General features: G+C 47.7%; 1 long non-coding RNA gene across 1 annotated transcript; it reads left to right on the plus strand.

Annotated features, from left to right (window-relative positions):
• The first annotated feature begins 36,416 nt into the window (after positions 1–36,416).
• On the plus strand, positions 36,417–45,091 carry LOC134929521 (uncharacterized). The gene is made up of 3 exons (XR_010178610.1): positions 36,417–36,614; positions 40,499–40,699; positions 44,584–45,091. It is a non-coding gene; the product is annotated as an uncharacterized LOC134929521 (long non-coding RNA).
• The last annotated feature ends 26,998 nt before the right edge of the window (positions 45,092–72,089 follow it).

The raw sequence follows: 72,089 nt of genomic DNA on the forward strand, positions 1-72,089 counted from the left end.
TTACAGTTTGGCACCAGTCATTGCTTCATTTGGACAATTCTTCACAAGCCTGTTTAAACTCAGTTGTATGAACATTTCTTCAATGCATCTTTAAGACTGTTCCTGCTTATCATTATACCATTCATTGCAATACATCTATATATATATATATATATATATATACTGACTAATAATTGTCATTTAACTCCTTACTGGAATTGTTGCCTTTAATAAATATATGAAACGGAACTTTCTTCGTCCTCCCTGCTTTCATCATACACCATCACCTACTGTACACCTTTGATTGGTCCAGGGTTAACGGATTCACAAAAACACTCGGTCCTGACAAGAGGCCAGGGATCCTCCAGAGCCATGGTTAGGAGGTCCGAGTACCACGCCTGTCGAGACCAATCTGGGGCAATCAGAATTGCTTGAACGCTTTCCCTTCTTAGTCTTTTTAGAACCCTTGGGATTAGCGGTAGAAGAGGGAACAGGTAAACAAACTGGAATGTCCATGGTGTTGTCAGTGCGTTCACTGCTACAGCCTGCGGATCCCTCGTTCTGGAACAGCAACGGCATAGCTTCTTGTTGAGATGAGAAGCCATCAGATCTATTTGCGGACAGCCCCACCGGTGAATTAACTGTTGAAACACCTGGGGATGTAGGCTCCATTCCCCTGGATGGAGGTCGTGGCTGCTGAGGAAGTCTGCTTTCCAGTTGTCCACTCCCGGAATGAATATGGCCGAAATGGCCTTTGCGTTGACCTCTGAATAGAAGAGTATGTTTGACACTTCTCGCATCGCCGCTCTGCTTCTTGTTCCCCCTTGTCGGTTTATGTATGCCACTGCCGTGGCATTGTCCGATTGAACCTGGATTGCCTGATCCTTCAGGAGATGGGAAGCTTGCAGAAGAGCATTGTAAATTGCCCCAAGTTCCGGGATGTTTATCGGCAGAGCAGAGAAGATTCCTGAATTGAGGCTGGTATCCGTTGTCAGTAGAATCCACAAGTGGATATTGAAATTCCTTCCACCAGGTGAGGAACTTGTAGCCACAATAATAGAGAAATCCTGGCTTTCGGAGATAAGGTCACTTCCTGATGCATGTGAAGGTGAGACCCCTACCATTTGTCCAGCAGATCCAGCTGAAATGGCCAGGTATGAAATCTGCCGTATTGGATTGCCTCGTAAGCAGCTACCATCCTACCCAGCAAGCGTATGCAAAGATGTATGGATACCTTGCGAGGACGGAGCACTGAGCGGACCATAGCCTGGATAGCCAAGGCCTTGTCCATCGGAAGAAACACCTTTTGAGATACTGTATCCAGTATCATTTCCAGGAATTGAAGACGGGTCGGTTCCAGGTGAGATTTCTGAAAATTTAGGTTCCACCAATGATCCGTAAGTAGGCGAGACATCAGTAGACGTTCCCTGGACATAGCCTGTATCAGGAGATCATCCAAGTAGGGGACTATGTTGACTCCCATCATGCACAGTTGCAGCACCATCTCCGCCATGACTTTTTTGACGACCCTCTGAGCTGTGGATAGTCCAAAGTGTAAGGCCTGAAACTGGAAATGGTCATCCAATATGGCGAACCTGAGGTAAGCCTGATGAGGGGGCCACATGTGAATGTGTAGGTAAGCATCCTTGACATCTAGAGATACCAGGAATTCCCCCTTCTCCAGACCGGACACCACTGCCCGCAGGGATTCCATCTTGAACACCCACAGATACGGGTTTAGAGACTTCAGGTTCAAGATGGGTCGCACCGAACAACAAAAAGACTGGAGTAAAATCAGGATTTTGGTACTTACCGATAAATCCCTTTCTCCGATTCCACAGGGGCCACTGGAGCGTAGTTACAATGGGGAAATAGTAGGCAGTAATTGGGAGCTGGCACTTTAAAACTCTCACACTGTGGCTAGCTCCTCCCCTACTATCTCCCCTCCAAGCCAGTCTACGTAAAACCGTGCCCGAGGAGAGCTGGAATAAACCAAACCTTAAGGTAGAGGAGGTTAATGACGCCCTGTAAACCAGGATAACACAACCCAAACCTGGAACAGAACCTAACAAACAACAGGCTAGCCCAAACTCAACAAGCAGTCATATGGTGATCTGCAAACCGTTAAGCAAAAATCAAGGAGGAACAGTGCTGGGCGGGCGTCCAGTGGCCCCTGTGGAATCGGAGAAAGGGATTTATCTGTAAGTACCAAAATCCTGATTTCTCCTTCATCCACTAGGGGCCACTGGAGCGTAGTTACAATGGGGACGTCCCAGAGCTCCCAAAACGGGTGGGAGAGCGCTGAGAGTCCTGTAAAACCGCTCGGCCAAACTGTGATGCCGAGGCCGCAAAAGTGTCAAACTTATAGAATTTGACAAAACGAATGCCGGTCCGACCAAGTAGCCACCCGACAAAGTATTCATGGAGACCCCACGGGCAGCCGCCCACGAAGGTTCAACAACGCGCGTAGAGTGCGCTGGAATGGAAAACGGAGGCTCCCGAGCAACCGCCAAGAAAACTGTCTGATGGTTAGATGTAACCAATGGCCCAGGGTATGCTGGGACCCCGGCTATTTAGTACGGGAGCCTCGTACAGAAGAGGGAAGAAAAACTTCGTCGAATAGCCTAAGATCTCTGTAGAGAGAGTCGGCGAGCCCTGACAACCTTCAAAGAGGGCCGAAAACACTAGGGTCAGATTTATAGGAAAAACGGACATCCCCTCTGGAAGAAACGACCGCTGAGTCTGAAGCTCAGCCGGGGGAGTTGCCAATAGAGTACTCCCTGAAAGAGAGCCCGAACTTACGGCCGGCAGGCTGATCTCTTTTCGAAGAAAACCGAAAGGGCAGAGACCTAGATTTCAGGTCAATGTATTTTGAAGCGTAGCCGAGCAAAACTTCCCAGAGAAACCAAAGATGACGGCTGAATGGTAACTGAAAGAAGGGGAAAACCCCTGTTATCCTCACTATGCCCTATAAAGTTTTCCAAAAGTGGCAAAAGCGAGAAGAGGTAACAGACTTCTGAAATCGAGGCCCAGTAGGCATAACCGAACTAGGGAACTTCTCCCTTCTGAGGTCTCGTGAACAGTCACACGGTTAAACGAAACCAGTTAAAGATGAACAAAGAAAAGGAACCTGTTAAAGTAGACAGTCCAGTCGAGGTAGGAGCCAAGGCTCCTGTACTGACAACAGGTGTAGCTGTATCTTCAAGTCATGCGCGGTCCAACCGGAGCCACCGAGAGGACTAGCGCGCATATTCCCGTCCTGTGTTACCGAAAGTGAGGTAGGAATAAAAAAGGAGGCAGGATAGAAAAACCTTTGAAACTCCCAGGAGCCCTTAGGGCCTCCTCGGCTACTGCCGCCAGAGCTCACGTCCGAGAGTAGTAAAGGGTTAAAGAGTCAGACAGAACGCCCTGAGGTCGATCCGAAATCTCCGCCAACAGCGGACCAGCTGACAAAACTCCGGGAAATGTCCCCTCACCCGGGAGTCTGACCTGGCGGCTTGACCTGGAAAGAAGATGGTTGTCCTCCGCTCAGAGGGGAGTGTAGGCGACCACTCATTGCGTCGCAACCTGACTTAAGAAATAGAGTACCTGGTGCCGAGGAAAGAAAAATCCTCTGACGGACCGTGTTGAGAAAAGTCTACGAGGAGCATAAATTGGATCCGTGTCGAACCAGAAGCTCCTGGATCCTCCGGAAATTCAGAAGCCACCTAATGTACAGAGTGGGATTTTAGCAGTAGATTGTCCCATTAGGGAACCAACGTCACTTCCTGCCCTTGAAAGAGAGAGTTATTCTGTGATCTTCCTGAACCCTGTGGGAGCGGAAGAGAGACTGAATGGAAAGGACTGACAGTGAAAATGAGTATCCTGTAACGGGAATCTGAGAAAAGCCCGATGAGGAAAAACCCAACGGAAATGAGTAAACAGGCATCCCTGAAGACAAGGGACGCGTAAAACCCCCTTTTTTTTGTTTTTTTTTGTTTAAAACTAGCAGTCACAGACTGAAAGGATTCTAAGGACAAAATAGGCCTGGCCGAGCCAACTGGCTTCGGAACGAAAAGAAAACAAAGGCCTGAGAACTGTCCCGATTCAAATGATATGTGAAAAACAGGGATCAACACCCTTTGCGGTTAGAAGCATATGGAGCACCGCCTGCATTATGACTCTCTTGTCCTTGTAAATCGGGCGACCCATGCCGAAGGACTCCTGAGACGGCTGTACTCCAAAATCTAGTCTGTAACCGCCCAAGCCTTCTCAGTTCTCCCCGTAGGACCACCGACCTGCGCCTACCCTGGGCCCCTCCAGGTGGTAGGAAGGTCTAACCTGTAGTGGGTGTATAGGATGACCTAAAATCAGAATAGACCGAGGATGCTGAGCCTCTGCTTCAGCCTGTTACCCTGAGATTCCCTGGCGACGGAGATATCGCCCGTGTGGAATCGGATGCCTGAAAGGGCACGGAAAGATCTAAAGGAAAGACCGGTAAAGGTCCGTCTTGGAGCTGAGGCAGTAGTAGGAGAAAGAAAAGTGGACTTACCTCCAATGGTTCAAGAAATCCTGCAGAAAGTTCCTTCCCCTGAACCATCTGCCCCGTAGGTTCAGACTGCACCAAAACCAGACATCCTCCGTATCCTGGACATCTCTCGCCTCCTCCCAGAGAGGCCTTTCCACCTCTGAGTTGTGTAACATGGAAGGCTATCAAGGTTCATTTAGAAACCTGGAGAGGGGAAATGACGGACAAGGTCTCTGGTTAACAGTGACATTACCTGTATAATCTGAGCTGTTCAAACAGGAGTGTCCTGCAGGTGCGTGGAGGGCTGAGCAGATGGCTCCACCGCATGCTTCACACCTAAGAGGGAATTATTTTTGACTATCCCAGGTGAGACAAACGAAAGGAGAAAAGGTGGGTTAAATAAACAGAGCCCTATGTAAGGTCTGCACTATAACGTGTAGTGACCGACACGATTCAAATAAACTTTCTGGAGCAGCGGAGACCTGAACCAGTAGCGCTGCGCTGTGGGACAGGAGTCTTAGCCACTAGGCTATAGGAGCTCCCTTTAAAGTTGTTGTTTTTTTTTGATTGTTTTTTGGGATTCAAACCCTGGTCCCCCTGTTCAGATACCCGCTACTAGCGTACCGAGCCGCAGCGCTATTTGTCTGATGCCTTAAAGTATCTGTGGAGGTACTTGGACCCAGGCCTCTGTGGTTGGGTGTTTAGGGGATTAGTGTGCTGAGCCACACTGTCTGATATATACACATTCCCCAAATTACCAATATCATTAGTACCCAGTGACACCAAGGAATAATAAAGGGAAGGCAACACCCCGCCCTGTATGTAGTGCACCGCTAATTTAGGTGCACCAGATGTTTTCGTTATTTTGTTATTATAAAACATTGCGGAAGTGGTTCTACCTCCTATATATGGTATTGCATGCATATATATATACACATATATATATGGATATATATATATATATACACACACACACACACACACACACACACACACACACACACACACACACACACACACACTCACACAGTGAATGTGAAATACTGTAAATAAATATTGCATACCAGATTTCAATCATTAATGAGCTGAGCCCCAGCTCCTGTTATAGAGCAGGTTCCCTGATCTACAGCCTTTATGAAATGCCTGGCAGAGGACTCCTCTTCAGGGAGGAATGTAGCCCACAGAGAAAACTAAAATCCCCCTAAGACAGGCTATGTTGCCTGACCCTAACCGCTGGGAACCGCCGCCGGGAGCCCGCTGAGCAAAGCGGGAATGAGCTTCACCCCCACCGTTACCTGTAAAATAACTTCCTTGCAGCGGCCCAGGGAGCGGAGGACCTGTAAGCGCTGCTGTAACGGCCCGGAGAGCGGAGGTGCTGAAGCGGCCGGGGATCGGAGGTGCTGTAGCGGCCGGGGAAGGACCTGTACGCGCTGCTGCAGCGGCCGGGGAGCGGAGGTGCTGTAGCGGCCGGGGGGCAGAGAGCGCTGAGCCCGCGTACAGAGCTGGAGTTAGCTCCGCCCCCTGCTTCGGCGCCAAATTTAACATGAAACCCGCTGCAGTGTAGAGTAAGCGGGAAGCGCCCTGTACCTCCCCGGCCGCCTGTATGCTGCGGCCGGGCTGCGCCTAGCCCGCCGTACGGAGCGAGAGTTAGCTCCGCCCCCTCCCCTTTCGGAATTCAAATTTTAAACCCGCTGCTGCTGTAAAAAATAAGCGGGATGTATCACTCGGCTGCCTGTATGCTGCAGCCGGGGAGCGGAGAGCGCTGAGCCCGCTTACAGAGCGGGCTGAAGCTTCCCTAATGTGTAAACCATACAAAATGCGCCTTTGATACCCTCCAGCCTGTCTATGACTGGGGAGTATAGGGGTCCAACCACCACCTAATGCACCCACTAAAACTGACAGTATAAATATAAATCAGTCTGGAGGAGGGGGGAGATTGTACTCACCGCTGTCCCGTAGTTCCGTCAGGCGTCGCACTTTACACTGCTCGACAGAACGGCCCCAACACGCGCCGCACGCAGCGGTGTCCTGCCCCTTTTTAGACTTACCGCTGCCTTGCTGCCGGAATCTTCTGCTGGTGGAGCGGCCCCGACACGCGCCGCACGCAGCGGTGTCCGGCCAACTCAGGAGAGCTCAGTGTCTCCCTCAGCCGGGGCCCATCCCGAGCCGCACGCAGCTGCGATGGGACCCCGCCGGCAGCTCCCGCGGTGCAGACTGGCAGTGGCAGAGCTGCCAGTCTGTGTGTGTAAGAAAGAAAAATAAAATAATAAAGAAAAAAGAAAAAATTCTTCAGCTAAACCCAAGTGAACCAGCTCACCTCGGGCACTAACTAAGACTGGCTTGGAGGGGAGATAGTAGGGGAGGAGCTAGCCACAGTGTGAGAGTTTTAAAGTGCCAGCTCCCAATTACTGCCTACTATTTCCCCATTGTAACTACGCTCCAGTGGCCCCTAGTGGATGAAGGAGAAAACCCCTGTTGCATAACGGAGGAGGTACTGGAACCACCACCCCCGTCCGCAAAATCTTTTGAATAGGCTCTTGCAAGGTAACTTTTGCTGCGGGCAAAACTGGTAAGGCCGACTTGAAAAATCTGTGAGGAGGTGCTTGAAATTCCAGACGGTATCCCTGAGAAATTAGGTCCCTCACCCAAGGATCCCAGCAGGACTTTGTCCACACATGGGCAAAGTGTTGAAGGCGAGCACCTACCTGAATATCGCCTTGCTGCTGGGGCCAACCATCTCGCTGAAGGCTTAGTGGCAGGGGATCCGGTGGTCTGGTCCAGGGAGACAGCAGTTGCAGGTTTACGGGACTTACCACAAGATCCTCTGGGAGTAGTGGAGACCCCTTGGCCCCTGCCTCTGAACCTTGCCACACGAAAGTACTGCAAGTAGGGTCCTGTGTAAGAACGTCGAGCAGGTGGTGCAGCCGACGGCAGATAGGTAGACTTACCCGCCGTTGCCTTGGAGATCCATTTATTTAACTCGTCCCCAAACAAGGCATCACCTGTAAAGGGAAGATTTTCCACACCATTTTTGGAATCTGCGTCCGCTGACCATTGACGTATCACAGACCTCTGCGTGCCGAAACTGCCATAGCAGTGGTGCGGCCATTTATCTTACACAAGTCCTTTATAGCTTTGCTCATAAAATTTGCAGCATCCTATATGCGTTGCAGTAGCGTAATGACCTCATCCTGAGGCAGAGTGTCTAATCCAGTGATGGCTAACCTTAACACTCCAGCTGTTGTTGAACGACACATCCCAGCATGCCCTGCATCAGTTTTAGCATGGCCAAATAACAAAACTGTAGCAGGGCATGCTGGGATATGTAGTTAAACAACAGCTGGTGTGTCAAGGTTAGCCATCACTGGTCTAATCCATTAATAATATCAGACCACTTGACTACTGCCCTAGAAATCCAACCACAAACTATTGTGTGACACTGTGCTACGCCCGCTGCCGTATATATTGCCTTAAGTGTTGATAAAGGTGAACCCAGGAAAGGGCACCCTTTGCTTAACCAAGTTCAAGCACGCATTCAGTCAGTCAGCATCAGGTTCATACATGGCTGCAGCCAGTGACCAGTCAACAAATTAACATTTGTAATAACTAGCTACGTGTGTTCAGTGAGGAATAATAGTGCGGAGCTGCTTTATTTCCTGAAAACATTACATTATAAAGAGGTACATATTTGCATACAGTGGCGTAGCTTCCTTATACAAAACATAATCCTATTGGTTAATGATCTCTTTAATTCTATTGGTTAACATACTTTTCTTATCCTATTGGTTAATAAACTACTATCTTCTTAGCAACGCTATAATTCCAGTTTGCGGTTTTATGTGGGGCAGCAGTGGACTTTTGTTAAATTCATAATCTACATATGTCTGGTTCTGCTTCCGTTCCTGTTATACCGCAAACTGACAAATGCCTTTGCAGCCTTCACATTTAGCTGCTGACAATATATTTGTGCAAGGAAAGTATATCTTAGATAAAGATCATAGCTTCACAATATGGGTTCAAACAAAGTACAGGTCTATACTCTTTCCTGTGTCAGTTCTAAGCTGAAAAACAATTTGAAACAGCTTGTAAGATGTCAATTATAAAATGGAGTCCTATGAACAAATATGGCTTCCATCTTTATCAGTGTGGTCTCAATTTTATGGTCAGCAGGGTCTTTTAGGGACACAACCTGTGCCGGGTGCAGCGGTAGCGGAATGAGATACCTTGCCTGAACGCGAGCCATGCGAGGGGACACGGTGCATTAATTGGGGTTCCCGGTCACTGTACGGAGAGGATAAAAAAAAAACCCATAAAAAACTCATGTTGACCTTTTGACCTGGCATCCCTGTCGACCTCGTTACTGTCGACCTAGACACTGTCAACCTAGTTACTGTCGACCCTCCATACAACACCCATTCAATATAGTGATATTATAAGTATATTGATCATCATGGTCCCTTATTTACATAAAAAGTATACCTTTTAGTGGTAATATTATCCACGCATTAACCATCATTCATAACAACATGGTCCCACATAAGGAAAATCCCCTCGTATTGGTATAACAACCTATATTGTTCCTCAGTTGTCGTAAGACAGAATAATGAGGGATCTAAATTAGATGAACTACAGGAATGAGACAATATCAATATCTTCATTATGACCATTGAGAGACAAAGTATCTGAGGTATAGATCCAAAAAGTTTCCCATTTGGATATTATAAGGTCTCTACTCCTCCCTCTTGGGTCTATAGGTATATGATCCAGGATGGTAAATGAAAAGTTGTCCCTATTCACAGTGGAATTATGCTTCTCTCCATAATGTCTGGATAAACTATGGGAAGGTAATTTATTTTTTTATATTCCTCATATGCTCCTGGACTCTGATTTTTGTTTGCCTTTTAGTCTTCCCTATGTAGGATAGACCACTTCCACAAGTAATTTTGTATATTACAAATTCTGTGTTACAGTTTACCAAGTGACGTAATTTATAGGATCTACCTGTGTCTAATTTAATACTAAAGGGTTTTCTCTCCATGAACTTGCAGCAAATGCACCTGGAACAAGGGAAGCAGCCTTTAGTGGGTATAAGAGAGTTATTCCGAGGTTTCATGGTGTTTGGATTCACCATTGTACTAGGAGCCACCAAACTTTTCAGGTTAGTGGCCCGTTTGAAAAACAAATTAGGCTTTTGCGGTAAGTTGGGGCCCAAAACCTGGTCTTTCAATAGAATGCCCCAATGGTGCTCTAAGATTTTCTTGATATTATGGTTTTCTTGATTATATTGTGTGACAAAAGGTCTGAAATTTTGTCGATTTTCTGGGACTCTTGTTGTAGGGTGTAACATCTAATTTCTTTCTCGTAGAGAGGCTTTAGTTTTGGCTTCCAGGATTTGGTCAGTGTTGTATCCTCTTTCAACAAACCTATTTTGCAGTATGTTCGCCTGTTCCCAATAATCACTGATATTACTGCGATTTTGTCTTAGACGAAGAAACTGGGCAAACAGCACTCCTCTCTTCCAAGTTGGATGGTGGCAGCTCGATTGAGGGATTTAACATCGACCTCTTTAAAGAATGTTTTGGTGTTCACCATTTCTCCAGGTTTGCCCATTAGGGTCAAATCGAGGTAATCGATATTTTGAGGATTCATTTGATAGGTAAATTTCAAATTACATTTTTTGTATGGAGGAAATTAATTTTTAAACACTCGCCACGTTACCCCTCCAGATCAGTAGGAGATCGTCTATATATCTTTGATAAAATAATATATTATGAAGACTTCCGGTGGGCGGACCCTGCACTGGCCGCTTTTTATCAGAGCTCTCCGTCCCCTGCTCTATGGGGTGCTGCTTACAGGGGTGAATACCGAGACCTGAGCCCCGAGTTTGCATCAGGGACCAGCAGAGATAGTGGTGGGTAAGAGGAGACCACCTCCCCGGCTCCCCACCGCCTCCTTCCCCAGAATCCGAGCTCCAACTATGGCGTCTGCTGCCCGCGGCCGCCATATTGGAAGTGGCCGGGCACCCTACACTTCACCCTCCCTGCCTTGTTTTGCATCCGGGACGGAAGTCGCTGGAGGCCCCGCTCGGCTCCCTCCTCCCCCGTGCCTCGTGCCGCCGATGCTGGCAGTGAAAAGTGTTACCGGAGGACGGTGCGTGTGCCCGCCCGCGGAGGAGACGGTCTCTGGAGACGGGTGAGTGTGCCCCCCCCCCCCCCCCCCGCTGCCTCCCTTGACCTCTTGCTGGGCCCTCACGCACCCCGTTGTACTCCGACTGACCGGAGACCAGCTGCTACTGACAATAACACAGAGCCCCTCTCCGTCTGTTAGTCTGCCCAGCCCGGCGCCACTGAGACACCAGGGGGTCGTGGGCTCCTGTACACGTGGCCGTGGCCGCCTCATTCCACCTCTGCACCCCGGACAAAGTCTGACTCTGCTTTCCTGGCCCCTGCAATCCTGGAGTCTGTGACTCCTGCGCTACACAACTGCAGAGGACGCAGATCATTTCTCACATATCCTAACGACTCCACAGTACAGAAGGTCAGGAATTGTGCCACCGACCCCACCCTGACAACCCTCTTTTCATTTCACCGATTTGGCCTGTTTATGTGATCTTGGCAAAGAGACCGCTGAATCTCTGATTACGGGCTGTCTTCTATAAGCTCTGCTGTATGTTGATACTGCCTGAACACAGTTTGTGGTGATCAACTATATCATTTGCAGTGGCTGCACACTTTTATGTCAACGGGCTCACTACTCCCTGCAGGGCAGGATATTTGATACTACCTACTTCTTCACTGTGACACGCCACTTCTACGCTTACATGGATAAATACGTGGCTAAGTCCCAAAGAGGGGGGCGCGGGTCTGCACCGGCAAAAACTAAAGACACCAGAGCATCTGCCTCGGCTTCTGCTAATTCTCCGCCTTCATCGCCTACCGCCAACGTCTTAGATGACGTGTCAGATCCTTCTAGATACACTATGGACGCGGTGGCCAGAGCACAGGAAATCTCTGATATACTCTCACCGCTACTGGACAAGAAACTTGCCGGACTGAAGGACGCCATTGACTCCACCATGACGCAGTTAAAAGAACATAGCACACGGCTAGACGAGGTCGAACAACGGTCTCAAACCTAGAGGATGATCTAACCACCGCCCGCTCCGTCATCGATACTCAGGCGTCTGCTATGCAGGAGAAGCTAGAAGATTTAGAAAATCGTAATCGTCGAAATAATCTTCGCATGATTGGCTTACCGGAATCCGTCAGGCCTAAAGAGTTGTTATCCCTGGTCTCCTCCTGGTTACCGACTGATCTGGGCTGCTTGGTGGACGGTGAATCCATGGTAATTGAGCGGGTGCACCGTATTGGTCCTGACTTCCAGACAGATCGCCGCAGGCCTAGACCGGTCATATTTAAATTCCTCAACTACCCAGACAAAGTCAAGGTGATGGAGGCATACCGCAAGGCTCAGGGACTCTTCTATCGTGGAGACAAGCTGCTTTTGTTTCAGGATTTCTCATATAGTGTGGCCATGAAGAGAAGGGAATTCTCTCCTGCCTGTAAGATCTTGTCGACGAAGGAATACGATTCGCCCTGCTCTATCCTGCGAAGCTCCGTGCTCAACATAATGGCAAGACGTACTTGTTTGACACGTCTTCAGAGGCTAAAACTTTTGCAGACTCACTACGACACCCCTCCTCGCCTGCTTCCAGAGACGGGGACTAATGTTGCAATTTGCCATAAACTCAGCGGGGTAAATTTACTAAGATGGGAGTTCTATTTTAAGATGGGATGTTGCCAATAGCAACCAATCAGATTTCAGGTATTATCTTATAGAAGGTGCTAGATGAATGAGAAGTAGAATCTGATTGGTTGCCATGGGCAACATCCCATCTTAACTAGAACTCCCATCTTAGTAAATTTACCCCAGTGTATATATCATTTCCCTTATGGATGCCATGTTTGGTAATGTATGGCTGATCGCTAATGCTCTTCATGTTCTGATTATTGCAGCACTATTTGTTCTTGACCTTGGTAATTACTGGGCCCTCTGGCCTCTCTTCTTTTCCCACTCTTTTTTCTTCTTCTTCCCCTTCTTTTTTCCACCTCTCTTTTCTTCTTCCCTCCTCCTCCTTTGTCTGATTGGAGTTACGTTACTAGTTTATAGTGAGCCACCTGGACCACTGTTATGGGTTCTAAAAATTTTGGAAAATAGACATGCTGTATCAAAATGTTTACAAAAGTTTTTACTGTTGATCACATGGTATAGGCTCATCATTTCTATCAATAGTTGGGTTTCCCTACTCGCTGGGATATGGGGAACCCCACAGTTTGTTTTGCTACTGTTTTATGTGTCCGATAGGACAGGTATCGGTTAGATCTAAGTTCCCCATGGCCGCCTCTTTAGAGATTAAGACATGTCTAAAATTCCTCACACGGAACGTAGAGGGCCTAAATACTCCGATTAAACGTAGGAAGATATTGCAACATCTCAAACGCCTACGGCCAGACAAAGCGATGTTGCAGGAGACTCATTGGAAATCGGGGGACCCTAACGTACTTAGGGACAGTTGGATTCAAGGCTATAAGCCAGCATCCTTCACCTCTAAGAAACTGGGGGTGGTAATTATATTCCGTAAGTCTCTTAGTTATGCTATACTAGATTCTTACGAAGACGTTGAGGGTCGATTCCTATTCATAAAGTTGCAACTGGAAGGGGAGCTTTATACTCTAGTGACCATCTATGCACCGAATTTGGAACATAACGCTTTCTTCTCTGACGTTTACGTCCGACTTCAGGATTGGGCCGAGGGTAGTCTGATCATTGGGGGTGATTTTAATTCCACACTACACCCGACTCTGGACAGATCAGGCACTTCCAGTGGAAAGACTTATTCTATACCGGCATCACTACGACTTTTATTGTCCTCATTTAATTTAATAGACCCATGGCGACACCAACAACCTATCAGTCGAGAATACACCTTTTATTCGCATCCACACGCCACATCTACTAGAATGGATTATTGGCTGCTCCCTGCTGGACTGCTCCCTAGGCTATGCGACTCAAAGGTGGAAAATATAGCCATTTCCGACCACACGCCTACATGGTTCACACTTGAGCTGAATTCTCCTAAGACAACCTCATTTAATTGGAGGTTTCCCTCCTACTTGTACAACTCCCCTGACTTTAAATCATACTTAGAGACTAATTTCCTAAACTATGCCAATGATAATGCACAACACGTGGACGATATAAATCTTTTCTGGTCTTCCTCCAAGACGGTGGTATGAGGTTATATCATTGCATATGTTGCTAATAAGCGTAAACGCCTCAATCAACGGTTTCGTGACCTGGCGCTCACAAATTCATATGCGACATTGCTGGCCTTCCCGGCGGACGACAATCGCAGAATTTATACCGAAACGAAACACCTTTATGACACCCTTTGCACAGAAAGAGCCCAATATGCTTTGGACTTTCAAAAGCACAAGTATTTCAAATGGGGAAATAAAGCCAGCAAACTCCTGGCAAATGTGGTTCGCAGCCAATGCCCTACTTCACACATCCTGTCTCTTCATACTAGCACTCACTTATCCTCCGACCCGACTGCCATTGCTGATTCCTTTTTAACTTACTATAAGGAGTTGTACACGGCTCCACCCGACGACCCTGCTGGAGGTATGAACTTCCTTCGATTGGCAGGGTCCCCCACACTGATGGAGGAGGACCGAAATTCACTTATGGAACCAATTACTGAATTGGAACTATTGACAGTAATTAAACACTTAGCTAATGGTAAATCCCCAGGCCCAGATGGACTAAGCGCAGAGTACTATAAATTGCTATTGCCCCACATCACGCCCCATCTCCTGACCTTACTTAATTCTATTTTAGCTGGGAACGCTGGCCCCCCCCCTCCTTTAATCAGGCCCGTGTGATAGTATTGCCGAAACCAGGGAAAGACCCTACCTTAGTTCAATCGTATCGCCCGATCTCCCTCTTAAATCAAGATTTTAAGATCTTAACTGCTCTTATGGCAAACAGGCTGCAGGCAGTGTTGCCCACGTTACTACACCCATCCCAAACTGGTTTTGTGAAGGGGAGAACGTCGGTACATAACATAAGACAATTAGTCGCTGCTTTGACTATATCGACCCAAATGCCGGGTGGGACATCCTTGCTGGTGAGCTGTGACGCTGATAAAGCGTTTGACCGTGTGTCATGGTCCCACCTGCTGAGGGTGCTTCACTGGCAAAGATTTGGAGCTGGTTTTGCCAGATTCTTCCGTACCATATATGACTCACCGGCTGCATTCCTTACAGTGAATGGACTAAACACGGACACATTCACACTACATAGAGGCACGAGACAGGGGTGCCCCCTGTCCCCGCTCCTCTTTGATCTTGCGTTAGACCCGCTCATCAGACATTGTTATTTAAATTCCGATTGGCGCGGGATTAAGGTTGGCAGTCACGATCTCAAAGTCACGGCTTATGCTTATGACTTATTGTTGTATTTTTCAAATCCCCAAGATGCGTTTCCTAGTTTGTTATCACTACTGACAACCTTTGAATCAATCTCTGGGTTTAAGGTTAATAAGTCCAAAATGGAGGCCTTGGCCTTACATCCTAATGCTACTCACAATTGGAATATTCAGTTCCCCTTTCGTTGGGCAGGCCAAACAATAACATACTTAGGACTCCAAATACCCATTAACCCGTCAGATTTATACAGACATAATATTTCAAGAGTCATCGCACGTACTCTAAACGACTTTCAGGCATGGAAACATTTGCCCCTCTCTTATCTAGGATGGTGCCAATTAATCAAAATGATCTCCTTCCAGATTATTGTATCCTATTCAAATGCTGCCTCTGCTGCAGATTTAAAGATTCTAAATAGGGCCTTTAGTGAATTTATTTGGGCACACAAAAAACCCAAGATTTCATTATTTAAATTGAGCCAATCGCAGAAATTAGGTGGCATTAATCTACCTTGCATCAGAAGCTATGTTGGCTGCGAACTACCGCTACGCTGTTAACTGGATACATGAAATGGAGGCCTTCGCTAATACCGGCTTGGAGCAGGCCTTCTGCCCTGAGTTTTCACTTGCCAGCTTACATATGCGCCCATCGGCCTTTCCCCATCAGGTCAAAAGCAACATATTACTGACTTCGACCTGCACGGCATGGAGGCAGACACGCTCCAGGATGGGTATCTCCAGTTATAACACGACTTTCCTTCCCCTGGCCCATAACCCGGACTTTTCGTGGAACCGCTGTACGATCCACACTGACTGCCCTAGCGACCCAGGGTATCGGGTTGTTATACCAGCTGGTATGTAGAGACACCGACCAGGTTTGCACATACTCAAACCTTTGTGACAGATTCCCTCAATTCAAAATCCCATTATTTATATATTTTCAAATTCGTAGTTACATCAACAAATCGATGGCCACAATGACTATTGACAATAGGACTAATGCCCTAGACGCTACTCTGCAATCGACACCTAGAGCACATCACTCCACAGCATTGCTCTACATGTTCATTAAAAAATCTATTGACTGGGAGACCACTCAAACGGGATTGGCAAAATGGTCATCAGACTTCCCATCTATCACTAACTCAACCATGCTTACTGCGTTTAATAGGATCAACAAAACTCTCATATCGGCATCCTACGCTGAGATGAACCTTCAAATTTTACATCGTTCCTACATCACAACGAAATTACGGTTCCAAATGGGGGTAGCTTCTGATTCCAAATGTTTTAAGTGTAACGCGATCGATGCCGACATTTACCACTGTTTGTGGAGCTGTCCAGAAGTCCGCAAATTTTGGGGCGGCTTAATACAAACCTTTGTAGAAGAAAAATTGCATATCACCATAGACGTCTCCCCGGAATGGGCTATCTGGGACATTAACTGTACATTACGTACCCCCAAGCTACCTATTGGCCAACACATGTTGTTAACTAAAATAGCGGCAGCTGGTAAGAAAACTATCCTGTCACAATGGATAGCTACTGATTCCTTGTCCCTAGCCTTATTTCTACCGAGACTATTGTATCTATTTCATATGGAGTAGCTTGAAATGCTAATTGATAAAGAGAATAAAATAGCGAGGTTCTTTGACATATGGCTACCCTACGTGAAGATGCTGGACGACCCTGTTAAAGCCCCCCTACGACAAGCCATATCTCATACTACATGGTATAATCTTGAAGTACTTGATCTAGGACACCCACCCTTTTAGAAACAATTATTGAGGGATGTTTACTAACCTTTGTCTAACCTGAGATATTTTCTTCTTTTTGTACCATGTTGATTATACCGGCCGATTGTTGGCCGACATGTCATTATGTTCTTTTATCGTATGCTGATATATGTAATTGTTATACAGCTGTCCAATAAAGTATATTTAAAAAAGTATATATATATATTATCTTGGAATTCTGAGTTGTACACAAAGATCTCCTCCCATCCTTCCATGAAAAGGTTGGCATACGATGAGGCAAATTTAGTTCCCATCGCAGTGCCTTGTTGCTGCAAGTAGAACTTTTGATGAAATTCACCAAAATTTTGATTTAGGATAAATGATATACTATCCAGCAGAAAAGATTTTTCCTTATGAGATTTTTTAGAGTCAGTCAACAAAACTTTTATCACTGCATCAAGACCCTTGGAGTGGGGGATGGAGGTGTATAAGGCTTGTACATCAATGGTAAGCCAAGAAAAGTCTTCAGACCAAACAAAAAAACTCAAATTTTTGGAGTACACTAGTTGAATCTTTTAAGTAGGAATTCATCTTGGTTACGTATGGTTGCAATTTAAGGTCCAAATAATGCAACAAGTTGGAAGTCAGGGAGTTAATGACAGCCACTATAGGTCATCCTGGAGAAGTTTGACTCTTATGGACTTTGGAGATATGGTAAAAGGTTGGAATGATAGGGTACTTGACATATAGATAATCAAACTCTTCTTTACAGATCAGGGGCCAAATGTAATAGAGTATATGTTTCAGAAAGTGAGAGATTTGGTTAGGTTTTGCAAAGGTATCATTTACACGGCAAGATCAACCTGGTTTTGCAGTGTAAATGATTGCCACTGTAAAAAAAAAACCCCAGGACAACCTTCCCAAATCTCTCACTTTCTGAAACTCTCACTCTATTACGTTTGGCCCCAAATGTTCACTGAGGGCTTTGAACAATAGGCAATAAAGTTCTTCCTGGTATGATATCATTGGGTTGCCCGGTAGTTTAATATATATCAGACCGTAATAAAGTATCTTGGAAGCTTCATCCATATAGGCTGTTTTGGTTTGTAGGACAAATGCCCCTGCCCCCCCCCCCCTTTATCCGCCCCTTTTATTATCACATTTTTGTCTTTTACCAATGTTCTAAGCGCTCCCTTCTCTTGTGGGTTTAGATTGTTTCTATACTTTCACTTTTGATCTTTATTTTTTTAAAGTAATCCTTCACCGATTCGTAGAAAATATTAAGGTTACTCCCTCTGGATTCCACAGGGTAAAAATAAGATCTTACTTACCGGTAAATCTATTTCTCGTAGTCCGTAGTGGATGCTGGGGACTCCGTAAGGACCATGGGGAATAGCGGGCTCCGCAGGAGACTGGGCACTCTAAAGAAAGATTTAGTACTATCTGGTGTGCACTGGCTCCTCCCTCTATGCCCCTCCTCCAGACCTCAGTTAAGGAAACTGTGCCCGGAAGAGCAGACATTATAAGGAAAGGATTTTGGAATCTCGGGTAAGACTCATACCAGCCACACCAATCACACCGTATAACTTGTGATACACTTATCCAGTCAACAGTATGAACAACAACAGTGCATCAACAATGGATGCCAACATAACATAACCCATTATTAAGCAATAACTATGTACACGTATTGCAGAAAGTCCGCACTTGGGACGGGCGCCCAGCATCCACTACGGACTACGAGAAATAGATTTACCGGTAAGTAAAATCTTATTTTCTCTGACGTCCTAGTGGATGCTGGGGACTCCGTAAGGACCATGGGGATTATACCAAAGCTCCCAAACGGGCGGGAGAGTGCGGATGACTCTGCAGCGCCGAATGGGCAAACTCAAGGTCCTCCTCAGCCAGGGTATCAAACTTGTAGAATTTGGCAAATGTGTTTGAACCCGACCAAGTAGCAGCTCGGCAAAGCTGTAATGCCGAGACCCCTCGGGCAGCCGCCCAAGAAGAGCCCACCTTCCTTGTGGAATGGGCTTTCACTGATTTTGGATGCGGCAATCCAGAAATGAGCCTGCTGAATCGTGTTACAGATCCAGCGGGCAACGGTTTGCTTTGAAGCAGGAGCACCCAACTTGTTGGGGGCATATAGGATAAACAGCGAGTCAGTTTTCCGGACTCCAGCCGTTCGGGCTACATAAATCTTCAAAGCCCTGACTACATCCAGTAACCTGGAATCCTCCAAGTCACGAGTAGCCGCAGGCACTACAATAGGTTGGTTCAAATGAAAAGATGACACCACCTTTGGCAGAAATTGGGGACGAGGCCGCAATTCTGCCCTGTCCATATGAAAAACCAGATAGGGGCTTTACATGACAAAGCCGCCAATTCTGACACACGCCTAGCCGAAGCTAATGCCAATCGCATGACCACCTTCCACGTGAGATACTTCAGCTCCACGGTCTTAAGTGGTTCAAACCAGTGGGATTTTAGGAAACCCAACACCACGTTGAGATCCCAAGGTGCCACTGGTGGCACAAAAGGTGGCTGAATATGCAGCACTCCCTTAACAAACGTCTGAACTTCAGGAAGAGACGCCAGTTCCTTTTGAAAGAAAATGGATAGGGCCGAAATCTGGACCTTTATGGATCCCAACTTCAAGCCCATAGTCACTCCAGACTGTAGAAAGTGCAGAAATCTGCCCAGTTGGAATTCCTCTGTAGGGGCCTTCCTGGCCTCACACCAAGCAACATATTTTCGCCATATGCGGTGATAATGCTTTGCTGGCACGTCCTTCTTAGCCTTTATCAGCGTAGTAATAACATCCTCCGGAATGCCTTTTCCCTCTAGGATCCGGCGTTCAACCGCCATGCCGTCAAACGCAGCCGCGGTAAGTCTTGGAACAGGCAGGGCCCCTGTTGCAACAGATCCTGTCTGAGAGGCAGAGGCCATGGGTCCTCTGTGAGCATTTCTTGCAATTCCGGGTACCAAAGTCTTCTTGGCCAATCCGGAACAATGAGTATTGTTCTCACTCCTCTTCTTCTTACGATTCTCAGTACCCTGGGTATGAGAGGAAGAGGAGGGAACACATAGACCGACTGGAACACCCACAGTGTTACCAGGGCGTCCACAGCTATCGCCTGAGGGTCTCTTGACCTGGCGCAATACCGTTGCAGCTTTTTGTTGAGACGGGACGCCATCATGTCTACCTGTGGCAGTTCCCATCGACTTGTAATCTGAATGAAGACTTCTTGATGAAGTCCCCACTCTCCCGGGTGGAGGTCGTGCCTGCTGAGGAAGTCTGCTTCCCAGTTGTCCACTCCCGGAATGAACACTGCTGACAGTGCTTGTACGTGATTCTCCGCCCACCGAAGAATCCTGGTGGCTTCCGCCATCGCGACTCTGCTTCTTGTGCCGCCCTGTCTGTTTACATGAGCCACCGCGGTGATGTTGTCTGACTGAATCAGCATCGGTTGGTTGCGAAGCAGGGGCTTTGAAAGATCCTCGCATGGAACCTGCCGAAGGGAATGGCTCCGTACGAGGCCACCATCTTTACCAGGACTCGCGTGCAGTGATGCACCGACACCGGTTTCAGTTTTAAGAGGTCTCTGACTAGAGTCACAAGCTCTTGAGCCTTCTCCGTCGGGAGAAACACCTTCTTCTGGTCTGTGTCCAGAATCATGCCCAGAAAGGGCAGACGCGTCGTAGGAATTAGCTGCGACTTTGGGATATTCAGAATCCAGCCATGCTGTTGCAACACTTCCTGTGAGTGCGCTACGCTGATCTGCAACTGCTCCCTCGCCCTCGCCTTTATGAGGAGATCGTCCAAGTATGGGATAACTGTGACTCCTTGATTTCTCAGGATCACCATCATTTCTGCCATTACCTTGGTAAATATTCTCGGTGCCGTGGACAGACCAAACGGCAACGTCTGGAATTGGTAATGACAGTCCTGTACCACAAAATCTGAGGTACTCCTGATGAGGCGGATAAATGGGGACATGCAAGTAAGCATCCTTGATGTCCAGAGACACCATAAAATCCCCCTCTTCCAGGCTTGCAATGACCGCTCTGAGCGATTCCATTTTGAACTTGAATCTTTTCAGATAAATGTTCAGGGACTTTAAATTTAATATAGGTCTGACCGAACCGTCCGGTTTCGGTACCACAAACATTGTGGAATAGTATCCCTTCCCCTGTTGATGAAGGGGAACCTTTACCACCACCTGCTGGAGAAATAGTTTGTGAATTGCCGCTACCACTACTTCCCTTTCTATGGGGGAAGCTAGCAGGGCCGATTTTAGGTAACGTTGAGGGGGCATCACCTCGAATTCCAGCTTGTATCCCTGAGACACAATCTGTATAGCCCAGGGATCCACCTGTGAGCGAACCCACTGGTGGCTGAAATGTCAGAGACGCGCCCCAACCGCTCCTAGCTCCACCCGTGGAGCTCCAGCGTCATGCGGTGGATTTAATGGAAGCCTAGGAGGACTTCTGTTCCTGGGAACTAGCTGCAAGGTGCAGCTTCTTTCCTCTGCCCCTGCCTCTAGCAAGAAAGGAAGCACCTCTGACCTTCTTGCTTCTTTGTGCGCGAAAGGACTGCATTTGGTGCTTTCTTCGGTTGTGAGGGAATATATGGCAAAAAGTTTGACTTCCCAGCAGTAGCTGTGGAAACCAGGTCCGAGAGACCGTCCCCAAACAATTCCTCACCCTTGTAAGGTAACACCTCCATGTGTTTTTTGGAGTCGGCATCACCTGTCCACTGCCGAGTCCACAGGACCCTCCTGGCAGAAATTGACATTGCATTAATTCTAGAGCCCAGTAGGCAAATGTCCCACTGGGCATCCCTCATACATAGGACGGTGTCTTTTATATGCCCCAGGGTCAGCATAATGGTATCCCCGTCTAAGGTATCCATTTCCTCAGATAGATTATCTGTCCATGCTGCTACAGCACTACACATCCACGCCGACGCAATTGCCGGCCTCAGTAGAGTCCCTGAATGTGTATAAACAGATTTCAGGATACTTTCCTGCTTCCTATCTGCAGGATCTTTTAGGGTGGCCGTATCCTGCGACGGCAGGGCCACCTTCTTAGATAAGCGTGTCAGAGCTTTATCTACCCTAGGGGAGGATTCCCAGCGCACCCTGTCCTCTGGCGGGAAAGGGTACGCCATAAGTAACCTTTTGGAAATCAGGACTTTCTTATCTGGGGAATCCCACGCTCTTTCACATAACTCATTTAACTCATGTGAAGGGGGAAAAGTCACCTCTTGCTTTTTCTCCCCATACATATAAACCCTCTTGTCAGGGACAGGGTTTACCACTGATATGTGTAAAATATCCTTCATCGCTATAATCATGTAACGTATAGCTTTTGTCATTTTAGGTTGCAATTTTGCATCATCGTCGTCGACACTGGAGTCAGAATCCGTGTCGACATCTGTGTCAACCAATTTGGATAGTGGGCGCTTTTGAGACCCTGAGGGCCTCTGCGCTGTAGGATCAGGCATGGGTTGAGACCCTGACTGGCCCGAGGTATCAGCTTTATCAAACCTTTTATGTAAGGCGTTTACATTATCATTTAACACCTTCCACATATCCATCCAATCAGGTGTCGGCATAGTCGGCGGCGACACCACACTCAGCTGCACTTGTTCTGCCTCCACATATCCTTCCTCATCAAACATGTCGACACAGGCGTACCGACACACAGCACACACACACAGGGAATGCTCTGACTGAGGACAGGACCCCACAAAGGCTTTTGGGGAGACAGAGAGAGAGTATGCCAGCACACACCAGAGCGCTATATAACCCAGGGATTACATTGTACCTTAGTGTTTACTCCGTAGCTGCTGTTAAATATATTTCTGCGCCTAAATTTATGTGCCCCCCCTCTCTTTTTTACCCTCTATTGCACCTGTATACTGCAGGGGAGAGCCTGGGGAGCGTCCTTCCAGCGGAGCTGTGAAGAGAAAATGGCGCTGGTGTGCTGAGGAAGAAGGCCCCGCCCCCTCAGCGGGGCCTTCAGGGTCACATGGTTAGAATGTGCAGGGTGTAATGTAGCAGGCAGGGTCACATGATTAGAATGTGCAGGGTGTAATGTAGCGGACAGGGTCACATGGTTGTCCACAGGTGATAGCATTTGAACTAATGAACAGGGGTATAAATATACCTACAGGAAGAGGTAGCCTCCATCCAGGAACTTGAGAAAGGTCACAGTCACGTGACCGAAACGCGTTGTTCATAGACGGAGGTGACGAGGGGAGAGGACCAGTGGAGGAATCTAAAGGACTCACATGCAGAATAAATCCATTGCGGTGGTGCCTAGGCTATTTTCAGCCTTGGACCCTGTTGCTTTTTTAAAGCTAGCCCACCGCAATCCTGATTCATGGTGAGAGACATTTTTTCCATTGCACAGTCACTTTAAACTGGTCCAGCCCCACAGATGCACTTTATGTATGTAGATGTCAGCCATTCTTTTGTGTTTAAATAAAACCTTTTATATTGTAACCCTCATTCGGTACAGTTGATTTTGTTGGCCCGTACATCCCTTTTAAACAAAAGGGATACATCTTTTAAACTGAGCGCCAGTGCAAGCTACACCATTTATATATATATAAAAAGATATACCTCCCCTATCCTATTATGCTGTATATGTACATACAGGGGGGTGGGGTTATATCATATATCCCCCCCCCCCCCACCCCTAACCTACTATATATGTATGTACAGGGGGATTATATCATATATACCTCCCATAACCTATTATATGTTCATACAGGGGGGATGGGGGGGGGGGTGTTACATCATATATACCCCCACCTAACCTTTTATATATGTAAAAACAGACAAAAAGAATTTTCTCCACAAATGGAGAAAAATAGGATTTCGGTACTTACCAGGTAAATCCTTTTCTTTGAATCCATAGGGGGCACTGGAGTACTCTTGGGATATGGACGGCTTAGCAGAAACAAAGGCACTGAATATTTAAATTTAGAACTCTCCACCCCTCCATATCCCAGAGTACCTCGGTGTACTACCTCAGTGTTTTTTTGCTGAGCCGAACAGGAACTATAGAGAGGTTGACAATGGAGAATTCCTATAACATAACGGACAACAACAAAGTTGACACATAACGTTACTGACAACTAAACAGTTGACACCATAACCGATAGACCTTTATAATTTGAACCAATCGGTGAAAATAAGAATTTACTTACCGATAATTCTATTTCTCATAGTCCGTAGTGGATGCTGGGGACTCCGAAAGGACCATGGGGAATAGCGGCTCCGCAGGAGACTGGGCACAAAGTAAAAGCTTTAGGACTAGCTGGTGTGCACTGGCTCCTCCCCCTATGACCCTCCTCCAAGCCTCAGTTAGGATACTGTGCCCGGACGAGCGTACACAATAAGGAAGGATTTTGAATCCCGGGTAAGACTCATACCAGCCACACCAATCACACCGTACAACTTGTGATCTGAACCCAGTTAACAGCATGATAACAGAAGGAGCCTCTGAAAAGATGGCTCACAACAATAATAACCCGATTTTTGTAACTATGTACAAGTATTGCAGACAATCCGCACTTGGGATGGGCGCCCAGCATCCACTACGGACTATGAGAAATAGAATTATCGGTAAGTAAATTCTTATTTTCTCTAACGTCCTAGTGGATGCTGGGGACTCCGAAAGGACCATGGGGATTATACCAAAGCTCCTAAACGGGCGGGAGAGTGCGGATGACTCTGCAGCACCGAATGAGAGAACTCCAGGTCCTCCTCAGCCAGGGTATCAAATTTGTAGAATTTAGCAAACGTGTTTGCCCCTGACCAAGTAGCAGCTCGGCAAAGTTGTGAAGCCGAGACCCCTCGGGCAGCCGCCCAAGATGAGCCCACTTTCCGTGTGGAATGGGCTTTTACAGATTTTGGCTGTGGCAGGCCTGCCACAGAATGTGCAAGCTGAATTGTACTACAAATCCAACGAGCAATCGTCTGCTTAGAAGCAGGAGCACCCAGTTTGTTGGGTGCATACAGGATAAACAGCGAGTCAGATTTTCTGACTCCAGCCGTCCTGGAAACATATATTTTCAGGGCCCTGACTACGTCCAGCAACTTGGAATCCTCCAAGTCCCTAGTAGCCGCAGGCACCACAATAGGTTGGTTTAAGTGAAATGCTGAAACCACCTTAGGGAGAAATTGAGGACGAGTCCTCAATTCTGCCCTGTCCGTATGAAAAATTAGGTAAGGGCTTTTATAGGATAAAGCCGCCAATTCTGATACACGCCTGGCTGAAGCCAGGGCTAACAGCATTACCAATTTCCATGTGAGATATTTCAAGTCCACAGTGGTGAGTGGTTCAAACCAATGTGATTTTAGGAATCCCAACACTACATTGAGATCCCAAGGTGCCACTGGAGGCACAAAAGGAGGCTGTATATGCAGTACTCCCTTGACAAACGTCTGAACTTCAGGAACAGAAGCTAGTTCTTTTTGGAAGAATATCGACAGGGCCGAAATTTGAACCTTAATGGACCCTAATTTGAGGCCCATAGACAGTCCTGTTTGCAGGAAATGCAGGAATCGACCCAGTTGAAATTCCTCCGTAGGGGCCTTCCTGGCCTCGCACCACGCAACATATTTACGCCAAATACGGTGATAATGTTGTACGGTTACATCCTTCCTGGCTTTGATCAGGGTAGGGATGACTTCATCCGGAATGCCTTTTTCCTTCAGGATCCGGCGTTCAACCGCCATGCCGTCAAACGCAGCCGCGGTAAGTCTTGGAACAGACATGGTCCCTGCTGCAGCAGGTCCTGTCTTAGAGGTAGAGGCCACGGGTCTTCCGTGAGCATCTCTTGAATTTCCGGGTACCAAGTCCTTCTTGGCCAATCCGGAGCCACGAGTATAGTCTTTACTCCTCTCCTTCTTATGATTCTCAGTACTTTTGGTATGAGAGGAAGAGGAGGGAACACATACACTGACCGGTACACCCACGGTGTTACCAGAGCGTCCACAGCTATTGCCTGAGGGTCCCTTGACCTGGAGCAATATCTGTCCAGTTTTTTGTTGAGGCGGGACGCCATTATGTCCACCTTTGGTTTTTCCCAACGGTTTACAATCATGTGGAAGACTTCTGGGTGAAGTCCCCACTCCCCCGGGTGGAGATCGTGTCTGCTGAGGAAGTCTGCTTCCCAGTTGTCCACTCCCGGAATGAACACTGCTGACAGTGCTATCACATGATTTTCCGCCCAGCGAAGAATCCTTGTCACTTCCGTCATTGCCCTCTTGCTTCTTGTGCCGCCCTGTCTGTTTACGTGGGCGACTGCCGCGATGTTGTCCGACTGGATCAATACTGGCTGACCCTGAAGCAGAGGCCTTGCCTGACTTAGGGCATTGTAAATGGCCCTTAGTTCCAGGATATTTATGTGAAGTGACGTTTCCGTGCTTGACCACAAGCCCTGGAAATTTTTTCCCTGTGTGACTGCCCCCCAGCCTCTCAGGCTGGCATCCGTGGTCACCAGGACCCAATCCTGAATGCCGAATCTGCGGCCCTCTAGGAGATGAGCACTCTGTAACCACCACAGGAGAGACACCCTTGTCCTTGGAGACAGGGTTATCCGCTGATGCATTTGAAGATGCGATCCGGACCATTTGTCTAGCAGATCCAACTGAAAAGTTCTTGCGTGGAATCTGCCGAATGGAATCGCTTCGTAAGAAGCCACCATCTTTCCCAGGACCCTTGTGCACTGATGCACTGACACCTGGCCTGGTCTTAGGAGTTTCCTGACTAGGTCGGATAACTCCCTGGCTTTCTCTTCCGGGAGAAACACCTTTTTCTGTACTGTGTCCAGAATCATCCCTAGGAACAGCAGACGTGTCGTCGGAATCAGCTGTGATTTTGGAATATTTAGAATCCATCCGTGCTGTCGTAGTACTATTTGAGATAGTGCTACTCCGACCTCTAACTGTTCTCTGGACCGTGCCCTTATCAGGAGATCGTCCAAGTAAGGGATAATTAAGACGCCTTTTCTTCGAAGAAGAATCATCATTTCGGCCATTACCTTGGTAAAGACCCGGGGTGCCGTGGACAATCCTTTAAACTTTTACTCTAAGCAGCTCAGGAGAGCCACCTAGATTGCACCCTTCTCGTTCGGGCACAAAATCTTAACTGAGGCTTGGAGGAGGGTCATAGGGGGAGGAGCCAGTGCACACCAGCTAGTCCTAAAGCTTTTACTTTGTGCCCAGTCTCCTGCGGAGCCGCTATTCCCCATGGTCCTTTCGGAGTCCCCAGCATCCACTAGGACGTTAGAGAAAATGTGTTACCATAAGCTCCTCTGAGCTTAATACAACCCAGGTAAAACTGCTCTGGGTGGGCGTCCAGTGCCCCCTATGGATTCAAAGAAAAGGATTTACCTGGTAAGTACCAAAATCCTATTTTCTTTTTCATCCACTAGGGGTCACTGGAGTACTCTTGGGACGTACCAAAGCTTCCCTCGTGGGCGGGAGAGCTGTTTGACACCTGTAACACTAGGCGGCCAAAGCTAGATGCTGATGCCGCAAACGTTTCAAACTTGTAAACGCGCACAAACGTGTGCACTGAAGACCATGTAGCCGCACGGTCAACCTGCGTCGTAGAAGCTCCACGACCAGCTGGTCATGACGTTCCCACAGAACCTGTGGGATGAGCTATTACTGATGTAGGCGACTGTAACTTAGCCTTAAGGTAAGCCTGACGTGTAGTCAGTTTTATCCATCTAGATAATGTCTGCTGAGAAGCTGGCTAACCCCACTTGGCAGCATCATAGAGAACAAACAACGTATCCGTATTACGAACTGTAGACGTTCGGGACATTTAAACGCGTAATGCGCGTACCACATTCAGAATTCTAGAATGTGCTGTCAACACAGGAACCACTATTGGTTTATTGATGTGAAAAAGTGACACTAGCTTTGGTAAGAAATCGGAATTCGTCCGAAGTTCCGCTCTGTCATCAGGAAACCCAAATACGGTGGCTTGCAATACAAGGCACCCAAATTTGAAAAACGCCTTGCCGAAGCTAAGGCTAGAAGAAAAAACGTTTTCCAAGTGAGAAACTTAATCCCCACTTGTTGTAAGGGTTCAAAATATGAAGACTGTAAGAAATCTGAACCCAGCTTCAAGTCGCATGGCGCTGTAGGTGGGATAAATGGAGGCTGCACTCTGAGAACACCCTGTAGAAAGGTGTGTACCGACGGCAATAGAGCCAATCGTCTTTGAAAATAAATTGACAACACAGATACCTGCACCCTCAGTGTAGATAAACGCAGTTCTCCATCCCACCCCGTCTGTAAAATAACAGAATACGGGTAACTTGAAAGATGATGTCGGAAACTTCCGAGCTTCACACCAACCTATATAGGCACGCCAAATTCTGTAATAATGACCTGCCGTAATCGGCTTCCTAGCTCGTAACATGGTTGGTATAACCGATACTGTAATGCCCTCTCTCTTTTCTTAAGAGGGCGGTCTCAACAACCACCCCGTCAACCGCAGCCGCGGTAAATAGGGGTAAAAGAACGGTCCCTGTTGTAACGGGTTGGACGTAGTATGAGCGGCCAAGGATCGTGCGCGAGTATTCCTTGGAGATTCGAGAAGCAAGCTCTCCGAAACCCATGAGATATTACTAGTATGACTGTGACGAACTGTCTTATGATACGTTTTAGCAACGGAGAGAGCAGCGGAAAACGGTGGAACCAGATACACGAGGCTGTACGACCACGCGAATGTGAGAGCATCCACCGCCACTGCCCTTGGGATCTGTCGTTCTGTACACATATTGGGCGTTTGTAATTGTGGCGAGATGCCATCATGTCCACCTGAGGGTAACCCCACCTGTGGACCCACATGTGAAACACCTCTCGATTTAATGCCCAGTTTCCTGGATGAAAATCCCGACGGTTGAGATCATCTGTCTCGCAGATGTCCACTCCCGGAATGAACCCAGTCGACAATATCACCTTGTGGTATTCTGGGCAATTGAGGATTCGAGCTACCTCCCGCATTGCCATGCGGCTTCTCGGTCCTCCCTGGTTGTTGTGTATGCAACTACCGTTGCGTTGTCTGACTGCACTTGGACAGTCTGAAAGCGAAGCATGTAGTGCATTGTAAATTGCACGGAGTTCCAGGACATTTATAGACAGCAATCTGTCGTGATCCGTTTTAGAAACCCTGTCGCTGACCTTTTTAAACTACAACTCCCCAACCTCTGAGACTCTTGCCCAGAATAGAGACACCCTCGCCCCCCTGTGGGAAACGCGAGTGAAACCCGCCGAACTGAAGCGCTTCGAAAACGCATCATTGTTCCTAATAGGCGAATACACCATTGTACCGCTAGTGTGCGTGGCTTTTGCACTAATTGTACCAGATGGTATAATCTGTTCTTTCTGGTGTAGTAGGTAAATCTTTGATTTACCGTATCTGTAATCATACCTAGGAATTGAAGTCGTTCAGACGGAATTAGATGCGAATGTTTTTGAACTTGACACTGCAACCGTGGTGTACGTTAGCAGCGCAAGTAAGAGGAACCTCTGTTGAGACAGAGCTCTTATGAGCAGATCGTCTAAGTATGGAACGATTGTCACTGCCAGGGCTCTGAGATGAGCTATCATCACCAACATCACTTTGATGAATACCCGAGGCGCTGACAAGAGGCGAAACGGTAGAACCTGAAACGGTTAATGGTTATGGCGTATTGCAAAACGCAAGAACCTGTGATGCGGTGACCAAACCGGAATGGGTAAATACGCATCCTGAAGATCAAGCGCAATCATGCAATCTTGTGGCTCCAAATATGCAAATACTAACCACAGAAAATCCATTTTCAATCTGTAGTAAGTTACTTGCTGATTGAGACTGCGACGGAGCCCTCCGGCTTCGGTACCCCAAACAGAGGGGAATAAATAACCCTGACTCTGTTGGTGTACCAGGCCTGGAAATAAAAACTGCTGAAACCAGCAGAGACTGAATGGCAACCTGCCACAACGCCTAATTTCATCCGACAGAGGCAGTCTTGTCTTTTAACCCTAAATAGCGGATACATCCATGAGTGGATGGCTGGAAACCCGGCAAATGTAACCTGTAAAGGCGCGCTTCCACAATTGGAAATTCGAAATGGCCTGAGAGGCCGTCAAGCCACTGTTTGTTGTGACTTTAGCGCCCTGGCGTTACAAGGCGTGACTGTTTTTGTACTACAGCCTTGAAAAGACTGAAGTCTAAAGCCTTTAAACGCCGGACCAGCGTATTTCCGTCTTGATACTGGAGGAGGCAATGGCTAGACTTTCCCCCCCCCCCCCCCCCCCTCCGCCTTGGCCTGAAATATCAAATTTAGGACCAAACAACTTCTGGCCTTGTCGTGCTGAAACTAGCGACGATAAAAAGCGAGAATCGAGGTAACAGACGGCAGCAGAAGTGTTACAGAGATACTCTGCAGCTTCTTATTAACGATAAGTCTAATGTGATCGTCATTGTTTCCATACATAGAGCGCCTAGTGACCCAAATGTATCTTGGGTCTTTATAAGGTTTGTCACAGACGAATTTACCAATGGCGTTAGATGTGGAAACGGTAAATAGACTTAAATCTTAGTAAGATATTCTAAATAAGAAACTCATTGAAAATCTGTCGTTTATTAAATACGACGGATTAGATGTTAGAGTCTCCTTAGTCTCTGTAAAAATTGAGATATTGACTTACTGGTCATTAGCAATGTATGGTTGTCAAAACCCCGCACTATCTGACTGCTGGTTTAATGTACCCTCCTCACTCGTATTTAGCGCTGTGAGGTTTGACATATAATTGTCAGACTGCATTAAATTATAAGACCAGTTAAATTAACACCCTGGTACCCAAAGGGAAATTGGACCTTTGGAAAGGCTGAGACTCCTCCGTTCAAGCTGGCGGAGTCACTTCCGAGACTCCGATCTTACAGCTCCTGTCGAACGGAGTCAATTTGAATTGCCAATGCTTAACATTCTGGGAATGAACCGGCTTCCGGAGTGGAAACCTACAAAACAACTAAATCTGTGGTAGATTTATGTACAGACATTGTAGTAAACCTTATATTTAGTCTGTGTTGGAGCCTTACTCCTTATGCAGACAGACACCACAATAGCCAAAGGACAGACAGTTGCACGACTCAGTAAAATCTTTACTTAAGGTGTGTAATATATATATATATATATATATAGAACAACAGGGGGTACCTTCAATTTTTGTCCATACAGAAGGAAACCAGGCGGCACTCCAAGGATTTGGTGCAAGCAAAAGGTCTTTGTATTAAAATGACAGTGCAAATAAATTAGTACAGCATAGTGCAAGCCACCGACGTTTCAACGCCCATCCGGCGTTTTTCTCAAGGTGCTATGCTTCAAAAAGTGCAACGTGACAATCAGCAATATCATACATGTCTAAAACAACTTTCCTTAGGGGTATAAATACCTGAATCCATGCGAGGTCCTCCCCGTGCGCTCCCGCCGGCCGGCATCCCGAGGCCGGAAGCCGCGGCTGCACTCAGTTCCGGTCACGTGGGCCGCAGCGGTGACGTGAACTCTAGCCCCTTGCGTCGTTGCCTAGTTACCGCAAGTACTCCGTAACCATGGAAACCGGACCTGTCAGACGGAGCCAACACGGGGGTGCCCTCTGTGCAAAACATAAAGTGCATGAGTGACAAACAGTACTACTTGTGTGAGCAATCTATTATGATTGCGTGAGACTTTAAAATTTCAAAGGATAGAAAGAACTAAGAATTAAAATGCTGAGACATATATTAGGCTTTCTGTTCATTATATCTAGTAGCTTTGTGCATAAACGATTAGACAAGGCAGGGAAAAACTACTCACTGAGGAACAAGCTGTATATAGAGGGACAGGCTAACTATTATATACATATATAAGTGTCCTGCAGGGCAATCTGTCACTGTTGGACTATCAAGAGGCTGACTAAATCTCAAGAGGAGCAAAGTACAATAAAGCATCACAGAAAGGCATTCCACATGGCTTGTTCATTTAGTCCACCGGGAGCCAAGGAGTCCAACATATGGATCCACTTGGCTTCTTTCTGCGACAGCATCCTCGCTCTGTTGCCACCCCTGACCGGTTTCGGCACATGGTCCAGTATCATATGTCTCAACTGTGGCAGTGTGTGGTTGGCTACTTTAAAGTGCCGCGCTACTGGTTGGTCATTACCTCGTCCCTCCAGTGCTGCTCTAATTGCGGACCTATGTAGCGCCATGCGCTCTCGGAATGTCCTTATGGTTTGACCCACATATATATTACCACAGGGGCATACTATTGCATAGATAACATACTGGGATGTACAAGAAAGGTGGTGTCTAATATCATATTCCTTGTTGGTTTTAGGATGTCTAAAAGTACTTCCAGTCAGCATGTAGTTGCAGGTCTCACATTTTGGGCACTTGAAGCAGCCTCTGCGGCTTGGGCCTTGGGCTCTCTTGGTAACATCTAATTTCACCACTCGGTCCTTCAGGTTGCGGCCCCTCTTGTAGCTAGGCATGATTGTGCTGCCCTTAAAACACGGTACTGCTGGATCAGATGACACCAGTGGCCACAGGGCCCTCGTTGCCCTAGGGAGTACTGAACTGGCCGTTGTAAATTCCGTTATAAGGGGGATCCTTTTCTCCTCATTTTTTCTGAGTGTTGGCCTAAGCAACTCCTCTCTGGGCATGTTCAATACCTCTTCCTTCAGAGACAGTAACGGGCCCTTGTGATAGCCTCTGGCTTGGAATTTATTGACTACAGCATCCAGCGCCGGTTCCACTTTATGTCTTTCACTTGTTATTCTAGCCGCCCTCATGAGTTGTGACTTGGGTAGTCCATTTTTGAGGGCCGGCGGGTGGAAGCTGCTATGCAGAAGCAAGGTATTCCGGTCCGTTGGTTTATTAAAGACCTCTGTAGTTAATACCCCCCCTGTGACACTGATGCTTACATCCAGGAAGTTAATTGTCTGGCTGCTGCAGGTCAAAGACAATTTGACTGGTGAATCGCTCTTGTTATTCCCATCCACTAGCTCATCCAAGGTTGCTTGTTCTCCTCGCCAAAACAATAAGAGGTCATCTATGTAGCGTTTGTACAATAGAATGTTACTGCTGATAGATGTATGGGTCAAAAACAGGTCTCTTTCTATATCGAACATGTACACGTTGGCATACATTGGCGCTACATTAGATCCTATGGCACAACCGGTCAGCTGGAGATAATACCCACCATTGTGGATAAAATAGTTATGTGTGAGAATAAAGTGCAACAGATGAAGGAATAGCTGAATGTCCAAAGAATCAAATTTGTTTTGGACCAAGAATCTCTCCATAGCCTCCATCCCCCTGGCATGAGGGATGATCGTATAGAGGCTTTTCACATCCAGTGTAGCCAAGGTTATATCTGGAGGTAAATCCCCCAGTTCTCTCAAGCAATTTAGTAGATGTGTCGTGTCCTTGAGATACGTGGGCTGGGTTGTTACCAAGGGTTGTAGAAGAGCGTCCAGGTATTGCGATATTGGTTGGGTCAGGGAGCCTCTTGCGGAGATTATAGGCCTACCCGGTGGGTTTTCTTTGTCTTTATGGACCTTGGGGACCGTATAGAATATCGGAGTAATAGGAAAAGGTTGTGTGAGGGCCTTCACCGCTTTCTGGTCAATGAGGTTCTTCTGTACCGCATCCTTCAGGAGGGCATCTAACTTCTTCTTATAGATGTTAGTCGGGTCTCCGGGCAGTCTTTTATATGTCCCCTGGTCCTTTAGCTGGTTGTCAATCTCCTCTATATACCGGTTCTTATCCAGGATTACTATAGCCCCACCCTTATCTGCGGGGCGTATGACTATGTCCTTGTATGTTGATAGATCTTTGATGGCTTTATCCTCTTCCCTGGATATGTTCCTGTGAACTGCCGGTTGAGCTTCAGCAAACTTCTTTATTGAACCATCTAGGAGGCGTGTGAAGGTTTTTACTGAATCAGTGGAGGACGGAGGGTCAAATGTAGATTTGTTATTGGCTCCAGATGGGAGAAAAGGATCTTTAGTTGTAGGTGGTTGCCTAGAAAAGTGTTCTTTTAATCGCAGAGATCTACCAAAGCGATATTCTTCCACCTTCCATTTAAATGGGTCATGGAGGTTAGTGGGTATGAAAGATAAACCTTTGCTCAAAATTCTTGTTTCTGCCTCCGTCAACTGACGTTTTGAGAGGTTAAAGATCAATTCTTCCTTCTGGATGCCCTGGCTGGTGGCTTTGCGGATCCTTTCCCCTTGTCTCCCTCGCCTGGTTTGGTGGGGTTTCTTCCTGCTGCCTGGTCCCGTGGCGTCTCTCCTAAAGGGCCACGACCTGGGGTAGTGGTTACCTCATCTGATTCCACCATATTGAAATCACTATCACTATTAGAGGAATTAGGATTTCTGAAGTTTCTTCCTCGTTTGTCTCTCCAGCTGCTTCTACCTCTGCTCGGTTGCTGATAGTCCCTCTCCAGGCCATACAACCAGCGGTACACCCTATTTTCCTCATAGTCCAGATTAACTGTGTGCAATTTACTTTTCTTGAAGTTGATCAGATCGTATTTATATTTTTTCACTTGCTGCTCCAACTTCTCCCATCTGGCCTGGTGTATACCATCCTCCAAGGTGGTACGGTACTCAGTGGTACACTCCTGGATTTTTTCTCTATATTTCTTTAGTTCCTTTCCAGCCTCTTCTATAACAAGGAGCATAAGGTCCATGCTGCACTTGTTCAGAATAGCTATCCATTTATAGCAGAACTCTGGACTATTCCGGCCTATTGTCGGGGTGTTCCTGACCCTGAATCCTCGTGGGATCCTTTTGGCCCGATAGTAGTCTGAAAGAGACGTCCCGTGCAGGAGATAGTCTACTTCTTTTTTTCTCAAGCGCAGTAGTGTGTGACCAATCTCCTCTGCTGTGGTGTTATCATGATTGGACAGGAAATCTTCTTTGAATAGTATGCCTGCTGCTTGTTCTTCTGAGTACGCCAGCGTTTTCTCAAGAGCTGCTGGTATATCCATCCTGTAGTTGGGTAAGGAATTCTGTACTCCTAGTGCCCAGCAGTGTCTCAGTAACACGGAAAGTTCTTGCAGACTGTTGATAATTGCTCCTCAATAGTGGTACTTCCACAGGCAATCCAATTTAATACAGTCAAAAATAGAGGGGTGCCTATAATCTTTAGGGCCAATGCACAGCCCAATAAATATCCTTATATTTTTATGGCACTCCCATTCAAACTGTCATCCACCTGGGTGCCCTCCTCCAAATAGTATAGAACAACAGGGGGTACCTTCAATTTTTGTCCATACAGAAAGAAACCAGGCGGCACTCCAAGGATTTGGTGCAAGCAAAAGGTCTTTGTATTAAAATGACAGTGCAAATAAATTAGTACAGCATAGTGCAAGCCACCGACGTTTCAACGCCCATCCGGCGTTTTTCTCAAGGTGCTATGCTTCAAAAAGTGCAACGTGACAATCAGCAATATCATACATGTCTAAAACAACTTTCCTTAGGGGTATAAATACCTGAATCCATGCGAGGTCCTCCCCGTGCGCTCCCGCCGGCCGGCATCCCGAGGCCGGAAGCCGCGGCTGCACTCAGTTCCGGTCACGTGGGCCGCAGCGGTGACGTGAACTCTAGCCCCTTGCGTCGTTGCCTAGTTACCGCAAGTACTCCGTAACCATGGAAACCGGACCTGTCAGACGGAGCCAACACGGGGGTGCCCTCTGTGCAAAACATAAAGTGCATGAGTGACAAACAGTACTACTTGTGTGAGCAATCTATTATGATTGCGTGAGACTTTAAAATTTCAAAGGATAGAAAGAACTAAGAATTAAAATGCTGAGACATATATTAGGCTTTCTGTTCATTATATCTAGTAGCTTTGTGCATAAACGATTAGACAAGGCAGGGAAAAACTACTCACTGAGGAACAAGCTGTATATAGAGGGACAGGCTAACTATTATATACATATATAAGTGTCCTGCAGGGCAATCTGTCACTGTTGGACTATATAGTATGCCCCTGTGGTAATATATATGTGGGTCAAACCATAAGGACATTCCGAGAGCGCATGGCGCTACATAGGTCCGCAATTAGAGCAGCACTGGAGGGACGAGGTAATGACCAACCAGTAGCGCGGCACTTTAAAGTAGCCAACCACACACTGCCACAGTTGAGACATATGATACTGGACCATGTGCCGAAACCGGTCAGGGGTGGCAACAGAGCGAGGATGCTGTCGCAGAAAGAAGCCAAGTGGATCCATATGTTGGACTCCTTGGCTCCCGGTGGACTAAATGAACAAGCCATGTGGAATGCCTTTCTGTGATGCTTTATTGTACTTTGCTCCTCTTGAGATTTAGTCAGCCTCTTGATAGTCCAACAGTGACAGATTGCCCTGCAGGACACTTATATATGTATATAATAGTTAGCCTGTCCCTCTATATACAGCTTGTTCCTCAGTGAGTAGTTTTTCCCTGCCTTGTCTAATCGTTTATGCACAAAGCTACTAGATATAATGAACAGAAAGCCTAATATATGTCTCAGCATTTTAATTCTTAGTTCTTTCTATCCTTTGAAATTTTAAAGTCTCACGCAATCATAATAGATTGCTCACACAAGTAGTACTGTTTGTCACTCATGCACTTTATGTTTTGCACAGAGGGCACCCCCGTGTTGGCTCCGTCTGACAGGTCCGGTTTCCATGGTTACGGAGTACTTGCGGTAACTAGGCAACGACGCAAGGGGCTAGAGTTCACGTCACCGCTGCGGCCCACGTGACCGGAACTGAGTGCAGCCGCGGCTTCCGGCCTCGGGATGCCGGCCGGCGGGAGCGCACGGGGAGGACCTCGCATGGATTCAGGTATTTATACCCCTAAGGAAAGTTGTTTTAGACATGTATGATATTGCTGATTGTCACGTTGCACTTTTTGAAGCATAGCACCTTGAGAAAAACGCCGGATGGGCGTTGAAACGTCGGTGGCTTGCACTATGCTGTACTAATTTATTTGCACTGTCATTTTAATACAAAGACCTTTTGCTTGCACCAAATCCTTGGAGTGCCGCCTGGTTTCCTTCTGTATGGACAAAAATTGAAGGTACCCCCTGTTGTTCTATACTATTTGGAGGAGGGCACCCAGGTGGATGACAGTTTGAATGGGAGTGCCATAAAAATATAAGGATATTTATTGGGCTGTGCATTGGCCCTAAAGATTATAGGCACCCCTCTATTTTTGACTGTATTAAATTGGATTGCCTGTGGAAGTACCACTATTGAGGAGCAATTATCAACAGTCTGCAAGAACTTTCCGTGTTACTGAGACACTGCTGGGCACTAGGAGTACAGAATTCCTTACCCAACTACAGGATGGATATACCAGCAGCTCTTGAGAAAACGCTGGCGTACTCAGAAGAACAAGCAGCAGGCATACTATTCAAAGAAGATTTCCTGTCCAATCATGATAACACCACAGCAGAGGAGATTGGTCACACACTACTGCGCTTGAGAAAAAAAGAAGTAGACTATCTCCTGCACGGGACGTCTCTTTCAGACTACTATCGGGCCAAAAGGATCCCACGAGGATTCAGGGTCAGGAACACCCCGACAATAGGCCGGAATAGTCCAGAGTTCTGCTATAAATGGATAGCTATTCTGAACAAGTGCAGCATGGACCTTATGCTCCTTGTTATAGAAGAGGCTGGAAAGGAACTAAAGAAATATAGAGAAAAAATCCAGGAGTGTACCACTGAGTACCGTACCACCTTGGAGGATGGTATACACCAGGCCAGATGGGAGAAGTTGGAGCAGCAAGTGAAAAAATATAAATACGATCTGATCAACTTCAAGAAAAGTAAATTGCACACAGTTAATCTGGACTATGAGGAAAATAGGGTGTACCGCTGGTTGTATGGCCTGGAGAGGGACTATCAGCAACCGAGCAGAGGTAGAAGCAGCTGGAGAGACAAACGAGGAAGAAACTTCAGAAATCCTAATTCCTCTAATAGTGATAGTGATTTCAATATGGTGGAATCAGATGAGGTAACCACTACCCCAGGTCGTGGCCCTTTAGGAGAGACGCCACGGGACCAGGCAGCAGGAAGAAACCCCACCAAACCAGGCGAGGGAGACAAGGGGAAAGGATCCGCAAAGCCACCAGCCAGGGCATCCAGAAGGAAGAATTGATCTTTAACCTCTCAAAACGTCAGTTGACGGAGGCAGAAACAAGAATTTTGAGCAAAGGTTTATCTTTCATACCCACTAACCTCCATGACCCATTTAAATGGAAGGTGGAAGAATATCGCTTTGGTAGATCTCTGCGATTAAAAGAACACTTTTCTAGGCAACCACCTACAACTAAAGATCCTTTTCTCCCATCTGGAGCCAATAACAAATCTACATTTGACCCTCCGTCCTCCACTGATTCAGTAAAAACCTTCACACGCCTCCTAGATGGTTCAATAAAGAAGTTTGCTGAAGCTCAACCGGCAGTTCACAGGAACATATCCAGGGAAGAGGATAAAGCCATCAAAGATCTATCAACATACAAGGACATAGTCATACGCCCCGCAGATAAGGGTGGGGCTATAGTAATCCTGGATAAGAACCGGTATATAGAGGAGATTGACAACCAGCTAAAGGACCAGGGGACATATAAAAGACTGCCCGGAGACCCGACTAACATCTATAAGAAGAAGTTAGATGCCCTCCTGAAGGATGCGGTACAGAAGAACCTCATTGACCAGAAAGCGGTGAAGGCCCTCACACAACCTTTTCCTATTACTCCGATATTCTATACGGTCCCCAAGGTCCATAAAGACAAAGAAAACCCACCGGGTAGGCCTATAATCTCCGCAAGAGGCTCCCTGACCCAACCAATATCGCAATACCTGGACGCTCTTCTACAACCCTTGGTAACAACCCAGCCCACGTATCTCAAGGACACGACACATCTACTAAATTGCTTGAGAGAACTGGGGGATTTACCTCCAGATATAACCTTGGCTACACTGGATGTGAAAAGCCTCTATACGATCATCCCTCATGCCAGGGGGATGGAGGCTATGGAGAGATTCTTGGTCCAAAACAAATTTGATTCTTTGGACATTCAGCTATTCCTTCATCTGTTGCACTTTATTCTCACACATAACTATTTTATCCACAATGGTGGGTATTATCTCCAGCTGACCGGTTGTGCCATAGGATCTAATGTAGCGCCAATGTATGCCAACGTGTACATGTTCGATATAGAAAGAGACCTGTTTTTGACCCATACATCTATCAGCAGTAACATTCTATTGTACAAACGCTACATAGATGACCTCTTATTGTTTTGGCGAGGAGAACAAGCAACCTTGGATGAGCTAGTGGATGGGAATAACAAGAGCGATTCACCAGTCAAATTGTCTTTGACCTGCAGCAGCCAGACAATTAACTTCCTGGATGTAAGCATCAGTGTCACAGGGGGGGTATTAACTACAGAGGTCTTTAATAAACCAACGGACCGGAATACCTTGCTTCTGCATAGCAGCTTCCACCCGCCGGCCCTCAAAAATGGACTACCCAAGTCACAACTCATGAGGGCGGCTAGAATAACAAGTGAAAGACATAAAGTGGAACCGGCGCTGGATGCTGTAGTCAATAAATTCCAAGCCAGAGGCTATCACAAGGGCCCGTTACTGTCTCTGAAGGAAGAGGTATTGAACATGCCCAGAGAGGAGTTGCTTAGGCCAACACTCAGAAAAAATGAGGAGAAAAGGATCCCCCTTATAACGGAATTTACAACGGCCAGTTCAGTACTCCCTAGGGCAACGAGGGCCCTGTGGCCACTGGTGTCATCTGATCCAGCAGTACCGTGTTTTAAGGGCAGCACAATCATGCCTAGCTACAAGAGGGGCCGCAACCTGAAGGACCGAGTGGTGAAATTAGATGTTACCAAGAGAGCCCAAGGCCCAAGCCGCAGAGGCTGCTTCAAGTGCCCAAAATGTGAGACCTGCAACTACATGCTGACTGGAAGTACTTTTAGACATCCTAAAACCAACAAGGAATATGATATTAGACACCACCTTTCTTGTACATCCCAGTATGTTATCTATGCAATAGTATGCCCCTGTGGTAATATATATGTGGGTCAAACCATAAGGACATTCCAAGAGCGCATGGCGCTACATAGGTCCGCAATTAGAGCAGCACTGGAGGGACGAGGTAATGACCAACCAGTAGCGCGGCACTTTAAAGTAGCCAACCACACACTGCCACAGTTGAGACATATGATACTGGACCATGTGCCGAAACCGGTCAGGGGTGGCAACAGAGCGAGGATGCTGTCGCAGAAAGAAGCCAAGTGGATCCATATGTTGGACTCCTTGGCTCCCGGTGGACTAAATGAACAAGCCATGTGGAATGCCTTTCTGTGATGCTTTATTGTACTTTGCTCCTCTTGAGATTTAGTCAGCCTCTTGATAGTCCAACAGTGACAGATTGCCCTGCAGGACACTTATATATGTATATAATAGTTAGCCTGTCCCTCTATATACAGCTTGTTCCTCAGTGAGTAGTTTTTCCCTGCCTTGTCTAATCGTTTATGCACAAAGCTACTAGATATAATGAACAGAAAGCCTAATATATGTCTCAGCATTTTAATTCTTAGTTCTTTCTATCCTTTGAAATTTTAAAGTCTCACGCAATCATAATAGATTGCTCACACAAGTAGTACTGTTTGTCACTCATGCACTTTATGTTTTGCACAGAGGGCACCCCCGTGTTGGCTCCGTCTGACAGGTCCGGTTTCCATGGTTACGGAGTACTTGCGGTAACTAGGCAACGACGCAAGGGGCTAGAGTTCACGTCACCGCTGCGGCCCACGTGACCGGAACTGAGTGCAGCCGCGGCTTCCGGCCTCGGGATGCCGGCCGGCGGGAGCGCACGGGGAGGACCTCGCATGGATTCAGGTATTTATACCCCTAAGGAAAGTTGTTTTAGACATGTATGATATTGCTGATTGTCACGTTGCACTTTTTGAAGCATAGCACCTTGAGAAAAACGCCGGATGGGCGTTGAAACGTCGGTGGCTTGCACTATGCTGTACTAATTTATTTGCACTGTCATTTTAATACAAAGACCTTTTGCTTGCACCAAATCCTTGGAGTGCCGCCTGGTTTCCTTCTGTATGGACAAAAATTGAAGGTACCCCCTGTTGTTCTATACTATTTGGAGGAGGGCACCCAGGTGGATGACAGTTTGAATGGGAGTGCCATAAAAATATAAGGATATTTATTGGGCTGTGCATTGGCCCTAAAGATTATAGGCACCCCTCTATTTTTGACTGTATTAAATTGGATTGCCTGTGGAAGTACCACTATTGAGGAGCAATTATCAACAGTCTGCAAGAACTTTCCGTGTTACTGAGACACTGCTGGGCACTAGGAGTACAGAATTCCTTACCCAACTACAGGATGGATATACCAGCAGCTCTTGAGAAAACGCTGGCGTACTCAGAAGAACAAGCAGCAGGCATACTATTCAAAGAAGATTTCCTGTCCAATCATGATAACACCACAGCAGAGGAGATTGGTCACACACTACTGCGCTTGAGAAAAAAAGAAGTAGACTATCTCCTGCACGGGACGTCTCTTTCAGACTACTATCGGGCCAAAAGGATCCCACGAGGATTCAGGGTCAGGAACACCCCGACAATAGGCCGGAATAGTCCAGAGTTCTGCTATAAATGGATAGCTATTCTGAACAAGTGCAGCATGGACCTTATGCTCCTTGTTATAGAAGAGGCTGGAAAGGAACTAAAGAAATATAGAGAAAAAATCCAGGAGTGTACCACTGAGTACCGTACCACCTTGGAGGATGGTATACACCAGGCCAGATGGGAGAAGTTGGAGCAGCAAGTGAAAAAATATAAATACGATCTGATCAACTTCAAGAAAAGTAAATTGCACACAGTTAATCTGGACTATGAGGAAAATAGGGTGTACCGCTGGTTGTATGGCCTGGAGAGGGACTATCAGCAACCGAGCAGAGGTAGAAGCAGCTGGAGAGACAAACGAGGAAGAAACTTCAGAAATCCTAATTCCTCTAATAGTGATAGTGATTTCAATATGGTGGAATCAGATGAGGTAACCACTACCCCAGGTCGTGGCCCTTTAGGAGAGACGCCACGGGACCAGGCAGCAGGAAGAAACCCCACCAAACCAGGCGAGGGAGACAAGGGGAAAGGATCCGCAAAGCCACCAGCCAGGGCATCCAGAAGGAAGAATTGATCTTTAACCTCTCAAAACGTCAGTTGACGGAGGCAGAAACAAGAATTTTGAGCAAAGGTTTATCTTTCATACCCACTAACCTCCATGACCCATTTAAATGGAAGGTGGAAGAATATCGCTTTGGTAGATCTCTGCGATTAAAAGAACACTTTTCTAGGCAACCACCTACAACTAAAGATCCTTTTCTCCCATCTGGAGCCAATAACAAATCTACATTTGACCCTCCGTCCTCCACTGATTCAGTAAAAACCTTCACACACCTCCTAGATGGTTCAATAAAGAAGTTTGCTGAAGCTCAACCGGCAGTTCACAGGAACATATCCAGGGAAGAGGATAAAGCCATCAAAGATCTATCAACATACAAGGACATAGTCATACGCCCCGCAGATAAGGGTGGGGCTATAGTAATCCTGGATAAGAACCGGTATATAGAGGAGATTGACAACCAGCTAAAGGACCAGGGGACATATAAAAGACTGCCCGGAGACCCGACTAACATCTATAAGAAGAAGTTAGATGCCCTCCTGAAGGATGCGGTACAGAAGAACCTCATTGACCAGAAAGCGGTGAAGGCCCTCACACAACCTTTTCCTATTACTCCGATATTCTATACGGTCCCCAAGGTCCATAAAGACAAAGAAAACCCACCGGGTAGGCCTATAATCTCCGCAAGAGGCTCCCTGACCCAACCAATATCGCAATACCTGGACGCTCTTCTACAACCCTTGGTAACAACCCAGCCCACGTATCTCAAGGACACGACACATCTACTAAATTGCTTGAGAGAACTGGGGGATTTACCTCCAGATATAACCTTGGCTACACTGGATGTGAAAAGCCTCTATACGATCATCCCTCATGCCAGGGGGATGGAGGCTATGGAGAGATTCTTGGTCCAAAACAAATTTGATTCTTTGGACATTCAGCTATTCCTTCATCTGTTGCACTTTATTCTCACACATAACTATTTTATCCACAATGGTGGGTATTATCTCCAGCTGACCGGTTGTGCCATAGGATCTAATGTAGCGCCAATGTATGCCAACGTGTACATGTTCGATATAGAAAGAGACCTGTTTTTGACCCATACATCTATCAGCAGTAACATTCTATTGTACAAACGCTACATAGATGACCTCTTATTGTTTTGGCGAGGAGAACAAGCAACCTTGGATGAGCTAGTGGATGGGAATAACAAGAGCGATTCACCAGTCAAATTGTCTTTGACCTGCAGCAGCCAGACAATTAACTTCCTGGATGTAAGCATCAGTGTCACAGGGGGGGTATTAACTACAGAGGTCTTTAATAAACCAACGGACCGGAATACCTTGCTTCTGCATAGCAGCTTCCACCCGCCGGCCCTCAAAAATGGACTACCCAAGTCACAACTCATGAGGGCGGCTAGAATAACAAGTGAAAGACATAAAGTGGAACCGGCGCTGGATGCTGTAGTCAATAAATTCCAAGCCAGAGGCTATCACAAGGGCCCGTTACTGTCTCTGAAGGAAGAGGTATTGAACATGCCCAGAGAGGAGTTGCTTAGGCCAACACTCAGAAAAAATGAGGAGAAAAGGATCCCCCTTATAACGGAATTTACAACGGCCAGTTCAGTACTCCCTAGGGCAACGAGGGCCCTGTGGCCACTGGTGTCATCTGATCCAGCAGTACCGTGTTTTAAGGGCAGCACAATCATGCCTAGCTACAAGAGGGGCCGCAACCTGAAGGACCGAGTGGTGAAATTAGATGTTACCAAGAGAGCCCAAGGCCCAAGCTGCAGAGGCTGTTTCAAGTGCCCAAAATGTGAGACCTGCAACTACATGCTGACTGGAAGTACTTTTAGACATCCTAAAACCAACAAGGAATATGATATTAGACACCACCTTTCTTGTACATCCCAGTATGTTATCTATGCAATAGTATGCCCCTGTGGTAATATATATGTGGGTCAAACCATAAGGACATTCCGAGAGCGCATGGCGCTACATAGGTCCGCAATTAGAGCAGCACTGGAGGGACGAGGTAATGACCAACCAGTAGCGCGGCACTTTAAAGTAGCCAACCACACACTGCCACAGTTGAGACATATGATACTGGACCATGTGCCGAAACCGGTCAGGGGTGGCAACAGAGCGAGGATGCTGTCGCAGAAAGAAGCCAAGTGGATCCATATGTTGGACTCCTTGGCTCCCGGTGGACTAAATGAACAAGCCATGTGGAATGCCTTTCTGTGATGCTTTATTGTACTTTGCTCCTCTTGAGATTTAGTCAGCCTCTTGATAGTCCAACAGTGACAGATTGCCCTGCAGGACACTTATATATGTATATAATAGTTAGCCTGTCCCTCTATATACAGCTTGTTCCTCAGTGAGTAGTTTTTCCCTGCCTTGTCTAATCGTTTATGCACAAAGCTACTAGATATAATGAACAGAAAGCCTAATATATGTCTCAGCATTTTAATTCTTAGTTCTTTCTATCCTTTGAAATTTTAAAGTCTCACGCAATCATAATAGATTGCTCACACAAGTAGTACTGTTTGTCACTCATGCACTTTATGTTTTGCACAGAGGGCACCCCCGTGTTGGCTCCGTCTGACAGGTCCGGTTTCCATGGTTACGGAGTACTTGCGGTAACTAGGCAACGACGCAAGGGGCTAGAGTTCACGTCACCGCTGCGGCCCACGTGACCGGAACTGAGTGCAGCCGCGGCTTCCGGCCTCGGGATGCCGGCCGGCGGGAGCGCACGGGGAGGACCTCGCATGGATTCAGGTATTTATACCCCTAAGGAAAGTTGTTTTAGACATGTATGATATTGCTGATTGTCACGTTGCACTTTTTGAAGCATAGCACCTTGAGAAAAACGCCGGATGGGCGTTGAAACGTCGGTGGCTTGCACTATGCTGTACTAATTTATTTGCACTGTCATTTTAATACAAAGACCTTTTGCTTGCACCAAATCCTTGGAGTGCCGCCTGGTTTCCTTCTGTATGGACAAAAATTGAAGGTACCCCCTGTTGTTCTATACTATTTGGAGGAGGGCACCCAGGTGGATGACAGTTTGAATGGGAGTGCCATAAAAATATAAGGATATATATATATATATATATATATATATTATTTATGGCCGAAATACAGTTCACATGGGCAGCCTATGTGAAACCTGAACCAAAATTCCCACTAACACCCCTGCGCCTCCGGTGGCGTAAAGATGTAGGGCAGGAATGTTCTGGAATTACCACTGGAAGAAACAGGAAACATGATTAAAATGGCCCCCATGCCATGCTTACACTGATACTCACAGGACAGGTTACAATACCTGCTGCAGTTAATATAGGCTCAATAGACTATTATACAGTGATAATCAGAGTCTAGTATACACTGATAATAATCACAGTCTAGTATACTAATCACATGCATTACAATACAATCACAGGCAGGTCACATTTAATATAAGCCCTGCCTCCAGTTAATTCTGTATTAATATCTTCTATAGATATGGCAGCCTGTTAATATATATATATATATATATATATATATATATATATATATAGACTCAATAGCCTATTATACCGTGATTGCTATTCTCTCCCCTTGCAGCATTAATACCTTCTGGCAGCTGCAGGCGCGCTGTAATCAGCCAGGTCCCCCCCCCCCTTCCCTGTACTCCCTGTAGCGCTGTGTCTCAGCGGGGAACCGGGAAGCTCATTGCAGGGAGGCGAGGGACACGTAGTTCAGAACAGCTGAGGTCGGCTGGCCGGAGCGCGGCGTCGCTAGGCAAGCTGCGGCGGGTCTCCCTCTTGAATACCGCGCTGACGAAGCGCCTGGCAGGAGTACGGAGCGCCTGGGGCGGGCGGCCGGAGCGGGCAGACGGAGCGCTGGACGGAGCGGCTGGGGCGGCTATTATGAGCGGCAGTGAGCGGGCGCCTCCAACGGACCCCACACAGCGGGGCGGCAGCCTGCGCTGACCGCCCCGTTTCCCCAGCATACCTTTTGTAGGAGGTCTGCGACGGGCTTCTAAGCTCAGAGTTCTCCGGTCATAGCTGCGACGGGGCTTCTATGTGTAAGCTCCGTCCATTCTCTCGTTCATGGCTGCGACGGGGCTTCTTTCTGTAAGCTCCGTCCAGCTCTTCTGCCATTTGATCACTCCTTCATGGCTGCGACGGGGCTTCTATGTGTAAGCTCCGTCCAGCTGTTGCAGGAGGCAGTGGGCTGCCTGTGGCTGTGAGGGTGCTCTTTGTGAGGACCGACACGCCATGCGCTGCCCGTGCAGCGGCACTATCAAGGACCCATGTTTTTCCAGAAACTGGGAAGGGATGTGCTAAGAGTAAAAAGTAAAAATGAAAAATTAATAAAAATCTTCCACCAAGTGTGGGAACTTCCCACAAGCCTTGTTAGTGCTGTGAGCACAGAAAAAACACTGAGGTCGTACACTGAGGTACTCTGGGATATGGAGGGGTGGAGAGTTCTAAATTTAAATATTCAGTGCCTTTGTTTCTGCTAAGCCGTCCATATCCCAAGAGTACTCCAGTGACCCCTAATGGATGAAAAAGAAAGTAGAAGCGCTGATATGAAAATATTATAAATAAATATACAATACAGCAATATATGCAATTTTTGATTTATTAAGACAAAAAAATGATTATTTATATTAATACCGGCCGGTAAGTATAATCAAAGATGTTCCATTATTTATACAATCCTAAAAATGAACAATTTAAAAACAGATCGATTACTGTATCTAAAAATCAATAGCAGAGCTATAGTGCAAAATGTCCTTTAGAATACACACGTATCTACGTATTAATGATTTATTGTACTCGTGCGTGTACCCAATTTTATAAACGTGGTCACTCTTCCCGTCCACTGGTAGCAATTCCTTTTTATGTGGACATATCAGGAAATCAGGTGAATATAAACTGCTTAATGACCAGAATATATATTGACTTATCCCGTGAAAATCACTGTGTGAAATCTTCTTAATCACTGTAGCATGGGGGGAGCAAAGTAATGTTTATCCATGGAAATGGAGATATTTATTTGATGATGAAGGAGCTTATAGGCAACAGTTCCACACAGACGAGGTATATATAGTATAGTGCTCACCTCGTTATTTTATGCTCCGCAATGCCCCACTCCCGGACACAGCTGCCAGCGCCGCTTCAGGCGCTCGTTTCTCCTGCAGCCGTCCCGTGATGTGTTTCCTTTATATTGTCGAGCTCCACACTGCACGCAAGTCGTTCCTCGTGCAGCACGTTCCCGGATCGGGCTGCCGGCGCTGCCTCAAGCACTCAGATCTCCTGCAGCCGTCTGGTTGCTTTTCCCTCTATGCTACAGTGTCGGGCTTTGTATCGCACCCGAGCTGCACAGCAAATGCTAGTCCCAGTGCCGTTCTCTCCTCGGATAGCGGTTTATTTTCAGAACATATAAACCATAATACCATAATCATCTGGTCATATGGTGAAATGGATGAACATGCCGGCTTGTAATAAAAAGATAAGGGGTTTACGCGTTTCTCTGCCTTTAGAACAACTCGGCAGCTTCCTCAGAACATAATTTATATATGTACACAGAGTGGGGTTATATCATACATACCTCCCCTAACCTATTATATACTGTATGTACATACAGGGGGGGATTATATAAAACACCTCCCCTAACCTATTATATATGTATACACAGGGGGATGTATACACCAACCTAACCTATTATATATGTACATACAGGGGGGATTATATCATATATATACCTCCCCTAACCTATTATATATGTACATACAGGGGGAATTATATCATATATACCCCCACCTAACCTATTATATATGTACATACATGGGAATTATAATAAGATTTTACTCACCGGTAAATCGATTTCTCGTAGTCCGTAGTGGATGCTGGGACTCCGTAAGGACCATGGGGAATAGCGGCTCCGCAGGAGACTGGGCACAACTAAAGAAAGCTTTAGGACTACCTGGTGTGCACTGGCTCCTCCCCCTATGACCCTCCTCCAGACCTCAGTTAGGATACTGTGCCCGGAAGAGCTGACACAATAAGGAAGGATTTTGAATCCCGTGCAAGACTCATACCGGCCACACCAATCACACCGTATAACTCGTGATACTATACCCAGTTAACAGTATGAATAATAACGGAGCCTCTCAACAGATGGCTCAACAATAACCCTTTAGTTAAACAATAACTATATACAAGTATTGCAGACAATCCGCACTTGGGATGGGCGCCCAGCATCCACTACGGACTACGAGAAATAGATTTACCGGTGAGTAAAATCTTATTTTCTCTGACGTCCTAAGTGGATGCTGGGACTCCGTAAGGACCATGGGGATTATACCAAAGCTCCCAAACGGGCGGGAGAGTGCGGATGACTCTGCAGCACCGAATGGGCAAACTCTAGATCCTCCTCAGCCAGGGTGTCAAACTTGTAGAATTTAGCAAATGTGCTTGACCCCGACCAAGTAGCTGCTCGGCAAAGTTGTAGAGCCGAGACCCCTCGGGAAGCCGCCCAAGAAGAGCCCACCTTCCTCGTGGAATGGGCTTTCACTGATTTAGGATGCGACAGTCCAGCCGCAGAATGTGCAAGCTGAATCGTACTACAGATCCAGCGAGCAATAGTCTGCTGTGAAGCAGGAGCACCCAGCTTGTTGGGTGCATACAGGATAAACAACGAGTCAGTTTTCCTGACACTAGCTGTCCTGGAAACATAAATTCTCAGGGCCCTGACTACGTCCAACAACTTGGAAGCCTCCAAGTCTTTAGTAGCCGCAGGCATCACGATAGGTTGGTTCAAATGAAAAGCTGATACCACCTTAGGGAGAAACTGGGGACGAGTCCTCAATTCTGCCCTATCCATATGGAGAATCAGATAAGGGCTTTTACATGACAAAGCCGCCAATTCTGACACATGCCTGGCCGAAGCCAAGGCCAACAGCATGACCACTTACCACGTGAGATATTTTAATTCCACGGTTTTAAGTGGCTCAAATCAATGTGACTTTAGGAAATCCAACACCACGTTGAGATCCCAAGGTGCCACTGGAGGCACAAAAGGAGGCTGAATATGCAGCACTCCCTTAACAAAAGTCTGAACTTCAGGTAGTGAAGCCAGTTCTCTCTGGAAGAAAATCGATAGAGCCGAAATCTGGACCTTAATGGAACCCAATTTTAGGCCCATAGTCACCCCTGACTGTAGGAAGTGCAGAAAACGGCCCAGCTGAAATTCCTCCGTTGGGGCCTTCCTGGCCTCACACCACGCAACATATTTTCGCCAAATGCGGTGATAATGGTTTGCGGTCACTTCTTTCCTAGCTTTAATCAGCGTAGGAATTACTTCCTCCGGAATGCCCTTTTCCTTCAGGATCCGGTGTTCAACCGCCATGCCGTCAACGCAGCCGCGGTAAGTCTTGGAACAGACAGGGCCCCTGCTGCAGCAGGTCCTGTCTGAGCGGCAGAGGCCATGGGTCCTCTGAGATCATTTCTTTAAGTTCCGGGTACCAAGCTCTTCTTGGCCAATCCGGAACAATGAGTATAGTTCTTACTCCTCTTTTTCTTATTATCCTCAGTACCTTGGGTATGAGAGGAAGAGGAGGGAACACATAAACCGACTGGTACACCCACGGTGTCACCAGAGCGTCCCCAGCTATCGCCTGAGGGTCCCTTGACCTGGCGCAATATCTTTTTAGCTTTTTGTTGAGGCGGGACGCCATCATGTCCACCTGTGGCCTTTCCCAATTGTGTACAATCATTTGGAAGACTTCTGGATGAAATCCCCACTCTCCCGGGTGGAAGTCGTGCCAGCTGAGAAAGTCTGCTTCCCAGTTGTCCACTCCGGAAATGAACACTGTTGACAGTGCTAACACATGATTTTCCGCCCATCGGAAAATCCTTGTGGCTTCTGCCATCGCCATCCTAATGGACACCATTAGCTCTAGAGGGATCGAACACAGGACCCGACCTCGATCGTTCGGTCCCGGAGCCGCGCCGCCGTCCCCCTTACAGAGCCAGAAGCATGAAGATGGTCCTGAAAATCGTCGGCAGAAGACTTCGGTCTTCAACAAGGTAGCGCACAGCACTGCAGCTGTGCGCCATTGCTCCTCATGCACACCTCACACTCCGGTCACTGATGGGTGCAGGGCGCTGGGGGGGGGCGCCCTGAGCAGCAATATTAACACCTTGGCTGGCAAAAAAATCACAATATATAGTCCTAGAGGCTATATATGTGAAAAATACCCCTGCCAGAGATCCATAAAAAGCGGGAGAAAGTCCACCGAAAAAGGGGCGGGGCTATCTCCCTCAGCACACTGGCGCCATTTTCTCTTCACAGTGCAGCTGGAAGACAGCTCCCCAGGCTCTCCCCTGTAGTTTTCAGGCTCAAAGGGTTAAAAAGAGAGGGGGGGGGCACTAAATTTAGGCGCAAAAATAAGAATTTACTTACCGATAATTCTATTTCTCGTAGTCCGTAGTGGATGCTGGGGACTCCGTAAGGACCATGGGGAATAGCGGCTCCGCAGGAGACTGGGCACATCTAAAGAAAGCTTTAGGACTAACTGGTGTGCACTGGCTCCTCCCCCTATGACCCTCCTCCAAGCCTCAGTTAGGAAACTGTGCCCGGACGAGCGTACACAATAAGGAAGGATTTTGAATCCCGGGTAAGACTCATACCAGCCACACCGTATAACTTGTGATCTGAACCCAGTTAACAGTATGATAACAGAGGAGCCTCTGAAAAGATGGCTCCCAACAATAATAACCCGATTTTTGTAACAATAACTATGTACAAGTATTGCAGACAATCCGCACTTGGGATGGGCGCCCAGCATCCACTACGGACTACGAGAAATAGAATTATCGGTAAGTAAATTCTTATTTTCTCTAACGTCCTAAGTGGATGCTGGGGACTCCGTAAGGACCATGGGGATTATACCAAAGCTCCCAAACGGGCGGGAGAGTGCGGATGACTCTGCAGCACCGAATGAGAGAACTCCAGGTCCTCCTCAGCCAGGGTATCAAATTTGTAGAATTTAGCAAACGTGTTTGCCCCTGACCAAGTAGCTGCTCGGCAAAGTTGTAAAGCCGAGACCCCTCGGGCAGCCGCCCAAGATGAGCCCACTTTCCTTGTGGAACGGGCTTTTACAGATTTTAGCTGTGGCAGGCCTGCCACAGAATGTGCAAGCTGAATTGTACTACAAATCCAACGAGCAATAGTCTGCTTAGAAGCAGGAGCACCCAGCATGTTGGGTGCATACAGGATAAACAGCGAGTCAGATTTCCTGACTCCAGCCGTCCTGGAACATATTTTCAGGGCCCTGACAACATCCAGCAACTTGGATTCCTCCAAGTCCCTAGTAGCCGCAGGCACCACAATAGGTTGGTTCAGGTGAAAACGCTGGAACCACCTTAGGGAGAAACTGAGGACGAGTCCTCAATTCCACCCTGTCCGAATGGAAAATCAGATAAGGGCTTTTACAGGATAAAGCCGCCAATCCTGACACGCGCCTGGCCCAGGCCAGGGCCAACAGCATGACCACTTTCCATGTGAGATATTTTAACTCCACAGATTTAAGTGGTTCAAACCAATGTGACTTTTGGAACCCAAACTACATTGAGATCCCAAATTGCCACTGGAGGCACAAAAGGAGGCTGTATATGCAGTACCCCTTTTACAAACGTCTAAACTTCAGGGACTGAAGCTAGTTCTTTTTTGGAAGAAAATTGACAGGGCCGAAATCTGAACCTTAATGGACCCCAATTTCAGGCCCATAGACACTCCTGTTTGCAGGAAATGTAGGAATCGACCCAGTTGAATTTCCTCCGTCGGGCCTTACTGGCCTCGCACTATGCAACATATTTTCGCCAATTGCGGTGATAATGTTTTTGCGGTTACATCCTTCCTGGCTTTTGATCAGTATAGGGATGACTTCATCCGGAATGCCTTTTTTCCTTCAGGATCCGGCGTTCAACCGCCATGCCGTCAAACGCAGCCGCGGTAAGTCTTGGAACAGACAGGGTCCTTGCTGGAGCAGGTCCCTTCTTAGAGGTAGAGGCCACAGATCCTCCGTGAGCCTCTCTTGAAGTTCCGGTTACCAAGTCCTTTTTGGCCCATCCGGAGTCACGAATATAGTGCTTACTCCTCTCCATCTTATCAATCTCAGTACCTTGGGTATGAGAGGCAGAGGAGGGAACACATACACTGACTGGTACACCCACGGTGTTACCAGAGCGTCTACAACTATTGCCTGAGGGTCTCTTGACCTGGCGCAATACCTGTCGAGTTTTTTAATCATGTGGACGACTTCTGGGTGAAGTCCCCACTCTCCCAGGTGGAGGTCGTGCTGAGGAAGTCTGCTTCCCAGTTGTCCCCTCCCGGAATGAATACTGTTGACAGTGCTATTACATGATTTTCCGCCCAGCGGAGAATCCTTGCAGCTTCTGCCATTGCCCTCCTGCTTCTTGTGCCACCCTGTCTGTTTACGTGGGTGACTGCCATGATGTTGTCCGACTGGATCAACACCGGCTGACCTTGAAGCAGAGGTCTCGCTAAGCTTAGAGCATTGTAAATGGCCCTTAGCTTCAGGATATTTATGTGAAGTGATGTATCCAGGCTTGACCCTAAGCCCTGGATATTCCTTCCCTGTGTGACTGCTCCCCAGCCTCGCAGGCTGGCATCCGTGGTCACCAGGACCCAGTCCTGAATGCCGAATCTGCGGCCCTCTAGAAGATGAGCACTCTGCAACCACCACAGGATGGATACCCTTGTCCTTGGTGACAGGGTTATCCGCTGATGCATCTGAAAATGCGACCCGGACCATTTGTCCAGTAGGTTCCACTGGAAAGTTCTTGCGTGGAATCTAACGAATGGGATTGCTTCGTAGGAAGCCACCATTTTTCCCCAGAACCCTTGTGCATTGATGCACTGAGACTTGGTTCGGTTTTAGGAGGTTCCTGATTAGCTCGGATAACTCCCTGGCTTTCTCTTCCGGGAGAAACACCTTTTTTCTGGACTGTGTCCAGGATCATCCCTAGGAAACAGAAGACAAGTTGTCGGAACCAGCTGCGATTTTGGAATATTGAGAACCCAATCGTACTGCCGCAACACTACCTGAGATAGTGCTACACCGACCCCCAACTGTTCCCTGGATCTTACCCTTATCAGGGAATCGTCCAAGTAAGGGATAACTAAAATTTCCTTCCTTCGAAGGGATATAATTTCGTCCATTACCTTGGTAAAGACCCGGGGTGCCGTGGACCATCCCTACGGCAGCGTCTGAACTGATAGTGACAGTTCAGTACCATAACCTGAGGTACCCTTGGTGAGAAGGGTACATTTTGACATGAAGGTAAGCATCCTTGATGTCCCGAGACATCATGTAGTCCCCTTCTTCCAGGTTCGCAATCACTGCTCTGAGTGACTCAATCTTGAATTTGAACCTCTGTATGTAAGTGTTCAAAGATTTTAGATTTTAGAATCGGTCTCACCGAGCCGTCTGGCTTCGGTACCACAATAGTGTGGAATAATACCCCGTTCCCTGTTGCAGGAGGGGTACCTTGATTATCACCTGCTGGGAATACAGCTTGTGAATGGTGTCACAACTGAGGGCCTGAGCTGACGGGAGGCAGCCTCAGTTGTAGGGGCTGAGATGTACCGGAACCTGGGAGGTTGTATCAGACCCCTGGACATGTAAGTAACATAAATAATAACTGCCCGAAGGCGTGACCACGACAACTTGGATAAAAGTCAATGATGTTTATTATGACAACTCCGCAACACAGCAGCAGTAAAAGAAAACGTAAAAGTCAGCAAAGAATAAATACAGTTCCTGGGTACTACAGGATGGCAGGAGCCACAGGGCACTGGTAGTGTGAGATAGTTCTTATGATCTTCTAGATGGAAAGTCCTTACCAGGCCCGACTGTAGCAATGGAGATAACCCAGGATTGTGCCAGCTGGTGTTCTAGGAAAAGCTGGGTTGCTGAAGATAAAACAGCTGCTGTGGATACTGGCTGGAACCAGACTGTTGTTAGCACGGAGTGGATACTGGCTGGAACCAGTTAAATAATAAATGAACTTGGGAGCGATGAAATATGAACTGAAATGTAGAACTTGAGAGCGGAGAAATAATAATACCGGTGGAGAGTGGTAAAGTGTAGAAAGGACACCGGCCCTTTAAGGGAAGCTGTATTCTGCTGGAAGCTGAGCTGGAAGCAGGTAATGTTGTAGCTGGAAACAGATGAATCCACAATGGATTGGAGAGTCAGGCTACACCGCAGGTGGAATGCTGGTGCGGGTCTCTATGGTGGAAGTCTTGAGACAGGAGCTGGAACCTGGAAGACAATCACAGGAGAGAGACAAACAGGAACTAGGTTTGACAACCAAAGCACTGACGCCTTCCTTGCTCAGGCACAGTGTATTTATACCTGCAGCAAGGAAGGGATTGGCTAGGCAATTATGCAGATTATCAATACTGAGAACAGATTGGTGGAAATGATCAGCTGACAGAATCCAAGATGGCTGCGCCCATGCAGACACTTGGAGGGAAGTTTGGTTTGTAATCCATGTGGTAATGAAAACAGTAATGGCGGCGCCGGCCACCGGAGACAGGAGGCGCCAGGCTGACAGATGCACATCCAACCACGCGGACACAGCGGAGGCCGCGGCTGACGTAATCGCCACTCAGACACTCTGCATGCAGAAGTTCAGGGACGGCGGCGGAGGCCGCGGGAGACGCCATGCCAGGTGTAATATGGCGTTTACTGTGACAGCGTCCCAGAGTGACAGGAGAGGATACAGGAATGTACACATCAGGATAACAGATGGGATCCGGTCCTGGAGCGCTGAGCCAGCCTTAGGAGGCATCTGATGGGTAAGAAATGGCGTCCAGATACCCGGATCGTGACAGCACCCCCCCCTTTAGGAGTGGCCCCAGGACACTTCTTTGGCTTTTGAGGAAACTTGGAATGGAATCTCCGGACCAAGGCAGGAGCATGGACATCAGAAGCATTGGTCCATGAACGTTCCTCAGGACCATAACCCTTCCAGTCAATAAGATATTGTAGTTGACCGTAACGGTGACGTGAGTCCAGGATCTTGGCCACTTCATACTCCACGCCTCGTTGAGTTTGGACTTTCGGAGTTGGAGGAAGTGAGGAATGAAACCGATTCAAGATCAGCGGTTTCAACAGGGAAACATGGAATGTCCTGGGTATTTTTAAGAAGGGAGGCAACTGGAGTCTGTAAGCAACAGGATTGATGACTTGTTCAATCTTGAAAGGACCGATATAGCGAGGTGCAAACTTCATACTGGGAACTCTTAACCTCAAATTCTTCGTGGATAACCATACCCGATCACCCACCTTGAGAGCAGGAACTGCTCGACGCTTCTTATCCGCAAACTTCTTGTACCTGAACGATGCCTTGAGCAGAGCTGATCGTACGCTCTTCCAGATATTGGCAAACTGATGCAAGGTGATATCCACTGCGGGAACAGAAGTTGCTGGAAGCGGTTGGAACTCAGGGACTTTAGGGTGGAATCCAAAGTTAGTGAAGAATGGTGTTGAAGCAGATGAAGAATGATACTGGTTGTTATGACAGAACTCGGCCCAGGGAAGTAATTGAACCCAGTCATCTTGAGAGGAGGACACATAGATGCGGAGAAAGGCCTCCAAGTCCTGATTCACCCTCTCGGTTTGACCATTGGTCTGAGGATGGTAAGCCGTGGAAAACTTTAGCTTGACTTGGAGGACTTGACATAAACTTCGCCAGAATTTGGCTGTAAATTGAACTCCTCGATCAGAGATAATTTCTTCAGGAAGACCGTGGAGTCGGAAGATCTCTTGTATGAATACTTGAGCCAACTTGGAAGCTGACGGAAGACCGGTGAGAGGAATGAAGTGTGCCATCTTGGTGAACCGGTCAACTACCACCCAGATGGTATTGAACTTGTTGCACATGGGTAAGTCTGTAATGAAATCCATCGACAAGTGGGTCCATGGTCGACGGGGAACGGATAGTGGAACCAGTTGCCCCGCAGGCGACTGGCGGGATACTTTATGTTGGGCACACTTTGGGCAAGATGCAATAAACTCCAAGACGTCCTTTTTCAGAGTTGGCCACCAATAGGACCTAGAGATAAACTCCAGGGTTTTTTGGATACCTGTATGTCCGGCAAAACGGGAAGCATGGGCCCAATGCATGAGCTTCTTCCTTAGCATCGGCTTCACAAAACTTTTCCCTGATGGGGGCGTAGAGTCCATCCCTACCGTGGAGAATGCCAACGGACTTATAATAGGATGCTTGTCTGAAGACTCTGACTCATTTTCTTGCTCCCATGAGCGGGAAAGGGCATCGGCCTTGCGATTCTGAGAGCCCGGACAGAACTGGAGTTTAAAGTCGAACCTGGAAAAGAAAAGTGCCCATCTGGCCTGACGGGGGTTGAGACATTGTGCGCCTTTCAAATATAGAAGGTTCTTGTGGTCTGTAAGGATGGTGATTGAATGAGAAGCTCCCTCCAACAGATATCTCCACTCCTCTAGAGCGAGCTTGATGGCTAGCAACTCCTGGTCGCCAATGGCATAGTTGCGCTCCGCTGGGGAGAACTTCCGTGAGAAGAAACTGCAAGGATGTAAATGGCCATCTTTAGCCCTCTGAGATAACACCGCTCCTACTCCAACGGAGGAGGCATCCACCTCTAGGATGAAAGGAGAGTCGATGTCAGGCTGTTTCAGGACAGGCGCAGAGATGAACCTCTGTTTTAAAAGATGAAAAGCTTGCATGGCTTCTTCAGACCACTTGGACGGGTTAGCACCCTTCTTGGTGAAAGCAGTAATAGGCGCCACAATGGTGGAAAAGTCTCGTATAAACTTTCGGTAATAATTGGCGAACCCTAAGAACCTCTGGACCCCTTTAAGGGTTAAGGGTACCGGCCAATTCTGAATTGCTTGTAGTTTCTCAGGATCCATCTCTAGTCCGGAACCGGACACAATGTACCCTAGAAACGGAATGGACTTGACTTCAAAGACGCATTTCTCTAATTTGCAATAGAGATGATTGACACGGAGACGGGACAGAACCTCCTTTACCCAAAAATTGTTGGATAATTTATCCTCTAAATTGTTGGCAAAAATGAGGATATCATCTAGATAGACCACGACATGACGGTATAGAATGTCTCTGAAGATCTCATTGACGAAATGCTGGAAGACAGCTGGAGCATTGCTCAATCCGAAGGGCATGACGAGGTACTCATAATGTCCGTCACGGGTGTTAAATGCGGTCTTCCACTCGTCACCCTCACGGATCCGGATGAGATTGTATGCACCTCGCAAGTCCAGCTTTGTAAAGATGGTAGCTCCGCTAACTCTGTCAAAGAGCTCAGTAATCAGGGGTAAAGGATAACGGTTCTTGATGGTAATGTCGTTCAAACCTCTGTAGTCGATGCACGGCCGCAGACCACCATCTTTCTTTTTTACAAAAAAGAAGCCTGCGCCGGCTGGAGAAGAAGGTCGAATGAACCCCTTTGCTAGGTTCTCTTTAATATATTCCTCCATAGAATGCGTCTCAGGCAGAGACAACGGATAAGTTCGGCCTCGAGGTGGAACCTTCCCTGGAACGAGATCAATCGGACAGTCCCATTCTCTATGAGGAGGAAGGATATCAGCAGAAGCTTTACTGAACACATCCGTGAAATCTTGATATGGAGGAGGTGGAACATCAGACGACCTGGGGGAGGAAGAACAGACAGGCAATACTTTAAACAAACATGTCTCAGCACAGGAGGAACCCCATGCCAGGATTTGCGTAGTCGTCCAATCAATTGTAGGATTGTGAAGACGGAGCCATGGAAGGCCCAGGACCACAGGATGTGTGGCTCTTGGAATCACTAAAAAAGAAATAAGTTCGGAATGAAGAACTCCCACTCTCAGACGAACTGGTAGAGTCCTTAAAGAAATAACTGCATCAAAAATTTTGCTGCCATCCACGGCAGTTAAAGAAATGGACGAAGGAAGTCTCTCGGTGGGTAGGGACCACCGTTTAACATAGGCTTCGGTAATAAAGTTCCCAGCTGCTCCGGAATCAAGGAGGGCAATGACGTTCCGATAACGTTGAGCAACTTGAAGCGAGACTGGGAGATTACAATCTTGAGAAGATGGAGAGGAGATCATTACTCCTAGCCGGCCCTCTCCTTGGCGAGCTAGGATTTGGAGTTTCCCGGACGTTTGGGACAGGCATTAATGGTGTGAGACGGAGCTGCACAATAGAGACAGAGAAACTCGGAGAGACGTCTTCGGCGCTCAGCAGGAGTTAAACGGGAACGGCCAAGTTGCATGGGCTCATCTTTAGATGGTGACAGTTGACGAGGAGGAGGAGCAGAAGATTTTGGAGCAGATGATCTTCCACGCTCAGTTGCTCTCTCTCTGAAACGTAAATCAACTTTCGTGCAGAGTGAGATTAGCTCATCTAACTTAGAAGGTAAGTCTCTGGTAGCTAACTCATCTTTAATACGCTCAGATAAGCCATGCCAGAATGCAGCATACAGGGCCTCGTCATTCCATGCCAGTTCGGACGCCAGGATCTGGAACTGTATCAGATATTGTCCTACAGTACGTGACCCCTGGCGTAAACGGAGAATCTCGGATGAAGCTGAGGTTACCCGGCCTGGCTCGTCGAAGATGCGCCTGAATGTTGACACGAAGGCAGTGTAGGAAGATAGCAGGGTGTCGGACCTCTCCCATAACGGTGATGCCCAATCAAGGGCTGAGCCACTGAGAAGAGAAATAATGTAGGCAATTTTTGTACGGTCACTGGGAAAATTGCCAGGTTGTAGCTCAAACTGAATCTCACACTGGTTGAGAAATCCCCTGCAGAATCTTGGAGATCCGTCAAATTTTGCTGGCGTTGGAAGATGAAGACGTGGAGCAGAAATGGGTAAGGTGGGTGGGGTTATAGCTGGAGTCACTGTGGTTGACGCACCAGACGCGCCTGATCCACGGAGAGTTGTCTGAATCCCATCCAGCCGAGTAGAGAGATCCTGGAGACAGCGGATGATGTGGCCCTGTGCAGCCTCCTGATGTTCTAGTCGGGCTGCCAGTTCTTGCATCGGCCTGGCCGCTTGATCCTGGTCTCCGGCTGGATTCATTAGGTCAGTGCTTACTGTCACAACTGAGGGCCTGAGCTGACGGGAGGCAGCCTCAGTTGTAGGGGCTGAGATGTACCGGAACCTGGGAGGTTGTATCAGACCCCTGGACATGTAAGTAACATAAATAATAACTGCCCGAAGGCGTGACCACGACAACTTGGATAAAATAAGATTTTACTTACCGATAAATCTATTTCTCGTAGTCCGTAGTGGATGCTGGGGACTCCGTCAGGACCATGGGGAATAGCGGCTCCGCAGGAGACAGGGCACAAAAGCAAGCTTTTAGGATCACATGGTGTGTACTGGCTCCTCCCCCTATGACCCTCCTCCAAGCCTCAGTTAGGTACTGTGCCCGGACGAGCGTACACAATAAGGAAGGATCTTGAATCCCGGGTAAGACTCATACCAGCCACACCAATCACACCGTACAACTTGTGATCTGAACCCAGTTAACAGTATGATAACAATGAAGTAGCCTCTAAAAAAGATGGCTCACAACAATAATAACCCGATTTTTGTAACAATAACTATGTACAAGTAATGCAGACAATCCGCACTTGGGATGGGCGCCCAGCATCCACTACGGACTACGAGAAATAGATTTATCGGTAAGTAAAATCTTATTTTCTCTAACGTCCTAGTGGATGCTGGGGACTCCGTCAGGACCATGGGGATTATACCAAAGCTCCCAAACGGGCGGGAGAGTGCGGATGACTCTGCAGCACCGAATGAGAGAACTCCAGGTCCTCCTCAGCCAGGGTATCAAATTTGTAGAATTTTACAAACGTGTTCCCCCCTGACCACGTAACTGCTCGGCAAAATTTTAAAGCCGAGACCCCCTCGGGCATCCGCCCAAGATGAACCCACCTTCCTTGTGGAATGGGCACTTACAGATTTTGGCTGTGGCAGGCCTGCCACAGAATGTGCAAGCTGAATTGTACTACAAATCCAACAAGCAATAGTCTGCTTAGAAGCAGGAGCACCCAGCTTTTTGGGTGCATACAATATAAACAGCAAGTCAGAATTTCTGACTCCAGCCGTCCTGGAAATATATATATATATATATATATATATATATATATATATATATATATATATATATATTTTTAGGGCCCCGACAACGTCTAGCAACTTGGAGTCCTCCAAGTCCCTAGTAGCCGCAGGCACCACAATATGTTGTTTCAGGTGAAACGCTGACACCACCTTAGGAAGAAACTGGGGACGAGTCCGCAGTTCTGCCTTGTCCGACTGGAAAAACAAATATGGGCTTTTTTAAGACAAAGCCCCCAATTCTGACAATCGTCTGGCCGAGGCCAGGGCCACAACATGGTCACTTTCCATGTGAGATATTTCAAATCCACAGATTTGAGCGGTTCAAACCAATATGATTTTAGGAATCCCAACACTACGTTGAGATCCCACGGTGCCACTGGAGGCACACAAGGGGCTGTATATGCAATACTCCCTTGACAAACGTCTGGACTTCAGGAATTGAAGCCAATTTTTTCTGGAAGAAAATCTACAGGGCCGAAACTTGAACCTTAATGGACCCCAATTTGAGGCTCATAGACACTCCTGTTTTCAGGAAGTGCAGAAATCGACCTAGTCGAAATTTTTTCGTGGGGCCTTCCTGGCCTCACCCACGCAATATATTTTCACCACATGTGGTGATAACGTTGTACGGTCACCTCCTTCCTGGCTTTGACCAGGGTAGGTATGACTTCTTCCGGAATGCCTTTTCCCTTAGGATCCGGCGTTCAACCACCATGCCGTCAAACGCAGTCGCGGTAAGTCTTGGAACAGACAAGGTCCCTGCTGGAGCAGGTCCTTTCTTAGAGGCAGATGCCACGGTTCCTCTTGGAACAGACATGGTTCTTGCTGAAAGCAAATCCCATCTTAGCTCCCGAGGCCATTAGTCCTCTGTGAGCATCTCTTGAAGTTCCGGGTACCAAGTCCCTCTTGGCCAATCCGGAGCCACGAGTATAGGCCCTCATTCCGAGTTGATCGGTCGCAAGGCGAATTTAGCAGAGTTACACACGCTAAGCCGCCGCCTACTGGGAGTGAATCTTAGCTTCTTAAAATTGCGACCGATGTATTCGCAATATTGCGATTACTAACTACTTAGCAGTTTCAGAGTAGCTCCAGACTTACTCTGCCTGTGCGATCAGTTCAGTGCTTGTCGTTCCTGGTTGACGTCACAAACACACCCAGCGTTCGCCCAGGCACTCCCACCGTTTCACCGGCCACTCCTGCGTTTTTTCCGGAAACGGTAGCGTTTCCAGCCACACGCCCCTGAAACGCCGTGCATCCGCCCAGTAACACCCATTTCCTGTCAATCACATTACGTTCGCCGGAGCGAAGAAAAAGCCGTGAGTAAAAATACTTTCTTCATAGTAAAGTTACTTGGCGCAGTCGCAGTGCGAACTTTGCGCATGCGTACTAAGCGGATTTTCACTGCGATGCGATGAAAAATACCGAGCGAACAACTCGGAATGAGGGCCATAGTTCTTACTCCTCTACGTCTTATAATTCTCAATACCTTGGTTATGAGAAACAGAGGAGGGAACACATACACCGACTGTTACACCCACGGTGTTACCAGGACGTCCACAGCTATCGCCTGAAGGTCTCGTGACCTGGCGCAATACCTGTCACGTTTTTTGTTCGGGCGGGACGCCATCATGTCCACCTTTGGTCTTTCCCAACGGTTCACAATCATGCGGAAAACTTCCCGATGAAGTTCCCACTCTCCCGGGTGGAGGTCGTGCCTGCTGAGGAAGTCTGCTTCCCAGTCATCCACTCCCGGAATGAACACTGCTGACAGTGCTAACACATGATTTTCCGCCTAGCGAAAAATCCTTGCAGTTTTGACCACTGCCCTCCTGCTTCTTGTGCCGCCCTTTCTGTTTACGTGGGCGACTGCCGTGATGTTATCCCACTGGATCAATACCGGCTGACCTTGAAGCAGAGGCCTTGCTAAACTTAGAGCATTATAAATTTGCTCTTAGCTCCAGTATATTTATGTGGAGAGAATTCTCCAGACTTGATCACACTCCCTGGAAATTTTTTCCCTGTGTGACTGCTCCCCAGCCTCTCAGGCTGGCCTCCGTGGTTACCAGCATCCAATCCTGAATGCCGAATCTGCGGCCCTCTAGAAGATGAGCACTCTGTAATCACCACAGGAGAGACACCCTTGTCCTTGGATATAGGGTTATCCGCTGATGCATCTGAAGATGCGATCCGGACCATTTGTCCAGCAGATCCCACTGAAGAGTTCTTGTGTGAAATCTGCCGAATGGAAGCGCTTCGTAATAAGCCACCATTTTTACCAGGACTCTTGTGCAATGATGCACTGACACTTTTCCTGGTTTTAGGAGGATCCCGATTAGCTCGGATAACTCCCTGGCTTTCTCCTCTGGGAGAAACACCTTTTCCTGGACTGTGTCCAGAATCATCCCTAGGACCAGCAGACGTGTCGTCGGAACAACTGCGGTTATGGAATATTTAGAATCCACCCGTGCTGTCGTAGAACTACTTGAGATAGTGCTACTCCGACCTCCAACTGTTCTCTGGACCTTGTTCTTATCAGGAGGTCGTCCATTCTCTTTGACGACGAATCCTCATTTCGGTCATTACCTTGGTAAGGACCCGGGGTGCCTTGGACAATCCAACGGCATCGTCTGAAACTGATAGTGACAGTTCTGTACCACGAACCTGAGGTACCCTTGGTGAGAAAAACAAATTTTTTGGGACATGGAGGTAAGCATCCCTGATGTCCCGGGACACTATATAGTCCCCTTGTTTGCTATCACTGCTCTGAGTGACTCCATCTGAATTTGAACCTTTGTAAGTGTTCAAAAAAAATTTTTTTGATTTAGAATCGGTCTCACCTAGCCTTCTGGCTTCAGTACCACCATATAGTGTGGAACAATACCCCTTTCCTTGTTGTAGGAGGGGTATTTTTATTATCACCTGCTGGGAATACAGCTTGTGAATTATTTTCAATACTGCCTCCCTGTCGGAGGGAGACATTGGTACAGCAGACTACAGGAACCTGCGAGGGGGGAAACGCCTCGACATTCCAATCTGTACCCCTTGGATACTACTTGTAGGATCCAGGGGTCCTGTACGGTCCCAGCGTCATGCTGAGAACTTAGTAGAAGCGGCGAAGGGCTTCTATTCCTGGGAATGGGCTGCCTGCTGCAGTCTTCTTCCCTTTTCTCTATCCCTGGGCAGATATGACTCTTATAGGGACGAAAAGACTGAGGCTGAAAAGACGGTGTCTTTTTCTGCAGAGATGTGACTTAGGGTAAATAACGGTGGATTTTCCAGCAGTTGCCGTGGCCACCAGGTCCCATGGACCGACCCCAAATAACTCCTCCCCTTTATACGGCAATACATCTTTGTGCCGTTTGGAATCTGCATCACCTGACCACTGTCGTGTCCATAAACATCTTCTTGCAGATATGGACATCGCATTTACTCTTGATGCCAGAGTGCAATATCCCTCTGCGCATCTCGCATATATAGAAATGCATCCTTTAAATGCTCTATAGTCAATAAAATACTGTCCCTGTCAAGGGTATCAATATTTTTAGTCAGGGAATCCGACCAAGCCACCTCAGGTCTGCACATCCAGGCTGAGGCGATCGCTGGTCACAGTATAACACCAGCATGTGTGTGTATACATTTTAGGATATTTTTCAGCCTCCTATTAGCTGGCTCCTTAAGTACGGTCCTATCTGTAGATGGTACCGCCACTTGTTCTGATAAGCGTGTGAGCGCCTTATCCACCCTGAGGGGTGTTTCCCAACGCGCCTTAACTTCTGGCGGGAAAAGGTATACCGCCAATAATTTTCTATCGGGGGAAACCCACGCATCATCACACACTTCATATAATTTATCTGATTCAGGAAAAACTACAGGTAGTTTTTTCACCTCACACATAATACCCTTTTTTGTGGTACTTGGAGTATCAGAAATATGTAACACCTCCTTCATTGCCCTTAACGTGTGGCCCTAAAGGAAAATACGTTTGTTTCTTCACCGTCGACACTGAAATCAGTGTCCTTGTCTGGGTCTGTGTCGACCGACTGAGGTAAATGGGCATTTTACAGCCCCTGACGGTGTTTGAGACGCCTGGACAGATACTAATTTGTTCGCCGGCCCTCTCATGTCGTCAACCGGCTTACAGCGTGTTGACATTATCACGTAATTCCATAAATAAGCCATCCATTCCGGTGTCGACTCCCTAGAGAGTGACATCACCATTACAGGCAATTTGCTCCGCCTCCTCACCAACATTTACCTCATACATGTCGACACACACGTACCGACATACCGCACACACATAGGGAATGCTCTGATAGAGGACAGGACCCACTAGCCCTTTGGGGAGACAGAGGGAGAGTTTGCCAGCACACACCAAAACGCTATAATTATCCAGGGACAACCTTTATATAAGTGTTCCTCCCTTATAGCATTTTAATATATGTACATATCGCCAAATCAGTGCCCCCCCTCTCTGTTTTAACCCTGTTTCTGTAGTGCAGTGCAGGGGAGAGCCTGGGAGCCTTCCCACCAGCATTTCTGTGAGGGAAAATGGCGCTGTGTGCTGAGGAGAATAGGCCCCGCCCCCTTTTCGGCGGGCTTCTTCTCCGGAGTTTTTGATATCTGGCAGGGGTTAAATACATCCATATAGCCTCAAGGGCTATATGTGATATATTTTTCGCCATACAGGTATTATACATTGCTGCCCAGGGCGCCCCCCCCCAGCGCCCTGCACCCTCCGTGACTGCTGTGAGAAGTGTGCTGACAACAATGGCGCACAGCTGCAGTGCTGTGCGCTACCTGATGAAGACTGAAAGTCTTCTGCCGCCTGGTTCCGGACCTCTTCATCTTCAGCATCTGCAAGGGGGGGTCGGCGGCGCGGCTCCGGGACGAACCCCAGGGCGAGCCCTGTGTTCCGACTCCCTCTGGAGCTAATGGTGTCCAGTAGCCTAAGAATCCAATCCATCCTGCACGCAGGTGAGTTGAAAATCTCTCCCCTAAGTCCCTCGATGCAGTGAGCCTGTTGCCAGCAGGACTCACTGAAAATAAAGAACCTAAAAACTTTTTCTAAGTAACTCTTTAAGAGAGCCACCTAGATTGCACCCTACTCGGACGGGCACAAAAACCTAACTGAGGCTTGGAGGAGGGTCATAGGGGGAGGAGCCAGTACACACCATGTGATCCTAAAAGCTTGCTTTTAAGCCCTGTCTCCTGCGGAGCCGCTATTCCCCATGGTCCTGACGGAGTCCCCAGCATCCACTAGGACGTTAGAGAAAAGTCAATGATGTTTATTATGACAACTCCGCAACACAGCAGCAGTAAAAGAAAACGTAAAAGTCAGCAAAGAATAAATACAGTTCCTGGGTACTACAGGATGGCAGGAGCCACAGGGCACTGGTAGTGTGAGATAGTTCTTATGATCTTCTAGATGGAAAGTCCTTACCAGGCCCGACTGTAGCAATGGAGATAACCCAGGATTGTGCCAGCTGGTGTTCTAGGAAAAGCTGGGTTGCTGAAGATAAAACAGCTGCTGTGGATACTGGCTGGAACCAGACTGTTGTTAGCACGGAGTGGATACTGGCTGGAACCAGTTAAATAATAAATGAACTTGGGAGCGATGAAATATGAACTGAAATGTAGAACTTGAGAGCGGAGAAATAATAATACCGGTGGAGAGTGGTAAAGTGTAGAAAGGACACCGGCCCTTTAAGGGAAGCTGTATTCTGCTGGAAGCTGAGCTGGAAGCAGGTAATGTTGTAGCTGGAAACAGATGAATCCACAATGGATTGGAGAGTCAGGCTACACCGCAGGTGGAATGCTGGTGCGGGTCTCTATGGTGGAAGTCTTGAGACAGGAGCTGGAACCTGGAAGACAATCACAGGAGAGAGACAAACAGGAACTAGGTTTGACAACCAAAGCACTGACGCCTTCCTTGCTCAGGCACAGTGTATTTATACCTGCAGCAAGGAAGGGATTGGCTAGGCAATTATGCAGATTATCAATACTGAGAACAGATTGGTGGAAATGATCAGCTGACAGAATCCAAGATGGCTGCGCCCATGCAGACACTTGGAGGGAAGTTTGGTTTGTAATCCATGTGGTAATGAAAACAGTAATGGCGGCGCCGGCCACCGGAGACAGGAGGCGCCAGGCTGACAGATGCACATCCAACCACGCGGACACAGCGGAGGCCGCGGCTGACGTAATCGCCACTCAGACACTCTGCATGCAGAAGTTCAGGGACGGCGGCGGAGGCCGCGGGAGACGCCATGCCAGGTGTAATATGGCGTTTACTGTGACAGCGTCCCAGAGTGACAGGAGAGGATACAGGAATGTACACATCAGGATAACAGATGGGATCCGGTCCTGGAGCGCTGAGCCAGCCTTAGGAGGCATCTGATGGGTAAGAAATGGCGTCCAGATACCCGGATCGTGACAAATGGCTTCCAAAACTGCCTCCCTGTCAGAGGGAGACGTCGGTAAAGTCGACTCTTGGAAACGGCGAGGGGGAGACGTCTCGAATTCCAATATGTACCCCTGAGATATTACCTGAAGGATCCAGGGGTCTACTTGCGAGTGAGCCCACTGCGCACTGAAATTCATTGAGAACGGGCCCCCACCGTGCCTGAGCTTGTAAAGCCCTAGCGTCATACTGAGGGCTTGGCAGAGGCGGGAAAGGGTTTCTGTTCCTGGGAACTGGCTGATCTCTGCAGCCTTTTTCCTCTCCCTCTGTCACGAGCAGAAAAGAGGAACCTTTTGTCCGCTTGCCAACAAAGGACTGCGCCTGATAATACGGCGTCTTATTTTGAGAGGCGACCTGGGGTACAAACGTGGATTTCCCAGCTGTTGCCGTGGCCAACAGGTCTAAAAGACCGACCCCAAATGTCCCCTTTCAAAGGCAATACTTCCAAATGCCGTTTGGAATCCGCATCACCTGACCATTTTACTGGTAGAATTGGACAACGCACTTATACTTGATGCCAGTCGGCAATTATTCCGCTGTGCATCATGCATATATAGAAATGCATCTTTTAAATGCTCTATAGGCAATAATATACTATCCTTATCTAGGATATCAATATTTCCAGTCAGGGAATCCGACCATGCCAACCCAGCACTGCACCTCCAGGCTGAGGCGATAGCTGGTCGCAGTATAACACCAGTATGTGTGTAAATACCTTTTTTGGATACCCTCCTGCTTTCTATCAGCAGGATCCTTAAGGGCGGCCATCTCATGAGAGGGTAGAGCCCTTGTTCTTACAAGCGTGTGAGCGCCTTATCCCCCCTAGGGGGTGTTTCCCAATGCATCCTAACCTCTGGCGGGAAAGGGTATGCAGCCAATACTTTTTAAGAAATTATTAATTGTTATCGGGGGGAAACCCACGCATCATCACACACCTCATTTTATTTCTCAGATTCAGGAAAACTACAGGTAGTTTTTCCCTCACCGAACATAATACCCCTTTTTTGGTGGTACTCGTATTATCAGAAATGTATAAAAACATTTTCCATTGTCTCAATCATGTAACGTGTGGTCCTACTGGAAATCACGGTTGTCTCTTCACCGTCGACACAGGAGTCAGTATCCGTGTCGGCGTCTGTATCTGCCATCTGAGGTAACGGCCGCTTTAGAGCCCCTGACGGCTTATGAGACGTCTGGACAGGCACAAGCTGAGTAGCCGGCTGTCTCATGTCAACCACTGTTTTTTTATATAGAGCTGACACTGTCACGTAATTTTCAACAGTACATCCACTCAGGTGTCGACCCCCTAGGGGGTGACATCACTGTTACAGACACTCTGCTCCGTCTCCACATCATTTTTCTCCTCATACATGTCGACACAAACGTACCGACACACAGCACACACACAGGGAATGCTCTGATAGAGGACAGGACCCCACTAGCCCTTTGGGGAGACAGAGGGAGAGTATGCCAGCACACACCAGAGCGCTATATATATACAGGGATAACCTTATATAAGTGTTTTTCCCCTTATAGCTGCTGTATGTTTTAATACTGCGCCTAATTAGTGCCCCCCTCTCTTTTTTTAACCCTTTCTGTCTGCAGGGAAGAGCCAGGGAGCTTCCCTCCAACTGAGCTGTGAGGGAAAATGGCGCCAGTGTGCTGAGGAGATAGGCTCCGCCCCCTTTTCGGCGGCCTTATCTCCCGGTTTTTTGTATATTCTGGCAGGGGTTAAATGCATCCATATAGCCCAGGAGCTATATGTGATGCATTTTTTGCCATGTAAGGTATTTCTGTAATGTTTTATTGCGTCTCAGGGCGCCCCCCCCCAGCGCCCTGCACCCTCAGTGACCGGAGTATGAAGTGTGCTGAGAGCAATGGCGCACAGCTGCAGTGCTGTGCGCTACCTTATTGAAGACAGGAACGTCTTCTGCCGCCGATTTTTCCGGACCTCTTCGCTCTTCTGGCTCTGTAAGGGGGCCGGCGGCGCGGCTCTGGGACCCATCCAGGCTGGACCTGTGATCGTCCCTCTGGAGCTAATGTCCAGTAGCCAAGAAGCCCAATCCACTCTGCACGCAGGTGAGTTCGCTTCTTCTCCCCTTAGTCCCTCGATGCAGTGAGCCTGTTGCCAGCAGGACTCACTGAAAATAACAAACCTAAACTAAAACTTTCACTAAGAAGCTCAGGAGAGCCCCTAGTGTGCACCCTTCTCGTCGGGCACAGAAATCTAACTGAGGCTTGGAGGAGGGTCATAGGGGGAGGAGCCAGTGCACACCAGTTAGTCCTAAAGCTTTCTTTAGATGTGCCCAGTCTCCTGCGGAGCCGCTATTCCCCATGGTCCTTACGGAGTCCCCAGCATCCACTTAGGACGTTAGAGAAATTGTGTATTATAGCAGCTATAAGGGAAAAATCACTGTGGGAAGTGTGAATCCCTGTATTATATAGCGCTTTGGTGTGTGCTGGCATACTTTCTCTGTCTCCCCAAAGGACTTTGTGGGGTCCTGTCCTCAGTCAGAGCATTCCCTGTGTGTGTGCGGTGTGTCGGTACGGCTGTGTCGACATGTTTGATGAGGAAGGTTACGTGGAAGGCGGAGCAGATGCCGATAAATGTGATGTCGCCCCCTGTGGGGCCGACACCAGAGTGGATGGATAGGTGGAAGGTATTAACCGACAGTGTCAACTCCTTACATAAAAGGCTGGATGACGTAACAGCTGTGGGACAGCCGGCTTCTCAGCCCGCGCCTGCCCAGGCGTCTCAAAGGCCATCAGGGGCTCAAAAAACGCCCGCTACCTCAGATGGCAGACACAGATGTCGATACGGAGTCTGACTCCAGTGTCGACGAGGTTGAGACATATACACAATCCACTAGGAACATCCGTTGCATGATCTCGGCAATGAAAAATGTGTTACACATTTCTGATATTAACCCAAGTACCACAAAAAAGGGGTTTTATGTTTGGGGAGAAAAAGCAGCCTGTGTTTTGTTCCCCCATCAGATGAGTGAATGAAGTGTGTGAAGAGGCGTGGGTTCCCCCGATAAGAAACTGGTAATTTCTAAAAAGTTACTGATGGCGTACCCTTTCCCGCCAGAGGATAGGTCACGTTGGGAGATATCCCCTAGGGTGGATAAGGCGCTCACACGTTTGTCAAAAAAGGTGGCACTGCCATCTTAGGATACGGCCACTTTGAAGGAGCCTGCTGATAAAAAGCAGGAGGCTATCCTGAAGTCTGTATATACACACTCAGGTACTATACTGAGACCTGCAATTGCCTCAGCATGGATAGTGCTGCTGCAGCGTGGTCTGTTACCCTGTCAGGACAGGGATACTATTTTGCTAACCATAGAGCATATTAAAGACGTAATCTTATATATGAGGGATGCACAGAGGGATATTTGCCGGCTGGCATGCAGAATTAATGCAATGTCCATTCTGCCAGGAGGGTATTAGGGACCCGGCAGTGGACAGGTGATGCTGACTTTAAAAGGCACATCTGCCTTATAAGGGTGAGGAATTGTTGGGGATGGTCTCTGGGACCTCGTATCCACAGCAACAGCTGGGAAGAAAATTTTTTACCTCAGGTTTCCTCACAGCCTAAGAAAGCACTGTATTATCAGGTACAGTCCTTTCGGCTTCAGAAAAGCAAGCGGGTCAAAGGCACTTCCTTTCTGCACAGAGTCAAGGAAAGAGGGAAAAAAGCTGCACCAGACAGCCAGTTCCCAGGATCAAAAATCTTCCCCCGCTTCCTCTGAGTCCACCGCATGACGCTGGGGCTCCACAGGTGGAGCCAGGTGCGGTGAGGGCGCGTTTCGGGAACTTCAGCGACCAGTGGGCTCGCTCACAGGTGGATCCCTGGGTTCTGCAAGTAGTATCACAGGGATACAAGCTGGAGTTCGAGGCGACTCCCCCACGCCGTTACCTCAAATCAGCCTTGCCTGCTGCCCTCGGAGAAAGGGGAGGTAGTACTGGCGGCAATTCACAAGCTGTACTTCCAGCTGGTGATAATCAAGGTACCCCTCCTTCAACAAGGCTGGGGTTACTATTCCACAATGTTTGTGGTACCGAAACCAGACGGTTCTAAAATTGAAATCCTTGAACACCTATATACGAAGGTTCAAATTCAAAATGGAATCGCTCAGGGCGGTTATTGCAAGCCTGGACGAAGGGGATTACATGGTATCGCTGGACATCAAAGATGCTTACCTTCATGTCCCCATTTACCCTCCTCACCAGGAGTACCTCAGAATTGTGGTACAGGACTGTCATTACCAATTCCAGACATTGCCGTTGGTCTGTCCCCGGCACCGAGGGTATTTACCAAGGTAATGGCCGAAATGATGATACTCCTTCAAAAAAAAAAAAAAAAAAAAAGGGAGTTATAATTATCCCTACTTGGACGATCTCCCTATAAAGGCGAGGTCCAGGGAGCAGTTGTTGGTCGGAGTAGCACTATCTCGGGAAGTGCTACAACAGCACGGCTGGATTCTGAATATTCCAAAGTCGCAGCTGGTTCCTACGACGCGTCTACTGTTCCTGGGTATGGTTCTGGACACAGAACAGGAAAAAGTGTTTCTCCCGGAGGAGAAGGCCAAGGAGTTGTCATCTCTAGTCAGAGACCTCCTAAAACAAATACAGTGGCGGTGCATCAATGCACGCGAGTCCTGGGAAAGATGGTAGCTTCTTACGAAGAAATTCCATTCGGCAGGTTCCATGCAAGGATCTTCCAGTGGGATCTGTTGGACAAGTGGTCCGGGTCGCATCTTCAGATGCATCGGCTGATAACCCGGTCTCCAAGGGCCAGGGTGTCGCTGCTGTGGTGGCTGCAGAGTGCTCATCTTCTAGAGGGCCGCAGATTCGGCATACAGGACTGGGTCCTGGTGACTACGGATGCCAGCCTTCGAGGCTGGGGGGCAGTCACACAGGGAAGAAGCTTCCAAGGACTATGGTCGAGTCAGGAGACTTCCCTACACATAGGCTAGACCCCTGCTTCAACACCAGCCGGTGCTGATCCAGTCAGACAACATCACGGCGGTCGCCCATGTAAACCAACAGGGCGGCACAAGAAGCAGGATGGCGATGGCAGAAGCCACAAGGATTTTCCGATGGGCGGAAAATCATGTGTTAGCACGGTCAGCAGTGTTCATTTCCGGAGTGGACAACTGGGAAGCAGACTTTCTCAGCTGGCACGACTTCCACCCGGGAGAGTGGGGATTTCATCCAGAAGTCTTCCAAATGATTGTACACCATTGGGAAAGGCCACAGGTGGACATGATGGCGTCCCGCCTCAACAAAAAGCTAAAAAGATATTGCGCCAGGTCAAGGGACCCTCAGGCGATAGCTGTGGACGCTCTGGTGACACCGTGGGTGTACCAGTCGGTTTATGTGTTCCCTCCTTTTCCTCTCATACCCAAGGTAC

Source organism: Pseudophryne corroboree, chromosome 5, assembly GCF_028390025.1.
Source record: "Pseudophryne corroboree isolate aPseCor3 chromosome 5, aPseCor3.hap2, whole genome shotgun sequence".
Classification (NCBI taxonomy): Eukaryota; Metazoa; Chordata; class Amphibia; order Anura; family Myobatrachidae; genus Pseudophryne; species Pseudophryne corroboree.